This window comes from Oryx dammah, unplaced genomic scaffold, assembly GCF_014754425.2.
Source record: "Oryx dammah isolate SB20612 unplaced genomic scaffold, SCBI_Odam_1.1 HiC_scaffold_4, whole genome shotgun sequence".
NCBI classification, from domain to species: domain Eukaryota; kingdom Metazoa; phylum Chordata; class Mammalia; order Artiodactyla; family Bovidae; genus Oryx; species Oryx dammah.
In genome coordinates, this window is record NW_024070188.1 from 13,097,052 (window position 1) to 13,169,140 (window position 72,089).

At 40.4% G+C, this 72,089-nt stretch overlaps 1 protein-coding gene, 1 long non-coding RNA gene and 2 other non-coding genes across 4 annotated transcripts; 1 reads left to right on the forward strand and 3 right to left on the reverse strand.

The window, feature by feature from the left end:
- Positions 1-7,383: 7,383 nt before the first annotated feature.
- LOC120862856 lies at positions 7,384-9,121 on the reverse strand. The gene is made up of 2 exons (XR_005720863.1): positions 8,943-9,121; positions 7,384-8,836 (listed from the first exon to the last, which is right to left on the reverse strand). It is a non-coding gene; the product is annotated as an uncharacterized LOC120862856 (long non-coding RNA).
- Positions 9,122-9,236: 115 nt separating this feature from the next.
- Positions 9,237-9,308, forward strand: TRNAE-CUC. Its single transcript has one exon. It is a non-coding gene; the product is annotated as a tRNA-Glu (tRNA).
- Positions 9,309-28,866: 19,558 nt separating this feature from the next.
- HEY2 (hes related family bHLH transcription factor with YRPW motif 2) lies at positions 28,867-40,354 on the reverse strand. Its single transcript, XM_040238992.1, has 5 exons — positions 40,125-40,354; positions 38,106-38,184; positions 37,889-37,972; positions 35,276-35,357; positions 28,867-30,980 (listed from the first exon to the last, which is right to left on the reverse strand). The coding sequence occupies exons 1-5, from the start codon at positions 40,205-40,207 to the stop codon at positions 30,295-30,297; spliced, it is 1,014 nt and encodes a 337-aa protein (XP_040094926.1). The 5' UTR covers positions 40,208-40,354; the 3' UTR covers positions 28,867-30,294.
- Positions 40,355-53,974: 13,620 nt separating this feature from the next.
- On the reverse strand, positions 53,975-54,047 carry TRNAC-ACA. Its single transcript has one exon. It is a non-coding gene; the product is annotated as a tRNA-Cys (tRNA).
- Between the last annotated feature and the right edge of the window lie 18,042 nt (positions 54,048-72,089).

Sequence of the window (72,089 nt, forward strand, 5' to 3'; positions counted from 1 at the left end):
GAGTGCAGGAGAAGCAGGTTCAACCCCTGGGTCGGAAAAACACCCTGCAGAAGGAAATGGCAACCCACTCCAGTATTCTTGCCTGGCAAATCCCATGGACAAAAGAACCTGACAGGCTACAGTCCACTGAGTCACAAGTTCAGCTCAGTCACTCAGTCGTGTCTGACTCTTTGCGACCCCATGGACGGCAGCACGCCAGGCTTCCCTGTCCATCACCAACTCCTGGAGTGTACTCAAACTCATGTCCATTGCGTCAGTGATGTCATCCAACCATCCTCTGTCGCCCCTTCTCCTCCCACCTTCAATCTTTCCCAGCATCAGGGTCTTTCCCAATGAGTCAGTGAATCAGGTGGCCAAAGTATTGGAGTTTCAGCTTCAGCATCAGTCCTTCCAATGAATATTCAAGACTGATTTCCTTTAAGATTGACTGGTTGGATCTCCTCGAAGTCCAGAGTCGGACACAATTTAGCAACTAAACAACAGCAAAAACAACAGGAATTGCATGAGATAATCCATGAATGATATTTAGACTAAATTCTAGAACATGACTTCCAAGAAAGTATTTTTACAGCAATATACATTATGAAAGTTTTTGTTGTTGTTTTTTTAAATTATACCCTTAGGACTCCTCACTGTACTTGGGTAATATAAAGTGCTTGATAAACACTGAGTTGATGAGAAATTATAAGGCAACACTGATTTTATGTCTTTGAGGGCCTCTATTAAATATGAAAACAGACTTTTCCATCTCTATTGCAGGGTAGAGGCCATTCTAGAACAATTTAGGTAGAACTGTCGTGTCGCTTTTCCTGGGGTAAAGAACCCTGTATGATGAAACTTTGGAGCAGATAGAAGCAGAGATTTTTTCAGCCCTTAAAGGAAGAAAACAGAGTCACTTGCCTGCCTCTTTTTTGCCCCTCAGGGTAGGAATGGGACAGTGGGACCCCTATCCCAGAATTCAGGCATCAGGTGTTCTCCCAAGGGACTTTCCAGAGGCAGAGGCGTGAGTAGGGATTCCACAGTTAAGGGAACATCACCAAACAATAGCAACCATTACTGCAAATGTGTTCTGTATTTTTCTTCCATAGCTATCCAAGAATAGTTTTGTAATGAAGTATGACCAGTGCGTCTGCTTCTAACCACAATACTAGTAACCTCTCATGAAACGGGAATTCCAGAAACAGAGGCAAATACTGCTGCAGCACTTTGTCAAAATGAAAACCCCCCTGGTAAGGAATGAGCTCACAACCACGGAAAGACCTGAAACTTCTTTGGGAGTATTCTCTGGAAAGGAGTTGAAGAGATTTTTTTACTGAGTAGTAAATTTAATCTACCAGCACTAAGACAGTTCATTCTCTAGTGGTTAAACCAATCCTGCTTTTTCTAGCACAAAGAGAAAAACATACCTGCTTTCACACATCTGCCTTAGGCTGGTTGAGACACAGGAGTTCCATAGGAAGGAAATACTACCTCTGGGAGGTCTGTTGGAAAGTTAACTTGCACCTAAAGATGCAGGTTAGAGTTCACTGTTTAACAGTGTTGAAGGCAGTGGCTCTTTTTCACAACTGGGGTCAATGGTCCAGAATATTATAGATAACTATCTTGAGTTTTGAGGAGAATGCAAACAGCTTCTTTTGTGAGTCGGCCTAGGTTCAGGGCTTCTCTCAGCTATAAAGAGGAGGTAGAGATTGTGTTTAAAGAGGAGGGGGAAATTTTCTTGTCATTTTAAAAGAGGAAGAACCACCAGAGCGCACTGAGAAAGAAACACTGACATATATAGGAATGAATTGCTGTCTGGGTGCCTGTTAGCGAGCAGAACTTATGGCTGATTATTTAGAATAAGCCCAGATATAAGAATTCATTATATTTTTCAGTAATTTCTTAAAAACTTATTTAAATTACATAGTACTAAGATAATTAGTTAAGATATAATTTAAAATTCTGAAATGAATCCCTAAACTCAAAGTGATGTTAAGTGGTGACTGTTGTTTGGACTTAAATTTGAGTCCAAAGAAATTTACAGTGCGGTATGCTAAAAAGGGGACTTCCCTGGTAGCTCAGATGCTAAAGAATCTTCCTGCAATGCAGGAGACCTGGGTTCCATCCCTGGGTTGGGAAGATACCCTGGAGAATGGAATGGCCACCCACCCCAGTATTCTTGCCTGGAGAATTCCATGGACAGAGAGGAGCCTGGCAGGCTATAGTCCATGGGGTCATAAAGAGTCAGCCACGACTAAGCAACTAACACTTTCACTTTTTTCAAGCTGAAAAGGGACTTTTTCAAAGGAAATAATTACAGATTCATAAAAAGTTGCAAAAAACTGTACAGGGAAGCCCCGGGTTTTCCCCTATTTATCCCCCAAAGATAACATCTTGTGTAACTACAGTACTATATGAAAACCAGAAAATGGCGCTGGCTTAATCTTTAGAGCTCATTGCCTCTGTGTGTTTATGTATGTGTGTGTGATCTCCATACAATTTTATCATCAGTACAGACCTTTCTACCACCACCAGTCTTAGGACCAGTCTATCATTCCCACAAAGGTACCACACCTGCTCTTTACCATCACCTCCATCTTCCTCCCCACCACATCTAATTCCTGTAAATCACTAATCTGTTCCCATCTATATACCTTCAAAAAAATTCTATATAAATGGAATCTATAGTATATAACCTTTTGTATTTTGTTTTTCCATTCAGCATAATTCACTTGAGATCTATCCAAGTTGTTACAGGTATCAATAGTTTTTTCTTTCTTTAAATAAATATTTCACTGTGTGGGTGTACCACAGTTCAACCATTCATCCACTGAAGGATGTTTCAGTTGTTTCCAGTTTTAGGTTATTATGAATAAAGCTGCTATAAACACTTGTGTGCAGATTTTATGTGAGCATAAGGTTTCACTTTTCTGGTATAAGTGCCTAACGGTACAACTGACTGGGTCATCATATTATGTACATACTTAGTTTTATAAGAAACTGCCAAGCTATTTTCCAAAGTGGTTGTACCATTTTACATTCCTATCAGCAAAATATGTGTGATAAATGGTACACTGATGATCTATTAAATGAACTTATTAAATTGAAGTACAGTCAAATGTTTCTTTTATCGATACTATCCACTACTCTACTAACTGTAATTGCTTGTTTACTTGAACCCTGACCGACTAAACGTCAAGATCAGGCATCCTGTGCCTAACAGTGACTAACATATATTCAGTTCAGTTCAGTTGCTCAGTCATGTCCGACTGTTTGCAACCCCATGAATCACAGCACACCAGGTCCCCTGTCCATCACCAACTCCCGGAGTTCACACAATCTCACATCCATCGAGTCCGTGATGCCATCCAGCCATCTCATCCTCAGTCGTCCCCTTCTCCTCCTGCCCCCAATCCCTCCCAGCATCAGGGTCTTTTCCAATGAGTCAACTCTTTGCATGAGGTGGCCAAAGTATTGGAGTTTCCAGCTTTAGCATCAGTCCTTCCAATGAACACCCTGGACTGATCTCCTTTAGGATGGACTGGTTGGATCTCCTTGCAATCCAGGGACTCTCAAGAGTCTTCTCCAACATCACAGTTCAAAAGCATCAATTCTTCGGCGCTCAGCTTTCTTCACAGTCCAACTCTCACATCCATACATGACCACTGAAAAAACCATAGCCTTGACTAGACAGACCTTTGTTGGCAAAGTAGTATTTCTGCTTTTCAACATGCTATCTAGGTTGGTCATAACTTTCCTTCCAAGGAGTAAGTGTCTTTTAATTTCATGGCAGCAATCTCCATCTGCAGTGATTTTGGAGCCCAAAAAAATAAAGTCTGACACTGTTTCCACTGTTTCCCCATCTATTTCCCATGAAGTGATGGGACCAGAAGCCATGATCTTCGTTTTCTGAATGTTGAGCTTTAAGCCAACTTTTTCACTCTCTTCTTTGACTTTCGTCAAGAGGAGTTCTTTAGTTCTTCTTTGCTTTGTGCCATAAGGGTGGTGTCATCTGCATTTCTGAGGTTATTGGTATTTCTCCCGGCATTCTTGATTCCAGTTTGTGCTTCATCCAGCCCAGCGTTTCTCATGATGTAATCTGCATAGAAGTAAAATAAGGGTGACAATATACAGCCTTGACATACTCCTTTCCCGATTTCAAACTGGTCTGTTCCATGTCCAGTTCTAACTGTTGCTTCTTGACCTGCATACACATTTCTCAAGAGGCAGGTCAGGTGGTCTGGTATTCTCATCTCTTTCAGAATTTTCCACATTAGACCGTCAGTAAATATTTGTTCAGCAAATCAACAAATTAATGAACAGAAGAAGAACAGCTGAGTCAGTGAAATCAAACTGAAAAGCTGAGTTATCCATAAATTATAACTAGAACTGAATTTGAGATGGATACCATGATTTTTTCCCAATATATAACATTTTCCAGCTAGAAACTGGCACTCTATAAGGTAAGTCATTTGTGAGTCAATTAATCAATAAAAAATAAATGCCAAATTATGTCAGGCCAGGGTTATTTGCTGTAGTACTTTAACAGCAATAAATTGAAAATAATCTAAATGGTCAATGATATAAAACTGCTTTGATAAAATATCTATACAATGGAATACAATAGTTAATAAAATAATCAAAAAACTATGTAAAGAATGAACACCTTTCAAAAGAAATTAATAAAAAGGTTACAGAAAAGTATGTGGAGGATGCCCATTCTTATGTAACAATTTAAACAAGGAAATTTTAAAAGATATAAGCATTAAAGATGTTAATATTCCAAATCATTTACAAAGTATTGGGTGTGCCTGGACTACCTTATGTCAGAAAGCAAATAAATGCTAAGAAATTTACAGGAACATGTTGAAAGAATACAGGAGAAAGCTTAAAGGGACTCATTGTGGCCGTATTTGGGACAATTTAATTATTAAGTGAATAACAACAGCAGTAGATTATAACACATTGACTAAAAACACAAAAATTAAAAAAGAATGCGAGTCCAAATTGTTATTTTAAAAATAACGGAGGAGAGAAAGTGAAGTTCTTTACATGAGAATGATAAAATAACACTGTTTTGCAGTCCCCACAGTAGTGACTGATTCATGCAAGGATCATCAATGGATGCTAAAGCCATTGGGTGAGATTTTGCAGGGGAGGAGAACATTCATACATTTTCAAAGTATTACTCCCATGGGTGATGATTGCTTTTTTTTTTTTTTAATATTTGTTAATTACAAGTGAAAAGGGTAACTTTACAATGGAGAAATATAGCACATACCTTCACCAAATGATCCAACTTACTGTGTTTGTTTCCTACTGGGTACTGTGAAAAAATCACCACAAACTTCCTGACTTACAACACCACAAATTTATTATCTTACAGTTCTGGAGTCCGGAATTCTGACATGGGTCTCACTAGGCTAAAATCCAGGTGTTTGTTAGCAAAGCTGTTTACTTTCCGGAAGCTCTGGGTGAGAACCTTTCTCTTGCCTTCTTCAGCTTCTAGAGGCCCCCTGCATTCCTTAGCTCATGGGCCTCTTCCTCCATTTTCAAGTGAAGAGGAACTAAAAAGCCTCTTGATGGAAGTAAAAGAGGAAAGTGAAAAAGTTGGCTTAAAGCTCAACATTTAGAAAACGAAGATCATGGCATCTGGTCCCATCACTCCATGGGAAATGGACGGGGGAACAGTGGAAACAGTGTCAGACTTTATTTTTGGGGGGCTCCAAAATCACTGCAGATGGTGATTGCAGCCATGAAATTAAAAGACGCTTACTCCTTGGAAGGAAAGTTATGACCAACCTAGATAGCATATTCAAAAGCAGAGACATTACTTTGCCGACTAAGGTCTGTCTAGTCAAGGCTATGATTTTTCCTGTGGTCATGTATGGATGTGAGAGTTGGACTGTGAAGAAGGCTGAGTGCTGAAGAATTGATGCTTTTGAACTTTGGTGTTGGACAAGACTCTTGAGAGTTCCTTGGACTGCAAGGAGATCCAACCAGTCCATTCTGAAGGAGATCAACCCTGGGATTTCTTTGGAAGGTATGATGCTAAAGCTGAAACTCCCGTACTTTGGCCACCTCATGCATAGAGTTGACTCATTGGAAAAGACTCTGATGCTGAGAGGGATTGGGGGCAGGAGGAGAAGGGGACGACAGAGGATGAGATGGCTGGATGGCATCACGGATTCGATGGACATGAGTCTGAGTGAACTCCGGGAGTTGGTGATAGACAGGGAGGCCTGGTGTGCTGCGATTCATGGGGTCACAAAGAGTTGGACACGACTGAGCAACTGAACTGAACTGAACGGCTGGTAGAGTCTTCTTGGGATCATATCACTGGAATTTAAAAGTCCTTCTGGACTTAAAAGGACCCCTGTCATGATTCTAGGCCCACCCAGGTAAAATCCAGGATAATCTCCTCTCTCCCTCTCTCCCAAATTCCTTAATTTAATCACACCTGCAAAATTCCTACTGTCACATGAAGTAATATCCATGTGTTCTGGAGCTTAGGACAGGGACATCTCTTTGGGGTTCATTATCCTTCCTACCACAATTACCATTAGAGATAACACATCAGCATTATTTGAATTATGATGTAACGTACTGAGAATAACACATCACTCAAGGCAGTTGCCTGACAAAAGAAATACTTGTCTAAACTGAAGGACTTTCTGAAGCAATTGTCCTCCACTATTTAGTGCTGTAAAAAAAAGGGGGGCGGATTATTTCAGATTAAAGGAAGAAGACTACAGAAACAAGACAAATACAATGTATAATCCTTGAGTGGACCCTGGATAAAAACAAAAAAATATAAAAGGTGTCAGACAATTGGAAAATTTCACTATGAACTGTATAATAAATACTATTGTATAAAATTCAATTTCCCCAAGTGAGATAAGTATACTGCTTGTTCTTAGGTATAGTATTTCAAAGTAAAGTATCATGGTGTCTGCAACTACCCTCAACTGGTTCAGAAAAAAGATCAAAAGAAAGTAAACATGGCAAAATATTGCTGCTGCTGCTGCGTCACTTCAGTCGTGTCCGACTCTGTGCGACCCCATAGACAGCGGCCCACTAGGCTCCCCCGTCCCTGGGATTCTCCAGGCAAGAACACTGGAGTGGGTTGCCATTTCCTTCTCCAATGCATGAAAGGGAAAAGGGAAAGTGAAGTCACTCAGTCATGCCCGACTCTTAGCGACCCCATGGACTGCAGCCCACCAGGCTCCTCCGTCCATGGGACTTTCCAGGCGAGAGTACCGGAGTGGGTTGCCATTGCCTTCTTGGGCAAAATATTGACCACTGTTGACTCTAGATTAGTACTATAAATTAGAATATAATGCAAGCTATAGGTATAATTTTAAATATTCCATCAGCTACATTAAAAAAGAAAAATAAAGAGAAATTAATATTAATAATTTGTTTTAATAATATTTTAATTCATATACTCAATTAGCATTTAAAATGTACTCAACTATTAATGAGTGCTTACATTTTTTTCCATACAAAGGCTTAAAAACTCCAGCATTCATTCAACTATAGAACACCTCAACTCTTACTAGTCACATTTCAGTGCACAAGTCCCACAGTGGATGCTGGTACCGCTAAATTAGCACAAGATGGATGAAGGGTGTATGTGTGTTCGTTGTTCTATACTTGCAGTTTTCTGTAGGTTTGGAATGTTTCAAGATAAAAAGTTTGAGGAAAAAGAAATAGATATTTCTAGGAAATAGAAAATAAAAACAATTTAAAATAGCACAGACGATTTCCAGGAGGATACAGAAGAAACTTAACAATGGTCAGCTCTGGACAGAAAACGTGAAGAGTGATTACAAGATGAAAGAGGGATGATGTTTCTTGTTGTACTCTTTCTAATGCTTTGTACAAGATTGTGACCAAACCTATTACAACTTAAAATTATTCTAAAAGTAACATCTGCTTTATCTTTTCATCCAAAACCAGATACTTATCATGTAAGCTCTGAAAATACCCAATTGAGACCAAGAGCTCCACCTACAGCGCCCGATTTCCGAAAAATTCCTTGATACAGGAAAGGAGTGTGGGTCCCATCTAAAATATAGCAATTACGTTTAGAAATTTCTTCTGGTGATGTTTCCATCTTTATTTATTAAGTCATTTTAATCTTCCTGTTTAAGAATTAGTAAATAATTTTTGACAAATTTTATCAAGAATGTAAACTCCATTTCTGAATTGCTGAAAACAAGAACAAATCCTAAAGTCTACTGTGATGGACGAAGGCTGTAATTCACAGCGGCGCCGGATGTTGCGAGCAAGTTCATTACAAATTTATATCTGTTTTACTTAAGCCTGCTTCCATCTTGCAGCGGAGCGGGGTCTCTAGGGTTACATCAGTCCAACTGAAAGGTTGGCACTTTCAAAGCTGAGTTACATGCTATTGCCTTCTGCTCCTATTTCATGAGGGATTCTGAACTGAGGCTGGGCCGGAAGGTTTCTTGATTCCTTTGGTAATTGCATCATTCCCTGGCCTTTTCTCGACATAATAAGTGAAGCAACTGCCCAGATAATCGCAGTTTGAAAAATAGGAGGCAATGGAAGCACAGTGCAAAATGGTTTACTTGGACCCAAGTGCACAGGCCCGGGTTTTTCACTAAGCAAGACATCCGCAGCCGTCCTAGCTTCGTTAATCTGATTCCCCAATAAATAAAACAGTCGCGTCCTAAAAGGCCACGAAGCCCTTCATTGTCCACGTTTACCCCGCATGTGCTCTATGCCAAGGTCGTGTGCAGGGTCGCACCGAGCTCTATACCGGGAAACGCTCTCCGCCCGCCGCAATCAAACGTTCGATTTCGTATAAAGTGAAGTGGGATTTTAACAACTGCGTGAGAAGGAAAGACAGAAAGACATATACCGAAAGAGATTAGATTTAGAAGGAGCAGCTAAATGAGAAAATAATAAAGCAAATACAAGGTTCTGGACAGTACTTTTAACATTTTCCAGGTATAGATATTTACACGTCACGTAATTCGGATACAATCCCAGGACGTCTTTTGCAGCGTGGCAGTCAGAAGAGGATTCTATTTGGAGTCCCCAGCCTTGGGAGCCGTCGCGGAGCTAGCCTGAGAGCGCTGAGAATTTGCCGGAGGTTGAGAGTCTGAAATCCGAAACCGGAAAGAAGTAGGCAGGTTTTAAAGTCAACAATGTTTCCCGCCATTGGTCCGGTTTACGTAGAGACTTTTAAAGAACCAAATACTCCCGGAGAGAAAACTAACTCAAGTTCCCTGGTGGTCTAGTGGTTAGGATTCGGCGCTCTCACCGCCGCGGCCCGGGTTCGATTCCCGGTCAGGGAAACACGTATTTTTCCCTTGCAGTTACTGATTTTTTTTCCCCCCATTATTGCTGTTTCGACTTACTGATTTCTCTCCTACTATAGCTGTTACCGATTTTTTTTTTTTCATTATAAAAATTCAATCCGTTTCTTTTTTAATATTATTAAACCTAAGACTAAAATACACCATACCTTTTAACAGATAATTGCAATCAAACAACAAAGTGATCTCTGATTCTAAAATACTCTAAACACAACTTAAGCCACTTATAAAATTGCATTTTCCAGCTTTGGAAGACAATTTGGATGTGTATACAAACATTAATTTATTGAGCCTTGTTCATTTGGAGTTTCCTTTGACTAAGAGGAGGAGGAAAATAATTTTAGGAGGGATTCTATCTATTATACATCATACTAAGAGTCACGTTTCATATATTTGGATTATGTGTTTTGTAGATTGCATATAGTTGAACTGTTCTTATCCTGTTCTCCTTTATGAATCTAAGATCTTTTTTGAGGTATGTTGTTGGTTAATTACCAAATAATTGTTTTATATTTTCTCTTACCATTCTTCTGCTGCTGCTAAGTCGCTTCTGTGCGACCCCGTGGACTGCAGCGTACCAGGCTCCTCCGTCCATGGGATTTTCCAATCAAGAGTACTGGAGTGGGTTATATTTTAACTTTTCTCAAAGACATTCACACAAATATGACAAATTTCTTGCATCCAGTGTGTCAGTTCCCTATAGATTTATCATATAGGCAAAGAAAGACTCTTGGGGTTCCTCGAAAGAAAATATGGAAATGTTGGCATCAAAAAGAAGATAAAAATGGTGCTATTAATATATAGACATTACATTTTTTAATCTAGAAATTTCAAAATCATTCTAACCTTTGCTATTTTTTAAGCTACTGTGTTTTTTTAACCATTTCATGTTAAGCCTGAAATTTCACAGTAGCATAGAAATAGAGCTTGATTACAGCTCCTATGGCTTCACCTCCAGTTCAGTTCAGTTCAGTTGCTCAGTCATGTCGGACTCTGCGACCCCCTGAATCGCAGCACGACAGGCCTCCCTGTCCATCACCAACTCCCAGAGTTCACTCAGACTCACATCCATCGAGTCAGTGATGCCATCCAGCCATCTCATCCTCGGTCGTCCCCTTCTCCTCCTGCCCCCAATCCCTCCCAGCATCAGAGTCTTTACCAATGAGTCAACTCTTCGCATGAGGTGGCCAAAGTACTGGAGCTTCATGGCTTTGTCTTACTTACCTTTAATCTGTGCTGAAACTGGTTTGGAAGAGGAAAATGTGTGGCCCAGGGGTTGGAAAAAGCAGAAGGGTTTAAGAAGTGTTTCATGAAGGATTTAAGACACAAATATATTTGTTATTATTGTTGCCACTAACAACAACAACAAAAAGGCACCATTTCTCAACAGTTTGCTATGTGGTGTGGCTCAGTGGTAAAGAACTCAGCTTCCAATGCAGAAGACACAGATTCCATCCCTGGGTAGGGAAGATTGCCTGGACAAGGAAATGGCAACCCACTCCAGTATTCTTGCCTGGGAAATCTCATGGATAGAGGAGCCTGGCGGGCTATAGTCCATAGGACTTAGTAACTCAACAACAACAAAGGTACTTCAAATAATTGAAGTACGTGATGAGGAAAGGGAGAAGGAAGTGGATATGAGAAGGAAAATAGAACTGAAAACTGGTTAACCAAATAACCTAGAGGATCTGGAAAGCCTGAGAAAGGGAGCATTTAACCTTAGGAGGTCCAAAGCCTGGCATCTACACCAAGGGTGGCTGCACCAGGCTGGCCATAGCAGGGCACCTGTGCCAGGGAACAGTACAGGTCCAGGTCAGGCAGGGTGGTGTAGCCACGTTATGGAGGACCTGAAGACAAGCTACAGAGTCACTAAGGGAAGGCAACAAGCCTAGGCATTTGATGGGACAGGAAAGCTTAAGAATAGTAGGGAAGAAGCAGTAATGGCTCTGGAAGCTGTGTTCTGTGTGGTTAATAAAGTTGGAGAGGCCTGAAATGTGATTAGGAGGTTGAGGTGGGGAAACAGACTCAGGAGAGAAGTCGGTCCAGTTTGATCCCAATAGAGGCAGCACAGCTAAACAGTGGTTGGAAAAACAGGATGGCACTTAGGAAGGTAAGGGATTTTGGAGCTATTAGCTTAGAAGTTTGAGAAGATGTGGGCTCTCTTTCAAAAAGAGAATCTATAAAAAGTACAGAAGGCCAAGGAAAGAACCAAGTGAAAATATATTATAGGAGAATGGGAAGAAGTAGAATAACTATGAAGGAACAGCAAAGGAGCAGTAAGAGAGTTTATAAGCAGATCAGAAAAATTTAAGAAGGAAGTAGCAATGAAGAGAAGAGGATATTGCAGAAAGGTTGGAAACGTCAAGGAGAATTATCAAGGAAATTAAGCAAAGATGGGTGGTGAGACATGGCTTCTGGGTGCTGCATAGACCACTGGAAGCCAGACCGCAGGAAGTAAGTCTATCTAGGAGGCCATAGCTTTAAATGGGACTTTCCAGGAGACACTAGTGGTAAAGAACCTTCCTGGCAATGCAGGAAACTACGAGACACAAGCTGGATCCCTGGGTTGGGAAGATCCTCTGGAGAAGGACGGGGCAATCCGCTCTATTATTCTTGCCTGGAAAATCCCATGGACAGAGGAACCTGGTGGGCTACAGCCCATAGGGTCGCAAAAAGTCGGACACAACAGAAGCGACTGGCACACACACGCACCACATGCTGAAGGTCTGAACTAGTGTTAGAAAGAGACAGCAAACCTGTCAATAACTAGATGTCACAGAAGAGCAAATACCGAGAAGACAGAGAGGTCTTAGGAAAGCACAGAAAGCACTCCTGTTCAGGAGCCAGAGACTGAATTAATCCTGTCTGTCAACAGCAGCTGAGTTATCTTCATTATTCCGTGGTGGCTCAGATGGTAAAGCATCCCTGCAGTGCAGGAGACCCAGGTTCAATCCCTGGGTCGGGAAGATCCCCTGGAGAAGGAAATGGCAACCCACTCCAGTATTCTTGTCTGGAAAATTCCATGGACAGAGGAGCCTGGTGGGCTACACAGCCCATGGGGTTGCAAAGAGTCGGACACGACTGAGCGACTTATAAACTCGCTTACTGCTCCTTTGCTGTTTCCTTCATAGTTATTCTACTTCTTCCCATTCTCCTATAATATATTTTCACTCACTGACTCTACCTTGGGAGAGTGACTCGGCTTCTCTGAGCCTCTGGATCTTTACCTGCACAATGGAGTTGCTATTAGCTCCCATGCATGCTTCAGTGAGTTACTGTCATCCATTCATTCACTGGTTTAGCAAGCACTTATGGACTTTTCACTCCGTGTCAGTCACTGTTCTAGGCACAGGTAAGAAAGGGCAATAAGGCTCTAACACAGTTCAGTAGGAATCAAAGGAGAAAGTGACTAAGGTTTTGATAATGGCCTATTAACTTGGAAAGGGTGCTGATTTGGATCAAGGCACAGCAAGAAGTCAAGTTGCCTTTACGTTTGGACTAAAGAGAGGTCTTCAAGTGAAGCTGTCCTGAACGTAGGTTGACATTTTTTTGAGTAATGATAGATTCAGAAGAGACTCAGCTTTGAAGTGAGAATGAAACCCTCATGAATGGAAATGCACACCAAGAGATTGAATGCAGCAAAAAAGAAGAGCTGAGGTTTGCAGAACTAGCTAGGGGAGAATAAAGGAGATCTGAAGGAGCAGAGTCAGGATAAGTTAGGGTGAAGGAAGTCAAAGAAAGACCCTGGAGATTGTAGGGTAGTCATTGATAGCATCAGCACATTTCTCTTCCTTGGTTTATTTTTTAATAGAATTTTATTTTCTTTGATTATGGTTAGAATCATTTTAATTGCATTTTATCTATTTTATTATTATTTGTGTCAGTTTTTCTAAATGATATTGTGATTTAGACACAAAAATATCACATATTTACAATAGCCAAGATATGGAAGCAGCCTAGATGTTCACTGACAGATGAATGGATAAAGAAGATGTAGTACTTATAAACAATGGAATATTACTCAGCCATAAAAAGGAAAAAAAACTTGAGTCAGTTGTAGTGAGGTGGATGAACCTGAAGCCTCGTATACAGAGTAAAGTAAGTCAGAAAGAGCAGAACAAGTGTCGGATATTAACACACATATATGGATCTTGAAAAATGATACTGATGTACCTAGTAGAGAAAAGACATGTGGACACAGGAGGGGAAGGTGAGGGTGGCGAAAACTGAGAAAGTAGCATTGACATATATATACTGCTGCTGCTGCTGCTGCTGCTGCGTCGCTTCAGTCGTGTCCGACTCTGTGCGACCCCATAGATGGCAGCCCACCAGGCTCCCCCATCCCTGGGATTCTCCAGGCAAGAACACTGGAGTGGGTTGCCATTTCCTTCTCCAATGCATGGAAGTGAAAAGTAAAAGTGAAGCTGCTCAGTTGTGTCCGACTCCTAGCGACCCCATGGACTGCAGCCCACCAGGCTCCTCCGTCCATGGGACTTTCCAGGCAAGAGTACTGGAGTGGGGTGCCATTGCTACCAGGTGTAAAATAATGGAAAGTTGCTGTATTAATACAAGGAGCTTGCTTGGTGCTCTGTGATGAACTTGAGGGGTGGGATGTAGGGAGGGAAGGGAGGCTCAAGAGGAATGAACTTGAGGGGTGAGATGTAGGGAAGGAAGGGAGGCTCAAGAGGAAGGGGATATATATATATAATTATGACTGATTCACATTGTCATATGCCAGAAATCAACACAACATTGTGAAGCAATTTTCCACCAATTAAAAAATAAAAAACATACCACCTACACATCGCACAATGTTGCTGCTTTGTAGAGACAGTTTACTTCATTTCTTGCTTTTTGAAGAGTGGGGAAAAGCTGAAGGACTGTCTGCAGAAATACTCCACATATGAAGAGGTTTCTTAAGGGCAAAGGAATAGAAATTAGCTAATATAGCAAGGGTTATTTGCTGTATACCAAAAGATGTATTTCTGTCAAATTGCTTTATTTAAATAATCATCATTCACCCAAAGATGGACTTTGGCTTGGGCTGACAAATTCTAAAATTATAAGGATGTCTGAAAGTAACCAAGGGTGCGGGGGCGGTGGGGAGGAGGGACTTTCAACAGCATCTAGTACAGTGCCTGACATATGGTTGGTGGTAAATGAATGAATGAACTAATCAGTTGAGCCAAGAAGTAGGTTGCTAGGTCTTTACTTAAAACCTAACCCCTTATAATACGGCTTTTTATGAATCACACCTTTATATTTCCACTGAGAGCAGAAAGTAGAAAAAGAATTCAACTGAATCATCCTGAGTAATGGCTATCGCTACAGTGTTATTTCAGATGATTTCTAAATTATTTCTATGAATTTCTGTGACATTTAACACAATGGTGCGTTTAATAATTTGCTACTATTTTGTGTAAGTTATGCTTTTGAACGCTGAACTAAGCACTTTATCTACAATATTAGAATCAATTCTTATAATAATCCTTGGTTTGTACTTTAGGAAATTTAGAAAGTTTGTAACTTAAAGTCCACAATTATGTCAGGGAACCAGGATTCCAACCTGGATTTGCCCAGCCTAAGTCATGTATTCTTTAAGATTCTCTAGTGACAACCGATTTTCTGGTCATACTATGGAGTGTTCTTTAGAGCAGTCTTTACAAATAGGGTGGTTCATGGGGGGTGTTCCATAGAAAGAAAAAGAAAGTATTTGATATTTAAGGTTTTCTTTCAAATGTATAATTGAACTCTACATATTACAACTTTAGTTAGAGTCAACCCTAGCAGCTGCTTACTGGAAGTTACCAAATTCCTAAAAACTTGGGGAAATCTTATCAAGAAATAAGTTTAATAGAAAACACAGCATACTTGCAGTTTTTGAATAAACATGTTGATTTGTGAAAGTGCTTTTTTCTTACAGTTTAATTTTTATTTAATTAAAACTAATCTTTGCCACATCGCCATGTAGGTCACTATTATTGACTTAAATAAAAATGGTTCTTTTTTTTTTTTCATTTTCCTCCTTTAATGAGTAGCCTATAGAAAAAAAATGTTTTTACATTAGTTACATAAAATGAAAGCAATTTGTTTCAACTATGGACACACTTGATCAATTATTTTTTCTGCTCATTACATTCCCTCAATTTTTATAATATATAACAATAATATATAGTACTTCCAATAATTTGCTATTGTTCTAAGTCATGACTTTTAAATTCCTTGAAGTCAGAGTTCATAAAACATACTTCTTCTGTCTTCTAAAGTGATAATCACAGAATTGTGCTTCAAATTATTGTTTTCTTGGTCCTGATAATTAGTTAGGTCCCTGAAGGCAATGAAGTGATAGAAAGTCAGGAGCTTCATGAGGACAGGCTCTATGTCATCAGTTCAGTTCAGTTGCTCAGTCGTGTCCGACTTTTTGCGACCCCATGAACTGCAACACACAAGGCTTCCCTGTCCATCAACAACTCCCAGAGCCTACTCAAACTCACATCCATGGAGTCGGTAATGCCATCCAACCATCTCATCCTCTGTCATCCCCTTTTCCTCCTGCCTTCCACCTTAACCAGCATCAGGCTTTTGCAATGAATCGGCTCTTCCCATCTGGTGGCCAAAGTACTTGAGTTTCAGCTTCAGCATCAGTCCTTCCAATGAATATTCAGGACTGATTGATTTCCTTTAAAACTGACTGATTGGATCTCCTTGTTGTCCAAGGGACTCTCAAGAGTCTTCAGTAACACCACAGTTCAAAAGCATCAGCTTTTTGAACTTTTTGAACTTTGGTACTCAGCTTTCTTTATAGTCCAACTCTCATATCCATACATGACTACTGGAAAAACGATAGCTTTGACTTAGATGGACCTTTGTTGAGAAAGTAATGTCTCTGCTTTTTAATATGCTGTCTAGGTTGGTCATAGCTTTTCTTCTAAGGAGCAAGCGTCTTTTACTTTTAAGGCTTCACTCACCATCTGCAGTGATTTTGGAGCCCCTCAAAATAAAGTCTGTCACTGTTTCCATTGTTTCCCCATCTATTTGCCATGAAGTGATGGGACCAGACGCCATGATCTTAGTTTTCTGAATGTTGAGCTTTAAGCCAGCTTTTTCACTCTCTTCTTTCACTTTCATCAAGAGGCTCTTCAGTTCTTCTTCGCCTTCTGCCATAAGGGTGGTGTCATCTGCATATATGAGGTTACTATGATATTTCTCCCCACAATCTTGATTCCAGCTTGTGCTTCCTCCAGCCCAGCATTTCTCATGATGTACTCTGCATATAAGTTAAATTAGCAGGGTGACAATATATAGCCTTGACGTACTCCTTTCCCTATTTGGAACCAGTCTGTTGTTCCATGTCCTGTTCTGACTGTTGCTTCTTGACCTGTATATAGATTTCTCAGGAGGCAGGTCAGGTGGTCTGGTATTCCCATCTCTTGAAGAATTTTCCACAGTTTATGGTGATCCACACAGTGAAAGACTTTGGCGTAGTCAATAAAGCAAAAGTAGATGTTTTTCTGGAACTCTCTTCCTTTTTCAATGATCCAGCGGATGTTGGCAATTTGATCTCTGGTTCCTCTGCCTTTTCTAAATCCAGCTTGAACATCTGGAAGTTCACAATTCACGTATTGCTGAAGCCTGGCTTGGAGAATTTTGAGCAATACTTTACTAGCTTGTGAGATAAGTGCAATTGAGGGGTAGTTTGAACATTCTTTGGCATTGCCTTTCTTTGCGACTGGAATGAAAACTGATCTTTTCCAGTCCTGTGGCCACTGCTGAATTTTCCAAATTTGCTGGCATATTGAGTGCAACACTTTCACAGCATCATCTTTTAGGATTTGAAATAGCTCAACTGTCCATCACCTCCATTAGCTAGGTTCGTAGTGATGCTTCCAAAGCCCACTTGACTTTGCATTCCAGGATGTCTGGCTCTAGGTGAGTGATCACACCATCATGGTTATCCGGGTCATGAAGATCTTTTTTGTATAGTTCTTCTGGGTATTCTTGCCACCTCTTCTTAATATCTTCTGCTTCTGTTATGTCCATACCATTTCTGTCCTTTATTGTGCTCATCTTTGCATGAAATGTTCCCTTGGTATCTCTAATTTTCTTGAAGAGATCTCTAGTCTTTCCCATTCTATTGTTTTCCTCTATTTCTTTGCACTGACCACTGAGGAAAGCTTTCTCTCTCCTTGCTATTCTTTGGAACTTTGCATCCAAATGGGTATATCTTTCCTCTTCTCCTTTGCCTTTAGCTTCTCTTCTTTTCTCAGGTATTTGTAAGGCCTCCTCAGACAGCCATTTTGCCTTTTTGTATTTCTTTTTCTTGGGGATGGTCTTGATCACTGCCTCCTGTACAATGTCACGAACCTTCATCTATAGTTCTTCAGGCACTCTGTCTATCAGATCTAATCCCTTGAATCTATTTGTCATTTCCACTGTATAATAGTTAAGGGATTTGATTTAGGTCATATCTGGTCTAATGGTTTTCTGTATTTTATTCAACTTAAGTCTGAATTTGGCAATAAGGATTTCATGATCTGAGCCACAGTCAGCTCCTGGTATTGTTTTTGCTGACTGTATAGAGCTTCTCCATCTTTGGCTGCGAAGAATATAATCAATCTGATTTCGGTATTGACCATCTGGTATATGTGTAGAGTCTATGTGTAGAGTCTTCTCCTGTGTTGTTGGAAGAGGGTGTTTCCCATGATCAGTGCATTCTCTTAGCAAAACTCTATTAGCCTTTGCCCTGCTTCATTTTGTACTCCAAGGCCAAATTTGCCTGTTATTCGAGGTATCTCTTGACTTCCTACTTTTGCATTCCAGTTCCCTACAACAAAGAGGACATCTTTTTTGGGTATTAGTTCTAGAAAGTTTTGTAGATCTTCATAGAACTGTTCAGCTTCAGCTTCTTCAGCATTACTGGTTGGGGCATAGACTTGGATTATCATAGTCATCTTTGTATCCTCTAAACAATGGCAGTACTTGGCACATAGTAGCAATTAAAATGATTCTTGAGTGGATAAATTAAAGAAAAATCAGAGGCAAAAAATCAGAACTGGCACTTTTCAGAAGAAACATGGGTCATCAATAAACCTTTGAAAAGAGGATGGCCTTCTTGTGTCATCATCAAGAAATGCAAATTAAAACAAAAGAGATTCAGTTGATACCCATAAAGTATAAAAACTGGAGAAAAACCTAACAATATTAAGTGCTTTTAAAGATGTTGAACTGAAATGTGTATACACTAGTGGTAGGAGTATAAATTGGTGCAATAAAATAAGTGAAAAATAATTTATTATCTAGTAAAGTTGGAGGTTCTCATACCTAGCAATTCAAACCCCTGGGAGAAATCTTCAAGTGAGCACCAGAGGATACATACTAGAATGTTCACAGTAGCACCATCATAATAGACCCAAACTGGAAGCAAGTTAGATATCCATCAAGAGTAGAAGAACTAGTTACGCAGCAGCATGGATGAGAGAGGAGTTTGGGGGAGAATGGATACGTGTCTACGTATGGCTGAATTCCTTTGGCATACATACCTGAAACTATCACAACACTGTTAATCGCCTATGCTCCAACAGAAACTGTAACAATATTGTTAATCGCTATACTCCAGTAGAAAATAAAAAGGTAAGAAAAGAGTACAACATCTAGATATATTGTGGCATAGTCATTCAATGAAATACTACAGAGTAGTGAAAACAAATGAATCACAGCCTCTCTTATCAACATGATAAATTGCAGAAAAATACTGTATAATTCCAAAACCAAATCCAATACAGGATGGGATCATTTCATATGAAGTTTTAAATGCTAAATGAAAACTATTGCTTAACGATATGTATATACATGTGTGCTTATTTATCTAGTTGAGTCCGACTCTTCCTGACTCCATGGACTGTAGCCCGGCAGGCTCCTCTCTCCATGGGATTTCCCAGGCAAAAATACTAGAGTGGGTGCCATTTCCTTTTCCGGGAGATCTTCCCCACCCAGGGTTCAAACGCAGGTCTCCTGCCTTGCAGCAGACTCTTTACCATCTGGGCCACCAGGGAAGCCCCATTGATAGGTACATGGATGGTAAACGATACATAAAAACAAGGTAGTGGGTATGCCTGGTTAATGGCGAAAACAGAGAGAGGATTCAGTGAGAGGCACACAGGTGTCTTTCTAGGTACTGGCAGTGCTGATCTGGGTGGTGAGTACACAAGTATTAATTCTCATTTTATTATTTATAACATACATATGTTATACTTTATTCTATCAGCTCAATATTTAATTAAAATAAAAAGGAATGAATGATACTATTAGAATAAAGTCTTTAGGATAATGATATGCAAGCAACATTTATTTGACCAAAAATTCCACTCCTCTCTGCTGCTGTAGTTTTAATGGGTTTTTTTCTGGTCAAGTATTAATAGAAAAGTTCTGGGAAGATTGAAAATTAAAAATGTGGAAATAAACCACAAGGTGGTGCCCTAGCCTCATGTGTTTCATTCAGACACATTTAATCCAAGTAACAGTCCAGTCAAGGCTATGGTTTTTCTAGTGGTCATGTATGGATGTTAGTGTTGGACTGTGAAGAAAGCTGAGCGCTGAAGAATTGATGCTTTTGAACTGTAGTGTTGGAGAAGCTCTTGAGAGTCCCTTGGACTGCAAGGAGATCCAACCAGTCCATCCTAAAGTACATCAGTCCTGAGTGTTCATTGGAAGGACTGATGTTGAAGCTGAAACTCCAATACTTTGGCAACCTCATGCAAAGAGTTGACTCACTGGAAAAGACCCTGATGCTGGGAGGGATTGGGGGCAGGAGGAGAAGGGGACGACAGAGGATGAGATGGCTGGATGGCATCACTGACTTGATGGACATGAGTTTGAGTGAACTCTGGGAGTTGGTGATGGACAGGGAGGCCTGGCGTGCTGTGGTTCATGGGGTCACAAAGAGTCAGACACAACTGAGCAACTGAACTGAACTGAACCCATATTTGGCTCAGGTGGTAAAGAATCTGCCTGCTTTGTGGGAGGAGCCTGGCAGCTATAGTGCATGAGGTCGCAAAAGAGTCGGACACAAAAGAAGGACACAATTGAGCAGCGAGCACAAACACACACACCTCATAGTTACTTTGAGAATGTTCAGTTCAGCTGTTAAGACTCCATGCTCCCAATGCGGGGAGCACAGGTTTGATCCCTGGTTGGGTAACTAAGATCTCACATGCTGCATGCCCTAAAAGTAAATAAATAAATAACATCCTTCTCTATAGAAAAACTAATCACGCGTAGGTGAACAGAGTCATGCCACCATCTAGCAGTCACTCTATCATGTCTCTTTGTGATCCCATGGACTGCAGCATGCCAGGCATCCCTCTCTGTCACCAACTGCCAGAGTTTACTCAAACTCATGTCCATTGAGTCAGTGATGCCATCCAACCATCTCATCCTCTGTCATCCCCTTCTCCTTCCATGTTCAATCTTTCCCAGCAGCAGGGTCTTTTCCAATGAGTCAGTTATTCGCATTAGGTGGCCAAAGTATTGGAGTTTCAGCTTCACAATCAGTCCTTCCAATGAACACTCAGGACTGATCTCCTTTAGGATGGACTGGTAGGATCTCCTTGCAGTCCAAGGGACTCTCAAGAGTCTTCTCCAACACTACAGTTCAAAAGCATCAATTCTTCTGCACTCAGCTTTCTTTATAGTCCAACTCTCACATCCATACATGACTACTGGAAAAACCATACCCTTGACTAAACAGACCTTTGTTAGCAAGGTAGTGTCTCTGCTTTTTAATATGCTATCTAGGTTGGTCATACTTTCCTTCCAAGGAGTAAGTGTCTTTTAATTTCAAGGCTGCAGTCACCATCTGCAGTGATTTTGGAGCCCAAGAAGATAAAGTCAGCCACTGTTTCCACTGTTTCCCCATCTATTTGCCACGAAGTGATGGGACCAGATGCCATGATCTTTGTTTTCTGAATGTTGAGCTTTAAGCCAACTTTTCCACTCTCCCTTTCACTTTCATCAAGAGGCTCTTTAGTTCTTCGCTTTCTGCCTTAAGGGTGATGTTATCTGCATATCTGAGGTTATTGATATTTCTCCCAGCAATCTTGATTTCAGCTTGCGCTTCATCCAGCCCAGCGTTTCTCATGATGTACTCTGCATAGAAGTTAAATAAGCAGGGTGACAATATACAGCCTTGATGTACTCCTTTCCCTATTTGGAACCAGTTGAGAATGTTGGACCTGGTCTAAATCTAGAGTTTATTATATTCATAAGGAACAATAGAAAGTTCTTTTTCTTTTAGCATCTTCCATCTTGCTTCATCAAATATGCGTGATTTTACCTGCATATATATTGCACTATCTGATTAAAGTTTGGGGAAAACAATTCAGATAAACTCCAAGCAACAAGAATGCAGGTTTAGCGTATGACATTTATTCACTCAGTCACGCATTTGTGTATTCAGTCATTCATCCAATGTGACACATATTTTTTGAGCTTCTCTTCTGCACCAGACACAGGGCAAACAGGCCCTGGAAACTTAATGGTGAACAAAACATGTTTGTGCTCAGTTGTTTAGTCGTGTCTGACTCTTTTCAACCCCATGAATGTAGTCCACCAGGCTCCTCTCTCCATGGGATTTTCCAGGCAAGAATAGTGGAGTGGGTTACCATTCCCTTCTCCAGGGGATCTTCCTGATCCAGGGATCGAATCAGCACCTCTTGTATCTTCTGCGTTGGCAGGCAGATTCCTTACCACTGTGCAACCTGGGAAAATAGTCACTACTGTCTCCTTCCCAGTAGTGGTGGAGATAGAATAATCATACAGTAACAAATTTAAATCACAACTCATACATTCAGTGAAGGAAAAGTATGTGGTTCAAGCCATTCCACAATATGGTTTTGAACCAACTGGAGATGTTAGAGGAGTGATCCATCGCTCAAGGTTTGAAAAGTAAGATAAGTTGCCTAGGTAAGAAGGAGAGAAAAGAACATTCAGAGTAGAAGGAATATGTACAAGACCTTGTAGCAGGGGAGAGCAATGAGAAAAGGGCTGGGAAAAAGGCAGATGGCTGGGTGGTGAGTCGGAAGTAGCAGAGACGAGTGTGTGTGTGTTTCCTAAATCGCACCAGCCACATCCGACTCTTCGACCCTATTGTCCACGACTCGCCAGGCTCCTCTGTCCGTGAGATTCTCCAGGCAAGAATACTGGAGTGGGCTGCCATGCCCTGCTCCAGAGAGAGGTAAGGAGAGGTTTAAAAAGTGGGCTGGCATCGGATCTTACACGGCCTCCTGGCCTGAGGTTAAGGACTTTGTCTTCATTCTAAGAGCAACAGGGAGGCACAGAAAAGAGGGTCCGAGCAGCTCAAAGCCCCTGCCCAGTTACTAGTGAGATAGCTTCATCAGTGTGTATGACAGATTCTGCCTTAAGTGCTAGATGGTGGCATGACTCTGCTCACCTATGCATGATTAGTTTTTCTGTAGTAAAGGACGTTATTTATTTACTTTTAGGCCATGCAGCATGTGAGATCTTAGTTACCCAACCAGGGATCGAACCTGTGCCCACCACATTGGGAGCATGGAGTCTTAACCACTGAACTGCCAGGGAAGTCCCCTTATTAAAAAACAGTAATACAATTTCAATCTCAGCTGTGTTAGATTTCAGATTTTTCTTTAAGAAACATGACTCTATCATATTTGTTTTGAATCAAACTAGAAACCATTGCTTTGGAAGACAGGAAATGTAAGGTGTACTTCTTAACAAATAAATAGGCTGGTTTTGCATATCCAAAACAGAATAAAAACCTTTGGCACCTAAAATATAAAAGGTATGAAAGAAAAGGTTTAGTTTATGATCATGTGTTAGAAATCAGGAAACCTGGGTTACATGACTGTGGGAAAAATTCTCTAACTTGGCTGAGTGTCTGTATTTTTCACCCGGTAAATGAAGCACTGGTCTAAATTATGTTCTTCTAAGTCTGAAATTCTATCCATCTGTAAATACATTCAAAAAGAAATATGTACACGCCACTAATTTAATGTAAAGAGAATAGGTCTTGCTGGCCTACCTGGGCACATATTTGAATAAAGTTGTGTGAATGGGACCAACTGAGACTTATTCTGCATCTTAAGACACTTTCAACAAACTAAATTTGAATGAGCAACACTACTGTTTATTGATAGCATGCCATGTGCCAGGTCTTTCGAACATTATCTCATTTAATCCTCAGAAAATCCTTGTGAGATAGGTGTTTCTTTCTTGGTGGGGTGGGGTGGGGGGCATTGCACACAGCATACAGGATCTTAGTTTCCCCACCAGGGACTGAACCCGCTCCCTGGAGTGGAATTACCAAGTTTTAACCACGGGACTGTCAGGGAAGCCCCAGGTGCTGCTTTTTAAATCTTATTTTACTGATGAGAAAAAGCTGACACAGATACACTCATTTGTCCAAAGTCACACAGTCACTATATCTCAAGATCTGACTTCAGAACTTGTCCTTTTAGTCATTATACTACGTATTCTACTCACTGAAGAGGTGAGATTTTATAAATGACTTACCAATATTGAGTAGAAACTGACTAGTATTATAAATATGGATTTCAAGTTATGTATAAGTGATCTGAGTAAGTACCAACATTTTTAATAAGCTACCACATCTTAAAACTGCTTACCTGACTTAACTAGTTAAACATATGGTAAACTGGATAGTGTTGTGGAGTGGCACTGTCATTTAGCATATATGTTAATATGTCTTTCCTGTATCAATAGGGGATATGCCTACAGAATTAAACCCCTATGGTATCCATTTAAACTTCCCAGGTGGCGCTACGGTAAAGAAGCCACCTGCCAATGCAGGTAGAAGTAAGAGACCCAGGTTCAATCCCTGGGTCAGGAAGATCTCCTGGAGGAGGGCATGGCAACCCACTCCAGTAGTCTTGGCTGGAGAATCCCATGGACAGAGGAGCCTGGCGGGCTACAGTCTGTAGGATCGCACAGAGTCGGGCACAACTGAAGCAACGTAGCAGGCAGCATGCATACATTTAAAGGGAACATTAAATGAATAACTTTTATACTTCTCTGGCTTGTCATATCTTGAAAATAAACAGTACTGAATTTTGTTTATCCTTCTGTCTTAAGCTCCTGATACCCAAAGCAAGAAAGCTGGCTGCCAGACGTCGGTGTCTTGGGAACTGACTGAAGGCACTTAAACACTGAGTTATTGCTCCTGTGTTGTTTTGGCTGTGGCCCCTGCTGCTGGGCACACTTGTGGTTTGATGGTCGCATCAAAGTCGGTAGACGGTGTTGTGAGACCTGGTCAGCATGAACCAGATAATTCATGGATTTATTGCTGAGCCTTGTTCTCCTGATAGTCGTGGTCAGGTGGTACTTGGTGTTTAGGTATGCTCTCTTGGTGTAACACGTATGCCTTAAGCCTGCTTAATGCCTCAGCAATTGTGGACTCATGGACATCTTTTGGGGGGTTTTCTGTACCTTGAAAGGGGACTCAGTGTCCCCTCAGGCCTCTTTATTGCAGCAATAAAGGATGTTGTCACCAGACACAATGCTTGCCCGATGAGCTTGATAGTATCCTCATGAGATGATAGTACCCTTATCCGATGCCACCAGGCTGTATGTGGGTTTTGACGTTACCACACTCCACCATTTGCACTATGCTATGCTTATCTTTCTGCTGTCAGAAATATGTCAAAATAACAAAATAAATTTGACAGTGGCTGCCTGTGAGACAAAAGAAGTGCCTGGCTTAGTTCCTGTTTGGAAGGTGGCTGGTGACTGTGACTGAGAAATGTGTTATGACGATGGTGACATATGGTCTCTGTACCTCTGTGCTTTGCCCTCCTGACTGTGGCCACGTCTCATGGGAAGCCTATTTAAAGCAGCTGTGCTGGGACAGACTGGCTAGGATATGGGAAGACGACAGACTTTGCTGGCCCAGGAGAAAGTCTACACAAGCAGCTACATAAAGCTCTGTTCATGTTGTTTTGCTGGGGGGAAAAAAAAGTCTTTGGTTCTCTGAACTTAAAGGAAAAGGCTAAAAAAAAAGCAATGAAAGACCTAGAAAGCAGGCAGAGTTTTAGTTTTATAATGTGGTAAATAATATTCAGCTCAACAACTTATAATCAGAACAGGCGGGATTAACTCAAAATACTCAGTTGTTTTAGGAATTTGTGAGAAATATAAAATTTATCATCCCACTTACACAAGTAAAACATTATAAATAATAGCCATTCTTCTTTGCAAAATAGCTTTTCTTCCGCATGAGAAAATATGACTTTGTTTTCACTGCAATGAAAACACAAAATGACTGCAATGCAAGCTTAAGGGAAGAAACTTTAGAGTTAACTTGCCTCTTTTGGTCCCTTAAAAAAAAAAAAAAGCTTATGAGGCATTCTGTTACATGCATATTTCATTTCATATGCATAAATCTCTTCATTCCCACAGACTAATAGAATGAAAACAGAGGTCAAGGATACAGATTATTCAGTTCTCAGAAGACTGAGAATTTAGAGGCATATAAAAATGCCTCTGGATATAAGATTTTTGAAAAATTATACACATATAAACTGTTAACTGTTATAGAAAGCATGCTTAACAGCAGGTGGAAATTTTTAGGTTAGTTAAAGAGCCCTTCCTGATAACAAGACTTGTTAAAGTGAGCGGATTACTGAGTAGGTCTTCATAGGCCAAACGAAGAGTGTTGTTTTATGACATGATGGACCTGGAATGTATAAACATTCAGAATAATCCATCATTTTCCCCTAAAAAAAAAAAAAAACCCTTAACTTTTATATCTAATGGAAGACAGGAATTTTTCTCAAATTAAATTCTCTCAGCTATCTAGTAACTATTTTGCCTCACTTTTGTCAGCCACCTTGACTGAGATCATAAAATATTTTTTGATAGCTTTTACAGAGGGTAACTTCACTGATTAAGATAAGGAGTTTAAAACTTTAACTCTCAACTGCTTGATAGTTGAAAGTTAAAACTAGGGAACTGCCAAAATAATTTCCTTTTATGTTGCATTATTATAAAGTGCAGTTATTATTTTTTATCCTTTCATATACTAAACGGGAGAGATGATAGTGATTTTTATGCTAATTTACTCTTGTCTTTAGCTCAAAGTGATCTCAGGCAGGTTGAAACATTTGGTTAGTCTGAATGAGTGAGTCCAAAAGTTCTGCCAGAAGCTACTGCCTAGAGGTCAAAGGTATGCGCTTAAGAATCAGAGAGGCCTGGGCTGACTCACAGCTCAAACTGCTAGGTTTGACCTTGGAGACCAACCTCTTCTCCATTCCTAACATGTAACGATAATAAGACTATCTGCTCTATAGGACACTTAACCAGGCTTCAATGAGGTAACAGATGTCAAGCACTTGACATGGAGCTTAGCACAGAAAATGGAACAGTATTAATAGTATTACGTCTCATATTTGTTTTTAGACTAGTGACTTACAGTGTGTTGTTGATTCTGTCAGTCTTAAAAGAGGACCTGACTCCCTGACCAACCAACCCCATTCCAGTCTGTTCTTCTAAAGTTAGAAGAGGGGGAGAAGGTGCCACCTGGTACCTGAAAAGCCATTTCCCATCTGCCTCTGGCCTCTTGTACAAGACTGTCTATGGAAGCTAAGGGACTTTTCTTCTTTTAAAGATATCTCATTCAAGTTCAAAGACTTATCCTTCATTCCAAAGAACACAAGCTATAGTCACAGTTTATGATGTGGTACGTGCTGTAATGCTTTGTTGTAGTTGCTAAATTATTCACAACCTCAGTTATTGCTTAGATCTTAAAAGAATTACAAGGGGAAGTCAAACTCCTTTCTTCAGTAAAATGCAGAACTAGGAATAGTCCCATTGGGCAATAAAACATGAAAAGCTTTAAAAAATACATCTATCTTTAGATCATTAAACCATTACAAGGTCAATCCAGATTCTTTGATTTGACTAAGACTCTTGCTGATATTTTTAAAGAAAGCTAAATCCTCCACATTTTAATCTATGTACATTTCTAGCCACGGATTTTTAAAATTACATTTGAATATATTATTACAAATGCAAGATGCAATTTTTTAAAAAGTTTCACACTTTGGAAATTAGGATATGTAAAATTATGTTGTGGTGGTACTGTACTTTGAATTGATGGAGTCTTAGACTTACAGAGACACGAAATTCTAAAATCATCTTGCTTTGTGATTACTTTTACCTTGCATTAATTATTGGTAAATGGGACAAGTTAAATATATAATAAGAAAGATAATTTAAAAGGCATCTTTAAGACTGAGGATACATTTGTACATGTGGATTATAAGCCAACAGTCTAGTTAATATTTGGACTCTATGTTTAAACATTACTTTAAAAGTCCCTTAGATTTCTCCAAATATGATAGGAAATGTCGTATTTGTAATTGCAAAAGATCCCAAGGAGAGAAAGAGCCTCCCTAGCTTGTTTCTAGAAACCCCTTTCCTCATTTTCAGGGCACCTGTTTCTTTTGAGGGTCCCTGCTAGGGAGCCAGTATCTTTAGGAATACTGAAAACCCTTAGCAACTATGTAACATGTTGGCTGGCAAATATTTTAATCAACTCAATTGAAAAATAATAACCAATATCTAACTGAAACAAGAAGAGAAAAAGATGAAAGAAAGAGGGGATTTACTTTCAATATTTAATTCAAATTAAAAAAAATCCTGATCACTAAAAGTTTACAATCTACAAAAAGTTATTTGAATGCTGTCATTACAACAGGCACAGAATCAACTATTAGATCCCAAATCAAAATTATTTCTATGCCTGTTATCCACAAATCATGACTAAGAAACAAACTCCAAATACCACTAAACCCATTTTGTTGTTACCTAATCCCATCAGAGCTAACTGACATAAAATAACCACAGAGCTTACAGACAAGGAACAAAGGTGATCTGTTTTGGCTCATTTTTTTCACCCACTTACAGAAAGAAAAAATAAACTATACGCTTGATTTTTCAAAATTAAAATTATTTAAGAGGTCTCCAACTTTTTCCTTTAACTCTAAGCATAATTGATAAGCATAATAAGAACATTTTAAAAATCTCCTATGTTTGGCCCAATAGTTTCAGAAACTCTGAGATAATCTATTTTAGGCTTCACTGAAGGAGGGCTCCCTGCATAGTTTCTACAGCATCAAAAGAATCTTGAGGTAGGTACAGAGCACGTGATGTTTCAAAAATACTCTATTTGAGTTACAACACGTTGACACAAACTTATTACCCTACGATCAGTATACTATTATTTGATGTTATGCTATTTGCACTTTTCCAAGAACTGTGCTAAAAATAAAAGGTAGAGGAAACCAATCACTTCTTGCCTCCAAATGGTGTCATACTCACCTATACTTAATTGATTTTCAAACTCAAATATCTGTTATTTTCAAGGCTGTGAATTATACCAAATGACTTAGAAAAAGAAAAGCCAAGGCTTAATTTGTTAGTGAAACAAGGCCTTTCTTGAAATTCCTGTAAACTTTCATTCTGCAAAGCAACTCATCCACATTAAAATGGTCAAAAAGGACTTCATTTAATTAGTGATATGTAGACTTTTGCATAGAAAAAGGTTACAAAGTAATGCATAGAAGACTAGGTACAGTAATTTTTAAAACAAATATTTAAAAGTATAATTTTGCATAATGTTTAACATTCTCACAATGTTTATTGCTTTCTCCACACAGCAGAGAAATGAAGTGCATAATAATACATGCTGTGTCTTTGTCTTTCAAACATAAAATCTCATGTGCTCAATTTCAAAGTATTAAGAGATTATTTTGTCATTAAACAAAACAAAAACAACAAAACCAAAACACATTATGTAGCACTAGTCTAGGCATGGACAAAAATAATTTATGTACATCCCATTGAATACATTCATCTTGATTTGGGATCAAATGCAATCACAAGCTTGACAAAGGACGTTTAAAAATGGTGGCTTTTCTCTTACCATTGTTCTCTCCCTGCCTCATCACTTCCAGAAATGCAACTTCTCTCCAAAAGGTGACAATAGATTTTACATGTTATTGGGATGAAATCAAGAAGATAAATATGTAAAAATTGTCCAAATGATACAGAATAAATTAAACTTTTACAACTGGAGAGTTTTCAAGTTGGCATGAGTCAGATAGCCTCTGGTGGGCACATAGTAAGCAACTGCTTCTAGGTGCACTCTATAAATGCATGGTTTATATGAAGCAGCACCACGTTTTGAGCCATGAAAGAAAATGCCTGGGGGTTTGCAGGCAGGGCAGAAATGCTTGTTAATCTGAGCACTGATGTAATAATTGCTTACACTAATGCACTGCTAAATGTCACCACTTGGCAAGTCTGTACAAAGAAAGCAAACTAAGATAAAACTAGGACTTTCAACTTGAAAATTATTTTCAGCAATCCTTTTGGCCAATAAAAACCTGCTGGTTTCAACAGAGTGCTCTTGTATTGTACTGAAGTATCTGCAGCCTAATGCAGGACTTCTGTCCCTTATCCTTTCTTAACCCAACCTCTACACTCTTCTTTACTTGTGCAATGTTGTATGTTCAAGAGAAAACTTTACTAGCTCAGGCACTTATGAAACACAAATATTTTTTCCCATCTAGTTACAAGAGAATTGAGTCAGGTCATTTTTCTTCCCCAATTCAGACATTGTAATGCACTGCTGGATGGTATGGTCCATATATTTTCCAGGAAACTTCTAAATGGAAACAAGTGTGAAGTTTTCGAAAGTTGCTGATGTCAAGTTACAAATCGCCTTAAACCAAAACAGAGGAAAAAAAGATAATACCACATTTCCACTTGTGAGGTTTGTGTCTCAAACAGCTTTACTGTTCCTTTGTGGGTCTGCAGACATCTCTATGGCTACTTCCAGGGTTGCAGAGGTTTTAAGCTGACTCGGAAATGAAGGACATTCAGTTGCTACTGTGAGGAATTCCGTGAAAACTTAAAAAGCTCCTACTTCTGTGCCCCAGGGTCGATAAGGTTTACTGTTTGTTCCACTGCCTGTCTGCTGAGGGCTGGACGTGGCTGATACCGACAAGGGCGGGCTGATGGCTGTGGCAGCTGCCACGGCGGCAGCTGCATTTGGGGGAAGCATGGGGAACGCCCCAGCGAAGGACAGAGGGAAGCTGTGCGCAGCTGCGGTGGCCGCTGCCGCGGCCGCGTGGACGGTGGCGGAGAGGGACAGCAGAGAAGTGGAGAGAGGCGGCACGCAGGGGGCGACGCTGCCCGTCGAGGGCATCCGCAGAGCGGAATCCGCGTGGGCGAACGTGGCGGTGAGGAGGGCGGAGCCGTGGGCAGGAGGCACTTCCGAAGTGGTGGAGAGGCGACAGGGCGTGGACTCCGAGGCGTGGAGTCCGTTGGGTTGGAGCAGGGCTGCCGGGAGGTGGTGGAAGGCTGCCGCCCAGTGGTGCGGATGCAGGGGGTGATGGTGGTGGGCCAGGGAGGAGGTCATGGCCGCCGCCTCCCGCTGCGAGGCGCAAGAGCTGAGATGCGAGACCAGGCGCACGCGCAGCGGGTCGGAGGAGTCCAGGCCTTCCACGGAGCTCAGGTACCTCGCCACTTCCGTTAAGCACTCCCGGAATCCAATGCTCATGAAGTCCATGGCAAGGGCGTGTGCGTCAAAGTAGCCTAAAAGCGGGTTCGAGCACAGTGCGGGCCAGGAGAGACAGCGAGGGAGACAGAATGATAACCATTATGAAAAGTAAGCACCGACTACGTTCCACCCGCTCCTTCAGAGATTTAAGTACAACTAGGAGAAGGCAATGGCACCCCACCCCAGTACTCTTGCCTGGAAAATCCCATGGATGGAGGAGCCTGGAAGGCTGCAGTCCATGGGGTCGCTGAGGGTCGGACACAACTGAGCGACTTCACTCTCACTTTTCCTTTCATGCATTGGAGAAGGAAATGGCAACCCACTCCAGTGTTCTTGTCTGGAGAATCCCAGGGACGGGGGAGCCTGGTGGGCTGCCGTCAATGGGGTCGCATAGAGTCGGACACGACTGAAGCGACTTAGCAGCAGCAGCAGCAGCGATCCTTTCTGAAGATGTTGCCAGCTATTTATGGCCGTAATTTTTGCAGACGTTAAGAAAGTGTACTTTGCAATTCACATGTGTGACAATTCTGGTAGTGCTATACTACAGCTGTTCTTGCAACGAAATATCACAGTGAGGGTAAAAATTAAGAACATCTGTGTTTCAAACACTTCCAGAAAAAAAAAATGGTGTCTCTTTTGTATAGTGGGACAGTGAAATTCTCTAGTAAACTTTTGCACGGGTATTACAGAGGACCAGTCTCTCTGTCTCTGTCACATGAGTTAGAGATTAAAGGGTTTATCGGAAACATCCTCACTCCCTTGGCATTTGTAGCAGAGATGTGAAAAGCATACAACCAGATTGAGGACTTTGTTAGAAATGTGCTAGAACTGCTTAATAAAGTCACACATGCTTCGTGACTTGTGGTGGTTTTTTTAATTGACAAAATGAAAACGCCATTCTTTGTATGAAAAAAATTTAAAGAAAGAAAAATGATTTTTAAAAATGTGGTTACTAATTTGAAGATCGGATTTTTCTATCAGGTAATAATATGAGGCTCCTTGGCTGCCATGAGGTTACTATAACTCCTAGCTTTCCTGAAGTTCAAATATAAATTTATTTCACTGGTTATCTTAGTTTAAGTTTTTTCTGGCATTTACTCAAGAAAAAAAATGTATGTTAATTATGTCCGTGTGTATGCTTGTACCCCTACACATAAGGTTATTATCATAAAAATGGCTAAAGTCCATCACATTTATGAGAATCTCTTTTTATCCAAAGATAATACATTAGAATAGAAAATAATAACATCTGACTAGTATCAGTTCCAATTTAGGGTACTGATAATAATCAGAGATTTGGGGAAATGTCACCACGTTGAATTAGTGACCTCTAGTATGTACAAACACATCCTTCTAAGATTTTTTTCCTCATTTGCAAGTTTTTTTAAAAAACAATTTTCAAATTAAAGTGTAGTCTACTCACTCTGGGGATGTGTATATATGTAAATCACAAATATCACATTCAAACAATGTGCCTTATTTTCATCTAAGGCATTTACTGTATTATCTTTTTTGTTTTTGTAGATCAAAGTATTACCTGTTTCATTTATCATCTATTAACATTTAAACTAACTTATTCCGTAGTTTGACTTTGGAAAAATAGTTGTCACAGTATTCAAAGTTCAAGAGCTAGAATTCCAAGAGAAACCTGGACATCCCAAAAAATAAATTTGGGGAAAATATATATACATTAAGATAGTAACAGCACAAAGCTGACGTAAGAGAATATCATGAAATGTAGAAGATAAGCAACAAAAATCATTATCATCCCAGGCCTTCAGCACAGTTAGCCATAAAGCCCCTGACATTTAGGAGGTAAAGTTCTTCCTGAAGAAGATGTCTCCAAAGAAAGATTTCACATTAAGTGTCCTTAGGGTTCTCTGTAAGGCTTTGCAGACTTCTGACTTCCGTGAGAGAAGGGAGGTAATCATCAGAGTAAATAGAGTCCAGAAACCCAGAGGGATCTAGAAATTTAGGTTACTCTAAATCTTCTCTAGAAATTACTGCCTTAGCAAACAGACTAAAGAATAGATCAAAAGAATTGAACCCCAAGAACTTCCAAGAATTTTCATGACTAGGCACAAAGTAATTGAAATTGGTGATTTGCTGGCTATATATTGTTGCACATGGCTGAGTTCTCTGTTGCATCTTAAGGCATATAAATTATATAATTCCTATTCTACTACTGAATGCAGAGGGAAACCACCATGAGCAGCTGTTTCCTGTGACTGGATCTTGGGCCAATAATAATAGCAGAGGGGTCCACGCCACTTCCATCACTGCTCTATGGGCTTTAAGTGACTAAACTCACAACAACATTGTGAAGTGAACACTCTCACTGTCCTCATTTTATAGATGAAGAAACAGGGCTTCAGAGAAGGTTAGTAACTTATCCAGGATCACAGAGCTTAAAAAAAAAAAAAAAGAAAAGAAAAAATAGCAGAGCCAGGATTTGAAACCAGGCAACCTAACCGCAGAGTCTCTGCCCTTCGCCAGTACATTCTGAGGCCCCATAGTTGCTGTGAGTCTAACAACTTGCGCCCACACTGCCAGCCCCTCCTCCCCACAAGGCCCACACATTCTCTAGTGAGGTGACCTCTCTAATGACCGGGCAGTCAGGCGACTTGTATGGAACTTGCTCGCAAATGTCTGTTCACAGACTATTTTGGGACGGATTTTAGGACTGTTCAGGTAGCCCAGAATAGCAACCAAGATGGAACTTAGTTTTTATACTAAGGCATAAGAACAATATTACTCTTTAGAAGTATAGCTCATGCCAACTATTTGAAATGCTGATAAAAATTCTTAGCTTTACAGCTAACAGTGCCAAGAGAGGTAAAGCAATCAAACAGCTTTCCCCTACAGCATCTCTAACTCAATCAGTCTCCTAATATCTTGAGGTAGCATGTGTAGAGACAGACTCATGGGGCTGCGGGGACCCTTGAGAATTCAGTGCTGCTAGTACAGGCCTCCTCATGTAGGTCAGCACCTCTGTCTCAGTTTAAAGGTGGGGGCAGTGGCTAAGCTGGGCTGGATCACTGGCATCTACAATTTCATCCAGTTCTCTATTATGTAAGAATATTTGCATGCTTTGCGGAGGGTTACATTTTAATGAGAAGAAATCACAATTCCATACCCATTCAGTATGTTTATTCATGCAGGACGGTTCCTTGACCAGGGACAACAGAGGGTAAAAAGTCACACTGGGCGTGAGGGCATCTCTTTACCACGATCACCCTCCACCCGACATAGGTAGAAAGACGCTCAGAGCTGATGTTCCACAGGTCCTCGGCTGGAGTTAAATACTGAAATACTTGGGCACCAACTGGTAAACAGCTATTTCTCTCCAGTGCCCTGCTTCTGCCCTGATCTAGGGAAAACTCTGGTGCTCTGCACTAAAAGTTAATGCTGAACAGAGAGAAGCCTCTAGGGTGTAGCTGCAGGGCTTCGTGTTTGTGGTACCCTCTCCTCAGCCAGTTATCAAATATATGGACTAGCACTCTTGGGTAAGACGAATACCAAAGGCCTTCTTGAGGGTGAAAAAGATACAATGGGCAAAAATCAAGTCTGAGTGATATGTGAGAAGTAAGATAATGAAATCTGAATGAATCAGCGTTCAGGATCTCAAGTCCATTTATACCATGAAGTGAGGGTCTGTCCCTGAGACCCCTGGACTATTCTTCCCTAAATCACTATCTGGTACAGAATACATCTCTCCATGGCACTGGGCCAGGGCAGCTGCTCCTGTTTGCTGTCTGCAGGAATGACTGTTCCATCAGTGATTTCCAGGACAGAGACTCACTACCTGCACTTGAAATGCTCTGTGTGATCTAAATCCAAGACCAATCAGAGTCTGAAAACAATGAAAATTCACTTCTTTTGGAATAGCTGCATGATACTGAGTCCTAGCCTTGATTTAATGGGTGGAGGGGAAGACGGTGGGGGAGGGAAAGAAGAAGATAAAAAGATTGCCTCTAACCTCCTGTTTATGTTTGGATGTTTGTGTGTTTGTTTTGTCTTTGGTACAAATTCCAGCATGCACTTCTGAAAGTACCAAACAAATCTCTGACCAGGCTGCTGTGAATGAAGCCTTACTCCCACAGTACTATGAAAGCAAACACAAGCCCAGGGTCAAGTGCTTCTTTTGTTCCAGAAGTTCTTTCCCACGAGTTCAATCCTGCCATTAGCATTGATTTCCACGGCTTTAATCTGGACCTCCTATCCTAGCTTGTTAAAGAACTGTTCAACTATGACTTCCTTACAATCTTAAGGAGAAAAAAATGAAAAGAGAAAGGCAGAAAGGAGGGGAGGAATGAAGTCACCGACTTACCTTTACCCCCAGTTGCCTGCAGCATCTTTAAGTGATCTACTGTCATTTGAAGTATTTCAGCTTTTTCTAACTTTGCAGATCCCTGAATAAACAAATAATGAAGTCTCATAAATCCTATGGAAACAAATTTGGAACAATTTATCCTGAATGTTCATTTTCCCTCCCACTAAGAAATTCTCAGTTTAATTTTTTCACAGAAAAAAAATCTGAACTCCTTCCAAATTTCACATGAAGACACTAATTATGTCACACCTAGTGACAGATATTTGCCATTTTAACTCTTAAAGAATAAAAGGCATAATAAGTAATTTTTTTTATCACAAAAACAATTACACTAAGATCACTCCACCCAAACTATTACAACTGCAAAATTCTCAAACTTTGCATCAATTTCTGCCCTAGTTAATAATATACTTTATTAGGCGAGATATAATACTCTTCCCTGGTGGCTCAGATGGTAAAGAATTCACCTGCAATGTAGGAGACCCAGGTTCGATTCCTGGGTGGGGAAGATTCCCTGGAGGAGGGCATGGCTACCCACTCCAGTATTTTTCCCTAGAGAATTCCATGGACAGAGGAGCCTGGCGAGCTACAGTTGATGGGGTCACAGAGTTGGACACGACTGAGCAACTAACACCATAGGACAACTGACACTTAAAGTCTGGATCAGTTGAATCCAACTCCGGAGCAAAAGGAGATAGGATCTCAGCAAATTATTGTTAAAAGCATATTTTTCAAAAATAGAATTCTAAGATGCCTTTAAGGTAATTCATACTACACTACTGTAAGTAGTACCAAAAGTGCAACAAGGGAGACTTTCAAAGTTTTTTTCCCCAATAACTACCAGCAGGTGTCACTGTAAATTCTAAGATCATAAACAAGGAAGCATAATCTACCTCTTCATCTACTAAGCATCAAAAATGCTTAAGGATATCTGAACGCTTTAAAACGGCTCTTAAAAAACTGTCTTGGAAATATATTTTATGCCCATTCCCCCATTTTAAGGCACCTCTGGAAACCAACTGGAATACAAATGTGCCACTTCAAGCTGTCTCAGAGGGCTGTGGGTGGCTTCTAATTTCTTGGAAGAGCTAAATAATTAAATCAGTATGTTTTCTTGAAAAGGAAACTGCAGTTTATTTCAGGTTCCTATGCTTTACTTGTTTTGTGAAAATTGTCAGCACCCAGTACATGATGAGAGTGCCAGAGTTATTTAAACTGCTCAAAAGCACACTCTTCTAATCATATTGTGACACAGCCAGCTCACCAGGGTTGGTCGCCAAGCTCAGCAAATGGGAAAGCCTGTGTTTATGGTAACTAACTGCCAAACTACTGAGGTCTGCTTTTAAGGTTTGTTTTAAGTCGACAGTTAAAGGGGAAAAAAAACATCTAACAACCCTCCCTCCTCCCCCAAAAATCACCGAACTGTTCCTTATAACTGTAGACATTTCAGTACTGAAAGTAAAAAATGTCACTGATTACTGATATTTTCATTTTCAGCGTGTTGTGGGAACTGCTACTAATCAAAACTACAACTTGCCCATTATATTTAGCTTATCAGTTTTAGCATACAGAGTGGGTGCCTTTTTTCTTTTAAAAATGTGTAATCAATAACATACGACACCCTGTACTTCTGTTCATGTTCAATTTTTCCATGAAGATGAACAGGAGTTTCAGTGAAAGTGACTAATAACAAAACTGCAGTTTCTGGATAATTTCCAAGGACTTTGTGGGGCTTGCTTTATAATGTTTGTGGTTCATGAAACAACAAAGTGGAATAAACAAACAATGGATGTCTTATATCCATTTGAAGTTAATTGAAACTATAACATCTTCAACAAGGGTATGATGCCATGCTGTTTGAAAGATGCTGTTAGAACTCTGACCGTCAACCATGGAGGCCGAGGGAAAACCACAACTTTTCCAAAATGACAGAGGAAGATTTAAACATTTGGCTTCCTACTTTATCAAATGTGCAAAATATTTTTTCCTTTTTCTTTTTTTGTTAAACAAACACTTGAATTCTGAAAAGGGGAATTTATGGCTAGTTTGATTTTTACCAAACTTTCACAAATATGCCTCAAAATAAACATGATTCTATTAACCCAGGGATTAAAAATGAAACCAAGTGGTTTGGTAAATAAATTTTGTTAGTACTATTATTTAGGAAATAGAACAAGAGATGTTACTTCCTTGGCTTTGGCTATTTTTTTTTTTTTAATAAAAAAGCTTACTTAGAATAATTAAAAATAGCTTGAGACAAAAAATGAAATTGCACGTAGATATCTTTTCTGTTTTTTTTTAAGAAGACTACTACATACAGCTCGGTTTTAAACCACTACTGGTATTCATAGAAAGAACAGAGAAAGCATGAACATGTTACCCTGAAGGGGAAAATAAGCTAGAGAATGAAATGTTTTTCAACTTCATGATGGATTATGTTTTTAATAGTTTTGCCACAACAAAGCATTTTATTGAAATAGCTGCTGTGTGCCAGATCAGGGCACATACACCATTATTTTAATGAGCTTTAACAAGAACCCACATTCCCAGATGAGAGAACTGGATTTTTTGAGCTCTTTGGTGGGATGGTCAGGGGTGGGGGCAGCTTACTTGTTTTTCAAAAGCAGTTGGCACCAGTCGTCTCAACTCAGATAAACTGTTATTTATCCGATCTCGACGCCTTTTCTCTATTATCTATCCCCAAAAAAAGCAAAACAACAACAAAAATTTATGAATACACAGAAGATAAAATGATTCATAATGGAAAAATACAACTGCTACACGTTAGGCAGGATTACAGGAAACAAAAAAATAAAGAATCACATACCCCTCTCCTTTTCTTTCTTGCCATAATCTGAGATGTTGTTGTTGGCGAATTCGACCTAATCACAGAGCTAGTACTTTGCCTACGAGATAAGAAGAGTTTCTCAGGTGCTGTATGAACATAACAATTGTTTCTTCTGGGTGCTTGAAGGCACCCACGAAATAATTCAGAGAGAGAGCATTGCTCAGATCAGTGTTATTTTATTCTTCTTATTCTTAACAAACTTTGCTTTCAGCTCTTTCATATCTTTTCAGGAAAGAATCATGCCATTTTTTCTTTTTTAATGAGTAATCCAGATGCCAAATCTACTAGCAGAAAACATCTCTAAACTTTTATTGGTCTCCCAGTGAAATACTTATGGGCAGTCAGGGTGAGAAGTTAGATATTAGTACTTCCTAGTTCCACTCATAAATGTTTCTTAAAAGTCAGCTAATCTCTAATAGCATCCCTCCTCCTCCCTGAGGTCAGACCCACTAAACAAAGCAATGCTATTGTAAAATAAAGGCCATGTTTAGCAGTATTATCAAACAGATATACAGTCACCGTATGTCAAACTGCTGTTCCTAGATGCAGTCTTTAAGACAAACAGAAATTATCTTACTATTTCAAAACTCCAATTAGTCATACAGGAAAAAAAAAAAGACAAATTCAGTGTTTTCTGTGTCAATTTTCCAAAAGAATGACCCCAAATTAAATATGCCACTAACAGAAAAATTAAAATTAGATCAACTATTAGGTAAATATTTTACTTTGAAAATAAAACTCTAGTTATCTCTCAGCCTTCAATCTAAGCTTAAAACTCTTGAGTTGTAACCCATCTTGAGTTTGCTAATAAAAAATTATTTTGTATCAAAAGTTCAATCAAATCACTGCACTATCACATAATTTTTTATGATACATTCTAGTTGGTATCTGTTTCTCTTCATAATTCATGGATACTCTACTTTTTCATGTTCTCAAATTCTCCAGGTTCCTGGAGAATTTGTTCTTTCATTTTAGAAATGTTGTGCACACCAGGTTCTTATTACCTCACCTTCTCACTTCTGGATCTTATTTCTGAATTAACTGTTCCCCTCATTCCCACCCCTTCTCAACTGGTTTCACCTTTCACACATCTTTTGTTTTTGAGATCTCATTTTTTTAAGATGACACACTTTAATAATTATAAGATACTTTGGAAACAATATTTCAAGTAAATATCTTTGCTTCTGCTGATTCCAGGCTAAGGTCTGTACGTATTAGAATAATATTGAAAGAAAACCAGTTTTCCAAAGGTAGAAAGAATTTTACTCTTGAGTGACAGCTGCAGATAAATAATTAAGGAGCTTCTGGGGATGCCAATTAGAAGCAATTATCATTTGACCCGCCTTGGCATTAAAACGCCTCCATAACCTCCCTCTGTCACTGCAGAGTGGAGGTCTGGCTTCTGTGATCACGACCCCCGATCTTTTCCAGACTTAGGAACAAGCAGTAAGAGAGAGGATGCCCGAAAGACTTGTCACTCACACCTCCGTCAACCAAGTTACACTCGACCAACCTGGAAATCTCAAACTTCTTAGCCTTGCCATCGCAAACTGCTTTAATTTCTTCAATAAAGCAAGTCATCTTTTAGCATCTTTAAAAATTAAAAGTCTTTTTTTCCCCCCCTCTCTCTTCGCCTGGCCCATTTTGAAAGTGCTCCCCAACACAATTTCGGTGGCGGGTGCGTCGCGGGGTCGCCGGGACGTGCCAGTCCCCGTGCCCAACGCTGACAGCCAGGGGACCCTCCTTCGCCAGCCCCTGCACACTTCCAGCCGCGTCCCCCGTCTTCTCGCCCCACCCCTCGAGTGCAAACCCACATGCCTCGCCCCACCCCAACACGCGCTCCGCGAGCGCCCACCACTCAAAAGTATTCCAGGCAAAACTTTCCCTGCTCGGTTAGAAGGCGGCGGCGAAGAACGCCGGGATGTCCAACGAGCCGCTGGTACACAAAGCTCCCCGATGCCTCGGGCTCCGGACAGCTCCCGCCGAGCCCGCGCTCACCCCGAGTAATTGTTCTCGCTCCCCACGTCGATGGTCTCGTCCATGTCGCTCTCAGAGGTCGTTTCCTCGCAAGGGCGCTTCATCGCGGAGAGGACCGCGCGGGGCGCAGCCGGGCCGGAGCCACGGACGAGCGAGACGCAGCGCCCTCCTTGCCTTCCTCCTCCCGCCCGCCCTCCTTGGGCCCCGGCAGGCGCGGCTCCGGCGGCGGCGCGGTCAGCTCCTCGCGGCTCTTTCCCACGCCGCAGCCCAGCCCGGCCGCAAGAGCCGGCGCCGGCCACGCCTCCCTCCCTGCGCGGGCGGGGCCCCCTCGCCCGCCACCCGCGCGCAGCCCCCCGCCCGCTCCGCCGGGCACCGCCTCCCCGGAGGCCAGCGTGACCTGGGATTGGCTGAGGCGGAGGGGCGGGGCCGCGCTGGCCAATGCGGGCCGCGGAGCTCGGGCTTGAGGCGTGGGAACTCGGCCGCGCCTCGGCGGCCCGGGAGCTGAGCGCGGGTGGGGAGGCGCCGCGGCGAGCGGGAGCGCCAAGTTGCTAACGCTAGATAGGGAGGCGCGCGGACGTGGGCACGGGCGCCGGCGCGGGCGAGGCGGGGGCGGGCCGGAGAGGGGCGGGCTCTGGACCTCGGGTTTTGGCGCTCCTCCGCACCCCGCTGTCTGCCCGTGAAGTTTCAGCCCTGTGTTTAAAGAATAACCCCAAGCGCGTGGCTGAGTGTGAGCGAACGTGTGTGACGTCGGGAGGCGCCGTGGCTTAACCGAACCGCCCCACTCGACTGTCCCTTGTCTGGACCAAAACTGCTGACTGATTGACCCTGGCGGTCACATTTGCCCTCTGGGGTTTTTGGAAACCCTAAATCAAAGTTGCTTTTCTCCCTGGCAACTCGCACGGCTGCTTCCGCGGCCTCTGGGCCGAGAACAGATAAGGACGCGAGTTTCCCCGACCAGGTACTTAAACCGTTGGCGGTCGGAGGGTCTGAGAGGCCACCAAACGATTTTCGATTTGCTCTGAATCAGTTCTTTCCATTTGGCCACCCGGGCTGTAGACTGTAGATAATAGATCCCGCTGAGTAGACCTTGGGTCGGAGTTGTGTCTACTCTGGTGACAGGAAGGACAAATCAATGGTGCGGGTATTTTAGGACACAAGTTTATTAGTTTTTTCAAGTTCGAGTTTTTCGGGCTTGGATGATCCAGATAATTGCAGTTCTTCACAGTCTCTGGTTTGGGTAGTCACAGCGGTAGAGCTAATTAGAATCCCTACGTGAAAGAAAAGAACAAAAATCGGGCTTGGAAACTTGTTTTCTAAAAGACGAAATTCGTGTCCAGTTTTTTGTGCATTGGACTGCGTCGGTGTATACCATTCTAAATGTGCCCTCAAAACACGTTTTCAAGCTGCTCTTTCTCTCCATGATCTGAAGTAGTATCTTTGGAACCGGCGGCTACGCGGATGTGTCTGCGAGGGCAGCTGGCGGCGGTTTGCCTGCCCAGGGGCTGCGATCCCGGGAGGCGGGCGCTGGGTCGGTCCGGGTCAAGCCGAGACTGCAGTCATCGCGTCCGGGCAGCTCTGTGCTAAGTGCGGAAAACCCTCTAAGAAAGGGGCGTCAATCAATCGCCAGAAGCCTGCTCCACGGACGGATTCTTATTTTTCTGGGGACCTGCTTAGGATGTCCCTCTCACACTGCATTCTCTCTCCTCGCACAAGACCGGCGCGGAGCGGGGAGGAGAAGAGGAAGGGACGCGACTTGAGAAGGCCGAGCCCGGGCGGGAGCTGGGCAGGCGGGGAGCAAGAAGGACCTGCAGTCCGCCGGTTAAGCCCTCGTTAAACCACAAAACCCCTTCCCCACAAGCCCTCGTCTCTTTTATGCGGTCCCCACCGCGGCGCCTGCAATAACCGTGTGAACAGAAACCCGAAACGTTCCATCCTGACTTCTGAAACTTAACACCCGGCAAAGCACAGTCTCGGGGAGGTGGGGGGGAAGGTGGTGGGGGCAGGCCGGGCGGGGCCTGATGGGGCCGGACCGGGTCAGCTCGGGGCCCCGGGGGACTGTGACCCCCCAGCTCGGCTGTGGGCTTCTGTTCTGTGCGGGTCTCCCGGCCTTTGCTTCGCTGCCGCTCGGCTGCCCGAGCCCGCTGCGGGGAGCCGAGCGGACTCGCGTTCCTCCGGCTCCGACCTCCCCCGACGCCACTCGACTCCCGGTCCTCCAAGCCCCTCTAGGATGAACGGGTGTGCGCGGGTGGCCAATCGCTCCTCCCCGGCGGGTGCGCCCGAGTCCAGTCTGTACAGGCCACTGGGGGACACATCGCCTCCGACCTGCGATCTCAGCCTTCACAACCTTCAGCGAAGGCTGCGCATTTTTCTGAAAGTGAATGCCTACAGGTGCCATTAACCTTGGCCACGCGATCAAATTAGCTGGCGCTTCCAAACGCCCGGGGTGCAAAATCGTCATTGAAAAAAAAAAGTTCTTTCTCACTATACGGCTGCATTTAATTATAATAATTGCGAAAAATTGCAAAGAGGGAAATGACTGGCTTGCAATAAAGTTGCAACTGGTTAAAGTTTTTCCGTATTTGTCTTTGAAGACTTAACCACTGTACCCATGTTATAAAGAAAACTATGGCAAAGACGTTCGAAATGCACACCCGGATTTAATGTCACTTAGAAATACTTTTAAAACCAAAGAGGGTCGTGTTTTAAAAGCATTTGGAATAGTGTCTGGTATATGGTACGCGCTGTATACGTCTGTTAAATAAACATGAATGCTTAAGGCAAAAGACCTCGGCAAATTAATAATATGCTCACTTATCTGCAACATACTCAATCATAACTAAGCAGCACGAGATTTTTCAATTAGGTCTTTTATTTCCCTTAAGTATCCTATTTGCCTACCCCCTGGTTAGGCGCCCTAACACTGACAGAGCTTCTCGGGTCAGAGGAAGAGACAGAGGAGATGCCTTAAAACACTTAAAAACGGTGGTGAATTGTCGCGAGTCGGGAGGTGGTGGGGAGCGGGCCGAGGTGTAGGGGTGGCGTCTTCGGAGAGAAAGAAAAAAGAATGAGAAAACCATGGGATTTCAAGCCTCATCGCTCCTCAGCGACATCCTTTTCAGCGAAAGTTGGTTGAAGGCTTAGTTAAGAACTTCGGCAGAAGAAAAGTTGTCCGCGCGCAGAGCAAACCGCAGTTCGTTCCTTTTCAAAGATTTGTACAATGAGATAATTAGACCGAAAGATGTGAGGAACTTCCCTACAAAGAAACGCCATTAGGAAAGAAAGGCCAGAAAGACAAATCTGAACGAAACGGAGGAGGGGAGACTCAGCTGCCTTCTCGAAATTGGTCCTCTCGTCCCTTTTGTTCCTTCTGTGATTTAGCTCACTTAATGACATGAGTGAGATGTCCAATGCTGACATCTGGAAACATCAGACTCAGTGGTACCCATCCTCCCCAAGTCTTTCCTCAACCATTTAATATAAAGTTGCAGTTTTTGCACCTATATACGCCTAGCTACCTTGACCCTGTTATTTCTTGTCCCACAAAATTTGAGTCGTTGCATAAATTAATGAAGTGATTGCTTTGCAGCATTCTAAAATTCTTCTTGCAGCATTTTTTGGAAGGGATCTGGGATCATTTTTTATTCTTGGTCTGCTTTTTTCCTCATTAGAGCCCTCAGATTTTTCAAGATCAGTGATTATACTTCCTTGTTTGTTGCTTCTCTGAATCCTTTGAGATGCTGCTTACAGTTACTTAAAAAGTGTCAGCCACTCCAGTGTTTGGGTTCACTAGAAAGTCACTAAGGCATGATACACTTTAAAAAATGTTTTAGTTTAACTTCTTAGTGAAATAAAAGCAACTCTGTCATTTAAAGACCCTTGTGTTAGTCTGAGAAGGCTAAGCGTGCGTAGTTCAAATTGAGAAGTCTAATGTTTGGCCTTTTGGGAAATATAGTTATTTACACAGCCTTCTCTTGCAAATGGAAGACAAGCAGGTCGTCTAAATGTGCGTGCTAGTGTATTTGCAATTGTTGGGGCAGGTGACCCACATCTCCAGGCAGCCTTGCTGGGCTGGCTTCTCTGACTACAAGGTTATTGTGAGCTGGCAACACTTTATAGTGTGTGAGAATGCTGCACCCTGAGAGTGAAGGCCAAGGGCAAGATCCTTGTAAATTTCAATCGCTTTTCCAACATCAGGCCAGCAGCAGGCAGGCCACCCTAGGGTCAGTGTGCGACTGGTATGTATTTGCAAGCCGGTAGAGCAAAACAAAGCTGAAAGCAAGGGCAAATTTAGGCCCACCAACCTTGAAGTCATCTCTAAAAGGGAACTGCTTTACCAGTTAACAATGATACTTGCCTGGTTAGCCACACAAAGTGCATTGTATTCCTTGGTTTGACCCAGTAGGTACTGCTTATTTGTTACATCAGAAGCTTTAAGACAGGAGTCTTAAGACCCTAAACCCCCTTTCTTGGGAGTTAGAATGTTTAAGTTGATCTATTATTAAGGGGCAGTTTATTTAAAAACTTTTATTTCGTGAGTGATATTATTAGTACTTAGCAAATGTCCAAGTATAAAGGCTGGTTTTATTCCAGGACCCGTGAAAAGAGGGTTGTATCATTAAGTAATCAGTTTTCCATATTCCTGAAAGCAACAATCAAAAGATAACTATACTGACTATATTAACTTCCTCTTTGTGAGGGTTAACTTGATGTTGGCAGGCTTTTCTTGTAAGAAAATTGTTTTAAATTTTCATTTTATTGAAGATGGTTTGACTTACAGATTTTTCCTCTCTTATGAATACAGTAAGAATATTCACTCCTCTCATGGACATCATTTTTTAACTAACCGCATCCACATCCTCTAGGCTAGAACAGTGCCTGACACCTAATGGATACACAACAAATGGTTCGGAATGAATTTCTAATTGAAATGAATGAATTCTTTGCTTCTTTCCATATATATTAGATACCTCAGAATAATAAAATGGAAATAACCAACTGTGAAGTGAAACATCATGAAAAAAAAATGAGAATATATTTAAATATGAGCAGGAAAGCATTTATTATGATGGGCCATTAGTTCACCCCTGAGCTTCCTGGCAGCCAAGTCAGAAAGGAAAACATAGTGAGTTTTCTAATTCTTATAATCAGAAAAGAGAAAGCATATTATGTGTCAAAGAAAACTTTATCCAACTGCTAAATTCTAAAACAACTACATGATTGCCTTGTTCACAGGTTTTAAGATTTAATTTTGTTGAGAACAATTATTTTCTTTATCTAAAATTCTTCCCCAAGTATCTACATTAATTATTACATGAACATTCATATGATGTCTAAATGAAGACAATAATTTATCTCCTGCTAGCTGAATAAGTCATTTTCTATGCTCTCAAGGTTAATAAAGTGACATTAATAGGACCAGTGTCTCACAAAGTTACGAAAATGTGGATTCTCCATAAGAAAATTTCTTTCAGTTTTAGAAAAAATTAAATCAAAGATTCCTGGATCTGGTTGGTTGGCATTACTTGATATAAGTGAAAGAGATTCTACAGATTTCTGAAATAGCAAGTCCTATGGAAAATTTTAGGACTAAAAGCATTTCCCACTAGAATGCAGACCACATATATTTTTCTTCACACTTTTATTAGAATACTTTTATTAGATGTGTACACATTTAGGCCCTTATCTGTTTATTTTTAAATTGATAGAGAATTTATGGGGGAAAACACCTCATAGATTGAAATAAGAAGTTGCTAATTTTAGATTTATTATGGAAAAATACAGGCTATTTTTGGACCTTCATGTTTTGTAAGCCTATTGAAGTAGTACTTTACAAGAAACATAGAAAATAGCAAGTTTTGGCATCTATTGGTTGAGGGGACAGCACCAAAGTTTTTTCTTGTTTTTCTGACTTTGCTAAGTCACGTCAGTCGTGTCTGACTCTGTGTGACCCCTTAGATGGCAGCCCACCAGGCTCCCCTGACCCTGGGATCCTCCAGGCAAGAACATTGGAGTGGGTTGCCATTTCCTTCTCCAGTGCATGAAAATGAAAAGTGAAAGTGAAGTCACTCAGTTGTGTCCGACTCCTAGCGACCCCATGGACTGCAGCCTACCAGGCTCCTCCATCCATGGGATTTTCCAGGCAAGAGTACTGGAGTGGGGTGCCATCGCCTTCTCCATTTCTGACTTTAGCCTTTAAAATAATTTAATAATGCTATAATGTATTGGTAACATATGACTAAAATTTTTTAGAGGTAGATTTTGGTTTTAAGTAATAGCTCATTCTATTCCCAGGAAATGAATAAAGCAAATAACAGTTCTGTGAGCAACTGCAGTATTCATCAGGGCAATGCAATCTGTTTGGAAGCAAAGGCCATGGTGCTTAGTAGAGAGCAACCTTGCTCAACTGCAGCATAAAGAAGGGCTGTGTACTCTGCCTTGAAGAAAGAAAAGGTAAGAAAATGTAAGAAAAGTGCATGGAATGTACATTTCCATAGCACTTTTAATCTGAGAATCCTAGGGTTTTATTTATTCATGAATCTAAACTCACAGCATTGCAACACTTGTCAAGGCCGGCTATCAGGATTTCGCTAGAATAACAGTCTCAGTAGGAACATAAATAGAGTCTGAAAATAGTAGACCGAGTTATGGATAGAAAACAGAAAACCAACATAAATGATGTATGGGGGAGTATATGTATCTATCTATCTACATGTAAATGGATAGAAGTATCTCTATGTCATACAGAGATTCTTCTAAGTATCTCTATATTATACACAGATTCTATCTACCCATTTGTATTTAAATAGATATATATACTCCTACATACTTTGTTCATATTGATTTTCTGTTGTCTATCCATAACTTGGTCTTCTATTTGTAAAAACAGATAGCTGGTGAGACTGTGGTATAGAACAGGGAGCTCAGCTTGGTGCTTTGCAGTGATCTAGAGGGGGTGGGATGAGGGGTAGGGTAGGAGGGAGGTTCAAGAGGGAGGGGATATGTGTATACTTATAACTGATTCATTTCATTGTACAGCAGAAATGAACACATTGTAGACCAATTATACTCCAATAAATATTATCTCTCTATATAGATACAAAAGGCACAAAATAAAGTTTTTTTCAATTGACATGATTTCATTGTTAATGTATAAATGTCTATGGTAATAATCCGGCAATGACCAGTAGCTCACATCACAGGAAAATTGTTGCATATTGTAATTAAACCACTATTTGTAACATGAAATTTACAAACTATGTATTTTTGTGTGAATTTTCTGCACTTTAAAAAATTACATTCGTTGTATTCCAGTTGATATTTTAGATATTGAATTTTTTATTGTCTGCATTTCAAGTGTTTCCTTATAGAATTTATAATTTATTTATTTTTGGCTGGGATGGATCGCCATTGCTGTACAAGCTTTTCTTTAGTTGTGAGCAGGAGTCGCTCTCCAGTCTCAGGACACGGGCTTCTCACTGCAGCGCCTTCTCCTGTTGCAGAGCATGGGAGGGCCTCGGTAGCTGTGGTTCCCAGGCTCTCGAGCACAGTCTCAATAGTTGTGGCACACAGGTTTAGTTGCTCTGTGGCATGTGGGGTCTTCCCGGCATGTGGGGTCTTCCCGGCACGTGTGCTTAGCTGCTCCGTCGTGTCCGACTCTTTGTGACCTCAGGGACTGCAGTCCACCAGGCTCCTCTGTCCATGGCGATTCTCCAGGCAAGGATACTGGAGTGGGTTGCCATGCCCTCCTCCAGGGCATCTTCCCAACCCAGGGATCGAACCCAGGTCTCCTGCATTGCAGATGGATTCTTCACCTTCTGAGCCACCAGGGAAGTCTGGGCCAAGGATCAAGCTCGTGTTTCCTGCATTAGAAGGCAGACTGTTTACTGCTGGGCCACCAGTGAAGCCCTTCATCATGTAATTTTAAAAATGTAGGTCCTTAGAAAAGTAGACTAGTAGTTGAGCCTCTTGGTGCAAAGTTATGTTAGACGGTTTTGTCATGTTAAACGGTTGGGAGAGTGATTCTTTCTGGTGTTCAGGTGAACAGCTGAAGAACCGTGTTCTCTTTACATGAACCCATGAAATATTGATAAATAACTATATTTGCATGCATAGCTTCTAGTTAAGAGCAAGATTTAAAATGGAAACATACTAACCATAGATTTATTTGTGTGTGTCTCTGTGAATTGAGAAAAGCTTATTCATACTTTAATTTTAACAAAGAAACTCTTTATTTTCATTCAAAACTAGTTTGAGAACTAGTACGTTAGGAACATCACAGTGGGGACTAAATAAACAGAAGTGTGGGAAGAAATAATCTGAAAGTAAAGCCAAAGAGATTATAGTCAGAGATCACGGACAGGACCATTAGTGTGTGTACTTGAAACTAATAAGGCTAACTCATTAATCATGGCCTGATGTTTCAGACTGTGCCTCTCATAATTGGTCTCATAATTTGTTCTCATTTCCAGGCCACTAAATGCTGAACACCCACTTCGAGTGATGCTCTCTGTTAAGCAGTGTGGGTGATACCTGGTGAATAAGCCTCCAGTCCTGTTCTCAGGAAAGCGCAAGGGAAATAACACAGGCGTCTAAACACAAACAACGGTTACCAAGATGGGATACAGTCAAGGCCAAAGGGAAAGGAAAACGGTATGCTATGGGGACAAAGTGAAAGAAGATTCATTTTTAAAGGGAGATCGAATCAGTGGCAGTGCCAGATTTTTTGTATAAGATTAAGGGCAGCAACCCCATTGGAAGGGTGGAAGTGGCTCAAGGACTTTGGTGTTCAATTTCCATTTATGTGACAATCACACTCTTCTTAGTTATATATTGTATTTATTGAGATGTCTTTGTATAGCTGTTAAACATTCTGAGAAGCAGAGGCTTCTAAGCCCTCATCTACCCTTTGGTGCAATCATGAGATTAAGGGAGAAAATGAAAAGAGCCTTGAGGGGTGTGCAGAATAGCTACAGTCACAAATACAGTCTCATGGAGAGGGATCAGAATCGCCAAGATGACTGAAGAATGCAAGCGATTAGATTCTTAGGGGAATGTGGATGATTCTCTGCTGACATGAGAAATAAGGAGGAAAGTGGGTGGAAGGGAGAGAGTTGTTTGGGGAAATGAATTAGGCTGTAGCCAAATCATGGTGGAGTTTGCATGCCAAATGGGTGTCCTGAAGTCATTTGAGAGGCACTGGAGGATTTTAAGAGAAGTGACATGTTTATAGCTATAATTCATTAGATTGATCCAGTCAAGTCCGTTCCTTGGTTTAGTTGTCACTAATTTGAATTGAAAACATTATAATAGAAGAAAAACTCCAGGGTGATTTGTCCTCATAAATGGAATTCTTCCTCTGTGTTTCTCAGTGCAAGTCATTTAGCCACCAAAGAGCGATGTCAGATAGGCCTGTTGACTCAGCCCTTGGGAAACTCATTGCTTTTAATCGGGTTCTTTGGATTTATTTAATATGTCCTGATTTAGATGAAAGAACATATTCACTACCTGTTTTGCAGAGTAGTCACAGAATTCAGCCAGGAGTTGCACATCAATATTTGTACATTTGTTTTACAATCTGTCATGTCATAATTAAAATAGCACACTGTTATACTCTCAAGGATTAAGAGAACTTTCTAAAGTGAGTTTTCAGCTTCATTGACTTCAAAGCAACACATCACATGAAAGTTGCTAGCTATTTTAGATTTATACAGATTGAATACTTTCAGTGAAAGATTGAGCCAAATTCTTTCCTGCTACTTGCTTGCTGAAGGAGAAAATAGGTTGTAGTTACATTTCTAGAGGATGTCAGAAACAAATATTCAAGGATGTTACAACTTGAGATTTGATTAACAACTTTTTAGACTAGTAAAATTCCATCCTTCCCTGAGAAGCCTTGTTGAAATGAAAGTAACTTGTATTTAAGTATTGGATATGTTATCAGTAAACAGCAATAATGTTTGTTTAAGAAATGCAAGAGAGTCTTAACATTGTGATTTTCTTTTAGTCACTGCATTACAGATGAGAATAAAACAAAGTTCCTATTAGTGGACAAAGGTTAGCAAGGTAGGATTCTGTTTGAAATTGAATCAGAGCGGAGAACTTGAAGTGCAGAGACTTCTCTTCAGATAATACTTCACATTCAGCTTCAGTCCACTGAACAAACATCTAGTGTACTCATTAGGAAATTCAAAAGCAATTTTACATGGGATTTTTGCCCTTGGAGAGTTTACTAGCTAGAGAATACATTAATGATGTGAATAACTGCCATTTATCAAATGCTTGCTTTATTTCAGATATTTAGCTATCAAAGTCCTATGTGGATTCGTTTATTTAATCCTCATCAAAACTCCTTGAAGTAAGACTCTCATTTTATGTATGTATGTTTGCTTGCATGCTTGTGAGTTTAGATTATCTATTTATATTTTTTCTTCCAGTTTTATTGAGATGTAATTGACATAGAGCACTGTAAAAGCTTAAGGTACATAGCATAATGATTCAAGTTACATATATTTTGGAATTACTGCCACAATAAGTTAAGTGAATTTCTATTATCTAATATAGATACAAAATTAAAGAAATAGGAAAAGATCTTTTTCCTTGTGATGGAGGTTGTTAGAAATTATTCTCTTAACAACTTTCATGTATAATATACAGCAGTATTAGTTATATTTACCATGTCGTAGACCACATCCCTAGTACTTATCCTGTAACTAGATGTTTCATTATCTTTATCTTATTGGTCAGGAATCAGACCCAGTGAAGTTAAATAACTGCCCAAGATTTTATGGCTATTAAGGGACAGGTCAAGCCAGGTTTAACCCAGGAAATCCTGTTCTAGGCCAGGGCTCTTACCCATTACTGGACATTACCTCTGAGAAGAATTTACATGACATAGACACAGATTGTGCAAATTAGTAGAAGTGATGCACATCCGAAGGAAAATTTGTTAACTGACACAATATCGCTAAGCAACTCTACTCCAATAAAATTTTAAAAATAACATAAAACAAACAAAAAAATTGTTTCCCAAAGGCAGTTTGTAAGTGTGTTGTTTAGAATGCCAAACATTTTTTTTTTTTTAACCGAAACTATGATATCTGGTGGTTAGTTTTTTGAGTCTACTCTCCAAAAGCCTAACTGCTTCCTAACAGACCCAGGAAAGTTTGTGGTTAAGAACATAAGGCTTGGCATCAGACAACAGCGGGGAATTCCAAGCTCTGCCACTGGTTGCATGGCCTTGAACACACTCCTTTTTCTAAACCCAGGACCTCATTCACAGGGTTAATGATACCTAATAAAAGAGTAGGATCAAATAAAATAAGAGTGCCAAGTGCTTAGTAATGTGCTTGACACAGAGAAAGAGACAGGTTTTAAAGCAGATTAGCATGGGTTCTGTGGAGAAGGAAATGGTAGCCCACTCCAGTATTCTTGCCGGAAAATCCCATGGATCTCGGAGCCTGATAGGCTACTGTCCATGGGGTCGCAAAGAGTCGGACACGACTGAGCGACTTCACTCACTCACTCAGCATGGGTTCTGAGAACAGGGGACCAACTTTGTTATTTTATTTCTTTATTAAAATTAAGGGCATCTTTCATTGCTTTTATATTATAGTAGCAGTATATATTCGTTGCAGAAAAATTAGTAGATTTTATTAGTAATAATTACATTTAAATTGCCATTTAACCTGACAATCAGAGACAATCACCATTGATATTTAGATAATTATTCTTTCAGTTTTGGTATTTTTTTCCTTTTCATAAAACATGGAATCATTTTGCCTCATAATATTTAATAATCTGCATTTAAACTTAAAAATATAATGAGAATTTCCCTCATTCCATTAGTCTATAACATTTTTTTCCTGATAGTATAGAATTCTTTGTTATCGATGTACCATAACTGCACTTAACCATTCATTATCTCTGGACATTTAAATGTTCACAACCTTTTTTTCTATTATGAACAAGGCTGAAATAAAGAGCCTTGTAGGTAAAAAATGTGTATTTGTTTTAAATTATTTTTAGCTTAAATCATTAGAATCAGGTAACCAAGTGGTATTCACATTTTAAACACTTTTGGTATTTCCTAACAAATTACCTTACATAACTGTTGTATCAATTTATATCCTTTCCAGCAATGTGTGAGAATATTCATTTCTTTGAATCATCACCAACACTAGATAGTATGATAATTGCCAACCTGATAGGTAAAATAGTATCTATCATTTTAATTTTAGTTTCTGTGGTTATTAATGATATAAGATTTTTTCACAGTCTTTTTGGCTATTAGTAGTTTTTATGACTTGATACACTTTATTTTTCTCTTGAGATAGTTGTCCTTTCATTATTGAGTTAAAAGTGCTAATTATAAATCAAGGTACAATGTTTGTCTCATATATTACAAGTGTACATAAATAGTTATTTACATTTCTCATTTTCTCCTCAATCTTATTTATGTACCTTTTGATATGTATGTGTAGAGGTTTTCACTTTTTCAAGTTTACCACTATTTTATTTTTTTCATGAAAGTTGATGTCTTTAAAATGAAATTAAAATTTCATTTAAATTTTTCAGTTAAAATTGTATTCAATTGAGAATTTATTTTAGTATATTTTATTATATAAAAATGATTTTAATTCATTCAACAAACATTAACTATTAATACATGCCTACAATGTACCAGGTATGATTTTGCTTGGGCAACAATTGGTGGACAAGACAGGCAGAATTGCTGCCCACAGGAGGAGCTCCTCCTTCAAATGACTCATTAGTTGATGTTTGTACATTACTTTCCTCTCACTGACTTAAATCCCTCCTTCATTACACACCAAATACATATGTATAGTCAGGTCTGCTTATAGACTTTCTATTTGATACCATTTATTTATTTCTTTGTTTCCGTGCCAGTATCTCACTGTTTTAATGATCATAATCTTAAAACAATGCATTTTAATAAATAGCAAGGCAAGAACTAAACTTCATTCCTCTTGCTTTGTTCTTTAATTTTTTTCTTGACTTGTCTCTTCTATTTATTTTTAAAATTTTTTTCTTGTGTCACAACATATATAACATAAAATCTTCCATTTTAACAATTTTGAAGTGTATGATTCAGTGACATTAACTATATTCACTGTATTGTGATATCACCACCACTATCTTTTTCTAAAACTTTTTATCACCTCAAACAGAAATTTTGTATCCATTAAGCAATGACTTCCTATAGTCCCCTTTCCCCAGACTCTCGGCTCAGTTCAGTTGGTTAGTTGTGTCTGACTCTTTGCAACCCCGTGGATCACAGCACTCTAGGCCTCCCTGTCCATCACCAGCTCCCGGAGTTTACCCAGACTCGTGTCCATCAAGTTGGTGATGCCATCCAGCCATCTCATCCTCTGTCGTCCCCTTCTCCTCCTGCCTTCAATCTTTCCCAGCATAAGGGTCTTTTCAAATGAGTCTGCTGTTCACATAAGGTGGCCAAAGTATTGGAGTTTCAGCTTCAACATCAGTCCCTTTAATGAACACCCAGGACTGATCTCCTTTAGGATAGACTGGTGGATCTCCTTGCAGTCCCAGGGACTTTCAAGAGTCTTCTCCAACACCACAGTTCAAAAGCATCAATTCTTCGGCACTCAGCTTTCTTTATAGTCCAACTCTCACATCCATACATGACTACTGGAAAAACCATAGCCTTGACTAGATGGACATTTGTTGGCAATGTAATGTCTCTGCTTTTTAATATGTTGTCTAGGGGAAAGTCGCTCAGTCGTGTCCAACTCTTTGCGACCCCATGGACTGTAGCCTACCAGGCTTCTCAGTCCATGGGATTTTCCAGGCAAGAGTACTGGAATGGGTTGCCATTTCCTTCTCCAGGGGATCTTCCTGACCCAGGGATCGAACCTGGGTCTTCTGCATTGTAGGCAGACGCTTTACCCACTGAGCCACAAGGGAAGCCAATATGTTGTCTACGTTGGTCATAACTTTCCTTCCAAAGAGTAAGTGTCTTTTAATTTCATGGCTGCAGTCACCATCTGCAGTGATTTTGGAGCCCCCAAAATAAAGTCAGCCACTGTTTCCACTGTTTCCCCATCTATTTGCCAAGAAGTGATGGGACCAGATGCCATGATCTTAGTTTTCTGAATGTTGAGCTTTAAGCCAACTTTTCGCTCTCCTCTTTCACTTTCATCAAGAGGCTCTTTCATTCTTCACTTTCTGCCGTGAGAGTGGTATCATCTGCTAATCTACTTTCTTTCTCAATAAATTTGCCATTCTAGATATTTTATATGAAAGTGAAGTGAAAGTGTTAGTTGCTCATTGGTGTCCAACTCTTTGCGACCCTATAACTGTAGCCCACCATGTTCCTCTAATCCATGGAATTCTCCAGGCAAGAATACTGGAGTGGGTTACCACTCCCTTCTCCAGGGGTTTTATATAAGTGAAATAAAAATATTTGTCCTCTTATGTCTGGCTTATGTCACTTAGCATGTTTTTAAGGTTCATCCGTGTTGTAGCACACATCAGAGCCTGATTTCTTTCTATAGCTAGATAATATTCCAGTGTAGGTAATATAACACTTTGCATATATCCATTCAGTGGTGGTGTTCCTTGTATTATACTTCTGGTAGAACTTTGGAATCATTTTGTCAAACTCCTCTCCCAAACTCCTCTAATGTCTTCTTAACATTCTTTAATGTCCCTTTCTATCCATCTTTTGTTCTATTAAGCCTGTCTTCCCAGTTTACTAGCACAGAATGCCTTCATACTGGCCCAAGCCAGCATTCTACCTTGATCCTTGAAGTTCCCTCAAGCTGCCTCATACTTCACAGTTAACTAGTTACATTTTCATTCTCCAATAAAAATGGACAATTACTTATTTGCAATTAATCTTATAGAGGTATTGGGAAAAGAATCTGAATTATCCCTTAGCTGTGAAAATCAGATGCCTCTTGGTGGAATGTGTATTTTAGGAAAAGAGTATTTGTGAATTTAAATGATTTGCTTTTTTAAAAAAATTCCAATAACATAGCAAAATATCTTTTAAAATTTAAGTCTACAGGAGGGTAGCTTATTTTTGAGTTGATAGCTTCTTGAGTGTGCCTGCCCATCCACAGTATGTTAAGGCATCCCTCTTTTGTCAGCTGTTTTCTGTGTGAAATAGGAACTCAATTTTCTGTTGGACTTCCTACTATAGTAAGGACCATTATTGACTCCAGTGACAGTAGATGAGTTGGAGGTAGTTCGTGTGTCTGATTGGCAGTGAGTTGGTATAAATCAGGTACTATTTTGAAACAGAGATATCTTGTTAACAATCTAATACTAAACTGTGTATTCTGGTAAGTAGTTCAGGGAAGGAAAAGGGAAATGAGGGCTGGCAAGGTTATGGGACAGCTTCATGGGTATTTCAAGAATAATTTATTTGAGAAAGATACGCTTCTTCTGGTCTTTGCAAAGGTAAGGACAAACTTCTAGAAGAAAGAAACTATTAGACTGATGACATTTATTAGCCCACTGTTGCATGTGTACTGGAAAGGTCAGTGGCTTTGGAATTGTGTATAAATGGCTTAAGTTCTTGGTTCTGTCACTTGGTAGCCTATGTTATCTCAGTCAAATTAATGTTTCCTTTAAGCCTTAGTTTCCTCAACTATAAAATATACTTCACTCGGCTGTTTTAAAGCTCAAACAAGATAAATAGTGTGAGACCTCCTAGCAACATGTGGTCCATTGTAAACACTCAGTGAAGATCAGTCTCCTTTTCCTTCCTTCCCTGTGATGATGTGCTCAGTCACGGCCGACTCTTTGTGACCCCATGGACTGTAGCCCACCAGGTTCCTCTGTCCATGAAATTTTCCAGGCAAGAATACTGGAGTGGGTTGCCATTTCCGTCTCCCTTCCTTCCCTAAATAACAACAAAAATAGTCTGTATGTAGGAACCATTTGTAGCACTGAAAATTCAACTCTTAATGGCTGAATAAAGATAATATCTTAATTTTTCAAAATGCCTCAACTTTCCTATGTGTAGCTTTCATTTTATGCTTCGCTAAATTATGGTGCTTGCAAAGCGCCTTGAGCTTTTCCAGTACAAAGAATACTGTAAGCAGGATGGAATTAACATTATCCCTGGTCTATAAAGTATCGGACCTGCATTCTTAGTGATTGACAGGATACATGTTTATACAGTTGCTGTCGCCTAGGGACATATTCTTGCCCGAGTCCTACGGTACTGTTTTGCCACCTGTAACTGTGCTAAATAAAAATGGTCCCATCTATCATTTCTGTAGCTTTTCCTCATAGAAGCAGTCTTGATAAAGATAAAAAACCCAGGACATCATAGCATCAACAATCTTTTCCTCTTCAAAGGCATCTTTCAGACCAGGCTCTAGCAGTCCCTTACAAACATTAATTATGTAAATCTTATACACTATTGCTTTGTGGGAGGTGAAGTGTTTAGTAAAAATGATCATCTGAACAGAGCTTGGCTGTGTGGGGGCGGGACAGAAATTTGGAAAGTGGGATATGAGTGCTCAGAGAGCATTCATTGCTAATACAAAGTCAGATGCATGCTAGGCTGATTCTGTGTACCCTTCTGCTAGGATTTTGAGTAATATATAAAATTCAGGCTATTCTTTTTGAGAGAGAAATTTATGAGTGCTATGAGTTACTTAGGTTTTCCCTGGTAGCTCAGCTGGTAAAGAATCTGCCTGCAATGCAGGAAACCCTGGCTGGATTCCTGGGTTGGGAAGATCCCCTGGAGAAGGGATAGGCTATTCACTCCAGTATTCTTGCCTGGAGAATCCCCATGAACAGAGGAGCCTGGCGGGCAACAGTCCATGGGGTTGCAAAGAGTAGGACACAACTGAAGTGCCTAAACACAGCACATGAGCTACTTACATATTAAAGATATTAATTCTTAGGGTTAATTCTCCATACTGTGTACTCAGTGGCACCCTGAGGTCTGGGGTTGAGTTGTCCCATGTCATACCATGAAGAAACAACTCCAGGTTAAACTCAGATTGAGTCCAGGTGGCTCATTCTGACTCCTGCAGGGAAGCAAATGGTAGATAAGAAATTTGGAAGCCCTTTGTCAGAGTATAACTTCCTGCTAGAGAATGATTTAGTGGAGGATTGAACTTTAAAAGTTGATACCAAGAGTGCATAGGATTTATGGGCTTCCCTGGTGGCTCAGTGGTAAAGAATCTGCTTGCAATGCAGGGGCTGTGAGTTCAAGATGCTGGTTTGATCCCTGAATCGGGAAGATTCTCTGGGGAAGAAAATGGCAATCCACTCCAATATTCTTGCCTGGGAAATCCCATGGACAGAGGAGCTGGTGGGCTACAGTCCATGGGGTCACAAGAGTCAGACACAACTTAGCAACTAAACCACCACCACTATAGGATGTATATGATTTATGCATATTTATTAGTATCTACCCTTTATGCTTCTTTTATTTTGATTATTGCCCCTAATGTTGGGCCCTGTATCACTAGTGATTCACAATGGTCATCATGAATATTTTTTTGGGAGGGGGGAGAAACTATTTCTAAAAGCCTAAGAGAAATCCTATATGTCATTTATTTAAACTTTAATAACACTTTTTAGGGTAACAAATTATATTATCTATTGTATCACAATGATACTGAATAGACTGATAAAAATACAACTGTCTTCAGTGTTTCAGCACTGGTCATTGTTTACTTTTTAGGACTTAATCAAATTTTTACACTAGGTCTTTGTTGGTTATGTTTTAAATATAGCAGTTTGTATGTATCAGTCATAAACTCCCAATCTATCCCTACTCCCCACCCTTCCCTTCTGGTAACGATAACTTCATTCTCTAAATCTAAAATTGTATAATTTTCTTTTTTTTTTTTTTACCTTTTAGGATTTCTTATAACTGATGTGTCTGGTTAATTTTTGAAATGGGAAAGAAAGTTAATGCTTTTGTAGTTTATTTGATAGGTAATTTTTTTTTGCAGTATGGAATTAGTGTAGAAAAATTATGAAGATATCCTTGGTGTCTAGAACCTAGCACAGTACCTGGTACATGTAAATACTTAATATTTGCTCAGTGAATCAGAGCTACTGACATAAATCATTTTCCATAGTTGAAATCCTTGCTAATTTGATTCTTTGATTGATTTCTGATAAACTCATTGGTTCTGCATATTTAAAAAACATAATTTAGAATAGAAGGGTTATTTTTTTTTCTGGTGAAAATGTTATACTTTACCGTAGTTAGCATTTGCCCAGAAAATGTAAGAGCTGCTGTGACAGTTCATACAAGCTACCTGTAGGGAATGAACATCAATTATCTACCCCCTTTCTCTCCTTCCTCGCAGTACTCAGGTTTTCCTTGGAAGAACCACCCCTCCTCATTGTGTAGTAGCCCTTAGTTGGATGGGATTGAATTGCCCACAGTACAGGGGTTGGACCTGAATTGGTATAGACCAATCAGAAGATCCCCTGACTGTTGCTACAGGCGTATATATGCATATGCAGCAGCCCCCAGGTCACTGTTATTGGTGCACCAGAAATTCAGCCTCAAGCTGATTGAGAGATGTGAGTGAGAGCATGTGAAACAAGCCTTCTGGGAGACTTGTTTTGGAGTCATGAGAGAAGGCTGAACTTGACGTTATGGAGAAGGGCAAAACCAAGAAAACTGTAGAAAAACAAGAATCATGTTCCTGACAGAGCTACACCTGAAGCCAGCCCTAACTCTGACCTTTACTGTTATGTGAGTCCCTTTTGGTTTTTAAACTAGTCTATTAGAGGTTGTCTGTTCTTTGTAAGGGAGAAAAACCACCTTAATTGATATATATAGCCTTATCTTAATTATATTATTTTACAGGGAAATGTTAAAAAATACTAGTTTCTCTGCAAAATAGTTTAACTTTTTGCTTTCAGAGAGGCACAATAATTTTCCTCTGACTAGAAGACAAAGATACTTTTGTGTATTTTAGGCAACAAAACCACTAGAAAAACAGGCTGAAGTTTATGAGAAACTCCTAAATGTTGTCCTTTTCCCCTGGCAAGTACCCGAGATGTTATGGGATTTGCATGGCACAATTCATCTATCATTACATGCTCCTGATATTTATCACTGCACCCTTTAGGCATTGTCTGTTAGGGGTTAAAAACCCTATTGTGAAGGAGGCTAGAAAAAGAAAAGGCAGGTCAACAATAAGCCCATTTAGGTAACCTTTGCAGAGTTGGTGTTTTTTTCATGTCAACAAGTCTTTTGCTTTATATTCTGCCTTGGTTTCCATCACTGTCCATTTCAAACTTCCCCAAGTCAGACTTTTCATGAGGAATCATCCAAAACAGAATACATTTGGAATTCTGCTTCTTATGACCTAGTTGTATCACAAGAGGGATCAAAGAGGTTTTGTTCTGTTTCTATAATCAACTATTTCTTTGAGAGGGCAGAGTCATGAGTCTGAATTATGCTGAGAAATGCATACAAGGCAAGCAGCTACATGGCATGTTAATTACCTCCCTCCACTCTAGTGGGGGAAAAAAAATATCAGGCAGAAACAGATGTCTAAGGTTAAATTCAGTTTGATTCTCTTCACATAGCAAATAATTGGACTGTTTCCTTTCTTCCTAGGCTTTTTCTTTTGTTTTCTTTCATGTCTTGTCTTTAGTTTATTTTCTTTCCAGCTCTTCCCTTTCATTTCCTAAGCATTCACCTTTTGCTCATGTTAAGAAGATTTCTACTTGACAAATTCTTCTCCTTGATGGACTCTATAGGACATAATATTAATACAAAGGGAACAGATGGCTGCCTGTGGAGCCCACCAATTATGGTAGTACCTTGCTTAATCTGAATTGACTAATTAAAATCCTCAATTAACTGGAATTGATAATTCAGTATACATGACTCCTACAGTGACCTCAAGATATAGTGAACTTGCTAATGAGTATCTAGAATTATTTTCCTACCCTTTGTTGTGAGGACATGAAAACAAAAGGCAAGGAAATTAACTCATTTAAGGGATTTATTAAAAGTCTAAAAAAATCAAATCCTAGTGTCTTGTATTTGCTATGAAATCAGAATACATATAACCCAAGTTCTATATTTTCAGCATATATATGTGTAACATTGTCCTTATCAATCATTATTGATGTTTGGATTAATCACTAGTACTTTGAGATTTTCCATTTTTCCATGAAATTTGATGAACATTTATTAACTTTCCAAAATATTCAAACTACTATGCTGTCTTCTTGCCTGGAGAATCCCAGGGACGGCGGAGCCTGGTGGGCTGCCATCTATGGGGTCGCACAGAGTCGGACACTTTGACTTAGCAGCATGCTGTCAAGGTGATTTTAAAAATAGAGTTTTCCAGTCACCACTGTCATTTAAGAAATCACTCCAAAACTTATGGCTTAAAATCACAGAAGTCATTTTATTATGACCACAGGTTCTTCGGGCAGGAATTCAGGAAGGGGCTTAGATGGGTCATTTCAGCATTGGGTGTCTCATATGGTTGCACTCAGATAGTGGTTGGAGTTGGAAGAGCAAGCGAGCTGGAGGAGTTAAGGTCTCTCTTTTCCTTCAAGGGGCTTTAGGGCCTGTCAGTGTGGTCTCTTTGTGTGGGATAGGTTGGACTTCCTTACAGCATGGAAGCATCAAGGCAGTTGGATTGCTTGCATGACAGCTCAGAGCAAGAGTTTAAGGTAACAAGGTAGACACTATATCGCCTTTCATGATTAGCCTTAAAAGTCATGCAGTATCATTGCTGCTGCATTTCATTGATTACAAGAGTGTCATCAGTCCCTTCAAATTCAAGGAGAAGGATATCAGAGTTCGTATCTCACTGAGAGTGCTAAGTTTCTAAAAAAGCATGTGGAACTGGATTGTGGTCATTTTTGGAAAATAAAATTTGCCATAATGAATTAAACACTATCTTTTCCAAAGAAGTTCCTACTCGAGTGAATAGAACCATTAGACACTTCTTTTGTCTTAGTTATGCCATGAAAAAAATTATAAAGACACTAAAAGATTACAGAGGCAGAAAAGTCTAGGAACCTCTTGGATAAAAATAAGACATAGACATCCAACTGCAGTCTTAGCAGGCTCATAACTGACATTTGTAGGGTCTGAGGTTTGATAGAAATGAAGCTCTTAGCTTCTTCCTGTCTTTTCCTGTAATAACAGAGGAGCTCCCCCTTTATATTCAAGCTCTGTACCTTCTCCCCTATCGCAATAACAACTTCTTCTTGGCTCTGGGAGTGAGCATACCAAGGGCAAATCAGCTCTTTGGAAGAAGAACCAGGGAATATGCTTTTGCATGGGTAAGAGGCCCATGCAAAAGCAGAATCAGTGTAGATTTAAGTGAAAAATTCTGGAGTCCCAGGTATGTGATTTAGGAAAGTAAACTGGGGCTGTGGGTGAACATGCCCAGCTGGGCCCACAGACTCCAGCCCATGTGGAGGGTTGTGGCTGGAGGGCCTTCTAAGATTCAGGGCCCTGGGCAAGACCTAGGCCAAGGGAGGTACTAAGCCCCAGCACAGAACCCAGTATATAATTGGTCCTCAATATATATGTGACATAGAAATTATTCTAGGGCAGATTCTGATAAGTATGATGAAAGAGGCAAATATTGGCTGCTGTGAAAACTGCGGGAAAGAACCATTAATGTTGGCTAGGTATCTAGGGAAGACTTCAGTGCCTGCTGCCTTCAAGAATGAGGAATGAGGGATTGAAGAAGCAGGGGGAAGTGGGGTGGAAAGTCAGGAAAAGGCAGGAATTGACAAATTCTAGAGGCAAGCATCAAAAGTAAATCTAAAATTATGTTCCCTGTCAGGGTGAAGCTGGGTTTAATGGCTTTCCAAAGCATAAACAACTCAATATCTCTAAAGTGAAAGTGAAGTCACTCAGTCGTGTCCGACTCTTTGCCACCCCGTGGACTGTAGCCCACCAGGCTGCTCCGTCCATGGGATTCTCCAGGCAAGAATACTGGAGTGGGTTGCCATTTCCTTCTCCAGGGGATCTTCCTGACCCAGGGATTGAAAGCATTGCAAGCAGATGCTTTAATCTCTGAGCCACCAGGGAAGCCCCCAATATCTCTAAAAACACATGCAAATTCCAAATTTATTAAAGCCTGCTGCTGCCGCTGCTAAGTCACTTCAGTCATGTCCGACTCTGTGCAACCCCAGAGACGGCAGCCAACCAGGCTCCGCCATCCCTGGGATTCTCCAGGCAAGAACACTGGAGTGGGTTGCCATTTCCTACACCAATGCATCAAAGTGAAAAGTGAAAATTAAGTCGCTTAGTCGTGTCTGACTCTTTGCGACTCCATGGACTGCAGCCTACCAGGCTCCTCCACCCATGGGATTTTCCAGGCAAGAGTACTGGAGTGGGGTGCCATTGCCTTCTCCATTATTAAAGCCTATGAAGCCACAAATACCAAAAAAGAAAGTAAAAAAAAATCTACAAATAGCAACTTTTTTTTTTGTAGGTAATAAGTGGATGTATGTAGAGAGAAACACACTCCACAGGCCATCTCAGGAGGCAAAAGTGGCCTTGAAATGTGAAGTAATTTCATAGGCTAAGAGTGGAAGGATTATTCCAACTATTTTGGGGAACGGGTGGAGAGTTCCAGGAACTGGGTCACTGCCCATTTGTTCGTCTTTGATGGCAGGCCTTGGCACTGTCACGGTGCCTGTGGGTGTGTCGTGTAGCTCTCTGATGTGTTATACTGAGGTTCAGGGTCTAGTGGAAATCACCTCCTCACCATCTTAGACTTATATAGTTCTAATGCATTCATGTTGTGTCCCCAGTTTGTCTCATTCTTTCAGAGGTTTTGCCCTGCTCCCTTCCCTCCTGTTTCATCCCCCACTCAGAAGTTTTACTCCCATATTCTTATGGGAAGCAGAGGGGTGATGGTGCATCTTCTGAAATTGCTTCAAGGCCAAGTAGGGATGTTGACCCTGCCTGTCAGGGAGTAAAAATCTCTCAATACCTGATCTAGGGACCCCAGGGGCAGGAGATAATTGGTCCTTGTTTTAAGGACCTTGTTTTAAGTCAGGATGGGCTGGAAACCTCCCATAGCCATCATCTTGATGTGGAACTGTTTTAACTGCTTCCTTCGCTATAGAAAGAGCAATTTTTAAATTAACTGTATGCCACTCCTCTATACTAGTTTTTAAAAAAATACTGTTTTGACTCTATGCTCTTTGCTTCTTTACTAAGTATCAACTTTATGTTCTGTAGGGAGATAAGAAAGATATTTTAGTCTTGATTGAATATTTTAAAAAGTTATTGCTTAGTTAAAAGTTTAGCACCATCATTGTTACTAATGTCATAAATTTTTACAACTGTTGTCAAATTGGGAAAACGTTTTGTCATACTGTTGAACTGTGACAAACCTGCTCTCTATTTTTAATATAGTTAAGGATTTGTTTAAATCTAGAATTCTGCTAAGTTCTATCTCACACTGTTATCATAAACTGTGAGAAATACGGACCTTTTATAATTACATGTTGTTGCTCAGTCTCTAAGTCATGTCTTACTCTCTGTGATCCCATGAACTTCAGAATGCCAAGCTTTCCTGTCCTTCAGTATCTCCCAGAGTTTGCTCAGACTTATGTCCATTGACTCAGTGATGCCATCCAACCATCTTATGCTTTGTTGCCCCCTTCTCCTCCTGCCCTTGATCTTTCCCAGCATCAGGGTCTTTTCCAATGAGTCAGCTTTTCACATGAGGTGGCCAAAGTATTGGAGCTTCAGTTTTAGCCCCAGTCCTTTCAATGAATATTCAGGTTTGCTTCCCTTTAGGTTTGACTGGTTTGATCTCCTTGCAGTCCAAGGAATTCTGAAGAGTCTTCTCCAGCACCACAGTTCAAAAGCATCAATTCTTTGGTGCTCAGCTTTCTTTATGGTCCGACTTTCACATCTGTTCATGACTACTGGAAAAACCATAGCTTTGACTATGGGGACCTTTGTCAGCAAAGTGATGTCTCTGCTTTTTCCTACGTGTTCTAGGTTTGTCATAGCTTTTCTTCCAAGGAGCAAGCATCTTTTGAGTTCATGGCTGCAGTCACCATCCACAGTGAATCTGAGCCCAGAAAAATAAAATAAGTGTATTTAAATGCTTCTTAAAATGTATTCCTGATAAGAGAAAACATCTCTTTTTGATTAGATTTTAATGAGAACCAAATCCTCTGTTAAAATAGTAGACTCTTGATATTTGAAGAAATTTCTACAGATTAGCTTCTGGCTCCATACATTTCAACCTCATCACTCCACCATCACAGGCCATCAGACCTGAGCTATGAAGGAATCCCCCTCTGGTCCTGTATCTCTATGTCAGGAGGCCAGGAGAGTTGACACAATGGGTTGTAAGAGGATTCTTAGAATCTACACCTGTACGGTGGTGACGACTTTCACAGAAGCATCTGTGAACTATCTACATATGACGGTGTGCTGAAACCGTATGTATCCCTAACTGAATCAACCACCCCTTAATCATATCCTCCAAAGGCACGTGGCCATCCAGTGTTACCTAATAGGAGGGAAAGTTGGAAAGAGTGGAAAGAGACAGTGGCCTGAACCTCTTGCTGTTAAAAAATATATGCATATTACTTTGAACATTTTACAAAGTTATGTACTCATGTCAACTCAATGCTTTGGCCCTCTCGGGGCCTTAGGAAGGGCCCATGCAAATTAGGCACTTGAAGCTTAGACTTTATTCACTTAAATTCACTTCTGCTCACCAGTCTTTCTATATCCACTAAAGAAAAGAAGTAGCCCAAAGTGAGCCAGGAGCTTTGTCCCGACTCTCCCAACTCTGTACCTATGGGCCACCTTTTGGGAATTACTCTTGTTATCTGTTAAGTGTTGGCCCTTTCTCATCTGCAAAAGGAAGTGCAAAAGCAGAATTCCAGTCATGGGACCCTCTGTGGCCCCACCTGGAAGGTATGTTATATTAAATTATGTCAGTTATGTACATTTTAATCTGAATTGTTTCTATCAGTCAACACTGCCATTTCTGTGACTTACACTAATGTCACCATTTATGCAATGATCCAGAACTTAATAGTTTAACTCGACTATAGAGAAGTAGGTATAGCACAAAGAACTTATGAAAAGGGAGAACAAACAGGCTATCATTCTGCATACTGTCACTAAAAGCACACTGGAACATTTTTTTCACCCAGTTTTAAAAAAGTTGGCCTTTGGAAAAAATCTGCAAAATTCATACAAACTTCTTATAAAAACAATTCAAGTGTAGAAATTTATATAGCAAAAAAAAAAAAAAAAAGCTCTCATCCCCAAATTTCACTCCTGAGGAGAATTACTGCTCACAGTTTAGACAAATGCAGCCTGCTAGAACTGGTGTATACCCATGCAATGGGAAGATGACATTTTAAGATATTAACTGAGGATTTTTTTTTCCCACTGTATTTCCTGGTGGTCTTGGCCTTTCACCTATTCCATAAACTAGAACATTTTGTATTCACTGCTTCAGGGAAAAGATGACCCAATTGAATGCATTTTAAAAAGGAAGTCAACAACTTTTGAATCTCAACATTTTGAGCCCTTGTGGGAATAGAAAAAGAAACGGAATAAAAAGAGATTTGGGAGAATATGTGATAAGTCCAAAGAAGCCTTAGAGCTTTCAAGACTAGATAAAAAAGCCATCAATTCTTGGAAGAAGAGAGCGACTTAGAGAGGAAGAAAGGCTCTCTAGCAGCTTATACAGCTTCATTCTGAAAATTAGAAAAAGACCACATTTTGGTGAATGAATTATAACAAGGTACCTTGTTGAGCAGATCCTTCCCAGGGGCAGTGGCTTAGGTGGCTGATAACACTTTCATATAAGGACACAAGCCCCTCCTTCTTCCAGCAAACTTGGCCCCATGCCATTGACTTTGTAGATTTCATCCCTACTCATACTCAAGCAAGTACTTTTGTGTAGTGTTCATCTCACATAACAGTATTGCAGCATCTTTTCTTAGGGGTTCCTGGGAAAGAAGGCCCTCTGCCCTGACTTCTCAAGGCAGATGAACTTGGTGGTGAAGAGACAGGAGTCAAGCAGGTTTAGCAGATCTGAAGGTGGAGAGGCCGTGCCTGCTGTCCTGGTAGGCCCTCAGGCAGGGCTGGTGTCAAGGCCCCAGGAAACGCCAGTGGAATGTGTCTAGACCCACTGGACTTTAGACATTCTCTCAGAATTTCCTACAGTGTAGTATGAATGGAATGATCCTTGGGAAAGGCATGGAAGTAGCTGGGAAAGCCAGACTCAGGAAGGGGAGGAGGCAGAAGTGACTGAAACGACCCTAACACGGGTGACTGGACGGGCTAAGAGTGGGTCCCTGGATACCAGTGTGTGTGCGTTATTGCTCAGGCGTGTCCGACTCTTTGTGACCCCATGGACTGTAGCCCTCCAGGCTCCTCTGTCCCTGGGATTCTCCAGGCAAGAATACTGGAGTGGGTTGCCATTTCCCTCTCCAGGAGATCTTCCTGACCCAGAGACTGAACCCAGGTCTCCTGCATTGCAGGCAGATTCTTTACCATCTGAGCTATAGGGAAGTCCCCTGGATACCAGTACTTGATAGAGGACAAAATCAAGGACAAGATGTCTCTTCACCCGCATTTTGACCCTAAATAAGCCTTTCTGGAGCACAACTGCAGTATCAGGAATTAATGTTCTATGACCACATAAACATAAGGCTAAAACAGAAAATAAGTTCATTATTTTTTTAAAATGATGCTTACTGCATATCTGAATTTGTAAATCAAAACTCATACTTCGTTAGCATTGTAATGATAATAACATTGTATGTATATTTCACAACATACTTGGAACAATCTTTTTGACGAACACATATGAGTCAAGCTTCTTAGAAATATCCCTTCAAAATATGGCTCATTGTAGCATTTATCTAACCATTTGCTGAGTGTTTAAGTTGTGGTATCAGCGTTTAACTCTTATAAACATTGCATCAATATTTATCCTTTAACATAAACTGACTATTGTTATTAATAGCACAGCCTCTTCAAATTTTTTTGTGTACCTAGATGCCAGATATTGAGAGCTGGAAGCGTGCACACACATTCCATCTGGCAGTGTACATACAAACACACATTCATATCGGTGTGAGAAATCATGTGCTAAAATTCATGTTTAGATCAATTTTTTAAATCTTTTTACCAAATGAAATATTATTTTGTGGCAAGTGTATATCTTAAAGCTATGAGTTGGAGGCCCTCTGCATGGGTGGAGCTAAAAGGCTAGGAGATGGTCTGCTCTGGTCAGCTCCCTACTCCAGTGCCTCATCTTCTCCCTTCCTCTGCCTCTGAGTCAGTTTCAAGGTGTGTGTGTGATACCTCATCCCTTTCCATGTCAGTTTCAAGGTGTGGGCGTGATAGCTCATCCCTTTCCATGTTCAGGGGTCAGGAATACCACGGACAAGATTTAGGACATTGATATGGAAAAGGTAGGTAGCTTAGGTGTCTTTTATGGGTTTTTTGACTCTTGCTTCTGTGATTTAATATCAACTGTTGTGAGGTTAATCATGCTCTCCTTTGTATTTCCATAATACTTAGTATATAATTCAGTTTTAGCACTTACCATGTTGTTCTTTCCAGAAAATACTGTTCGAGAAGAGGACCATTTCCTTTAGCTTTAAAACCTGTAGAACTTACCCGTAAAACTTGGTGAGTACTAGTTATTCCATGAAGGACTTCTGAATGAATGAATGAGTCATACATGTTTTCACAGTGCCTTAAATACAGTGTGGACAAGCTCTTCAAGTGTATACATACTTCTAAAAAAGTACAAATGTTCCTATTTTAATCTCCCTTAGTTGTCTTTAGACAGACAATATAGGTGTCTAAGGGTTCCTGCTTCAGAATGGATTTATAGAAAAGGACTGGAATTGGCTCAAATGTCTCACATCATATTCTTGCAGCCACCTTTGGTAGATGACATAATGAGAGAAGCATATGTACCCGTAACAACTACTACTGTGTATAGGATGGATTTGGTACATGTTAAATAAAAATGGGGCTATGTCTGCTTTTTACATCTGAGAGTTAGGAGAATCAAAAGGCTGCCCATCTGCCCAATTTTGTTACTGGGATGTCTGGGTGGATCCCACAGAATGCAACACAAAATGAAGTAGAGCAGAGGGCATGTGATAAGTGCTCTGTAAGTAACGAGGAGGTCAACCTCAAGAAGATAATTGTTTTCTTCTTCTATATTTTTATTTTCGTGTAATTTCAAATTTACAGAAAAGTTGCAAGATGATTTCAAAGGATCCTCTTATATCCTTAGAATCTCAAAAAGATAAAAACTGAAACTTACAGACATGAGGTCACTTACCTCTAATTATTTGCGTATCCTAAAATCAAGGATAGTTTTTTAAAATATTTATTTATTTGGCTGTGTTGAGGCTTACTTGCAGCTTATAGGATATTAGTTCCCTGGCAAGGGATTGAACCTGCACCTCCTGCGTTGGGAGCACAGAGTCTTAGCCACCTGACCACCAGGGAAATCCCAGGACATTCTTTTACATAACTAACTGTAATTATCAAAATCAGGAAGTTAACATTGATACATAACTCTTATTTAAGATACTGACAGATTTTTCAAATTGTCCAAGTAATTACCTTTATAGAAAATAAACTAGCAAAAACACAGTAGCAGCAGAACAAACAAACAGAAAGCCCTGCTGAGTCTCACACTGCGTACAGTTTAGTCTCCTTTTTCCTGGAATAGTTCTTCAATACTGCTTTTTATTTTATGACACTGACATTTTGGAAATGTGTGTCCAGTTACATTTAAGAATGTTGCTCAGTTTGAGTTTGCTGATGTTTTCTCATGATTAGATTTGGGGTGTGCACTTTCAGCAGGAATTCCACAGTAGTGATGCTGTTTCCTTTCCAGGGTATCATACCAGGAAGCATGTGATATGGATATGCCCCATTAATGATAATGTCTGATCATTTGGTTAAGAGGTGTCTGCCAGATTTCTTTACCAAAAAGTTGCTACTTTTTTCATTGTAGTTAATGATGAAACTTACAGGAGAAACTTAAGACTGTGTTAACACTCTTATGGGTCTTCCCTGGTGGCTCAGACAGTAAAGAATCTGCCTGCAATGCAGGAGACCTGGGTTCGATCCCTGGGTTGGGAAGATCCCCTGGAGAAGGGAATGGCTGCCCACTCCACTATTCTTGCCTGGAGAATCCCATGGACAGAGGAGCATGGTGAGCTACAGTCCATGGGGTCTCAAAGAGCTGGACCTGACTGAACGACTAACACTTTCACATTCTTTCAAACACTCTTCCTACTCATTAAATTCATGCACACTAGTTTAGCACCCATTAATGATTCTGGCCTGAATTACTTATTTCAATGATGGTTACTGATAGTGACCTTGCAAGTCCACTATTTCTTCTAAATTTATTAGTTGATTTTCTACTGTACAGAAGATCTTTCTCTTTATATGTATGTATGTGTAAATAACAGTATAGACTCATGGATTTTTATTTTATTCAGTGGGTTACAATAAGTTACTATTATCATTATTTGATGCTCAGATTTTCAGAGTTTGACTCCTGGGAAGTTCTTCAAGCTAACTTCTTTGTCCTTCTGGTATGCTCCCACCATTCTTTGAGCACTTCCTTATTTTCTGCCACAAAAAGATTTTCCAGTTTCAAGTTGTACTTGCCCTGCCCCCAACTAGTTTTGTTTTGCAAGTGGAGAGTAGGTATTGCCTTTTGGCCCTCTCAGTAGACAGAGCTGGAAAAAGCCACAGGGATCATTTAGACCTTCCTTCTTTCCACACATGTAACTTTTCATTATCAGTGAGAAATCAGGCTTCCACTGACCACCATAGATTTACTTTTTTGCAAGATCTTAGAATATACAGAAAATAGTTTCAGGGACTCCCCTGGTGGTCCAGTGGCTAAGACTGCTGCTGCTGCTAAGTCGCTTCAGTCGTGTCCGACTCTGTTGGACCCCATAGACGGCAGCCCACCAGGCTCCCCCGTCCCTGGGATTCTCCAGGCAAGAACACTGGAGTAGGTTGCTGTTTCCTTCTCCAGTGCATGAAAGTGAAAAGTGAAAGGGAAGTCGCTCAGTCGAGTCCGACTCTTAGCGGCCCCATGGACTGCAGCCCACCAGGCTCCTAAGACGAGGTGCTTCCAATGCAGGGGGCCAAGGTTTGATCCCTGATCAGGGAACTAGATCCCACATGCTGCAACTAAGACCCAATGCAGCTAAATAAATAGATAAATAAATGTTTAAATATTAAATATATATATATATATATAAATAGTTCCATCCCTATATTTCAATGATAGCAAGAAACCCCTGCTAATTGGACTTCAATAATTGTTAACATTGTTTGTCTTTGGCCTGAAGGTATTAGTCCAGCTATTCTACTTAAAAGTTTCTTAAGTTACTGTTCTCCCCTGTCCCCCAGTTTGGTTCATTCGTTTGTTTCTGTTTGTATTCCACTTTAGTTTTTCCTTCATCCTTGTTTTCTTGAATGTATGAAGCATTCACATGATTCCAAAAATCAGGATTATATAAAAAGTGGTGTAATTTCCTACCATTCCTTTTATTATTTTCACCACTATCATTGGTTTCTAGTTTATCCTGTGTTTACATACAGATGAGTAGATATATGTATATTTCCTTTTTTTTTTCCTTTTCTGAATTCATATATATTTACCTGTTTATGCTTACTATTTTAAAATTGTAGTTCATAAGCATTGTTGGAGAAAATAAAAATAATATAGGTGCTCTCTCTGTCATTTCTTTTTACATTTGATCTATTTATTTCCTTATATGTCTGAGTATACATAGTGACTTAGCTGTGAAGAGCCTATATATAGATACATCTTTACTTTTTCTAAAGAGTTTATTGAGGTATAGTTGATTTACAATGTTGTGTTAGTTTCAGGTGCACAGCAAAGTGAATCCGTAATACATATACATATACCCACTCTTTTTAGGTTCTTTTACCATATAGGCCAGATATAGAACTGGACATGGTACAACAGACTGGTTCCAAATAGGAAAAGGAGTATGTCAAGGCTGTATATTGTCACCCTGCTTGTTTAACTTCTATGCAGAGTCCATCATGAGAAACGCTGGGCTGGAAGAAGCACAAGCTGGAATCAAGATTGCTGGGAGAAATATCAATAACCTCAGATAGGCAGATGACACCACCCTTATGGCAGAAAGTGAAGAGGAACTAAAAAGCCTCTTGATGAAAGTGAAAGAGGAGAGTGAAAAAGTTGGCTTAAAGCTCAACATTCAGAAAATGAAGATCATGGCATCTGCTCCCATCACTTCATGGGAAATGAATGGGGAAACAGTGGAAACAGTGGCTGACTTTACTTTCTTGGGCTCCAAAATCACTGCAAATGGTGCTTGCAGCCATGAAATTAAAAGACTTACTCTTTGGAAGGAAAGTTATGACCAACCTAGATAGCATATTAAAAAACAGAGATATTACTTTGCCAACAAAGATCCGTCGAGTCAAGGCTATGAATTTTCCAGTGGTCATGTATGGATGTGAGAGTTGGACTGTGAAGAAAGCTGAGTGCCAAAGAATTGATGCTTTTGAACTGTGGTGTTGGAGAATACTCTTGAGAGTCCTGTGGACTACAAGGAGATCCAACCATCTTAAAGGATATCAGTCCTGGGATTTCTTTGGAAGGACTGATGCTAAAGCTGAAGCTCCAGTACTTTGGCCACCTCATGCGAAGAGTTGACTCATTGGAAAAGACTCTGATGCTGGGAGGGATTGGGGGCAGGAGGAAAATGGGGACGACCGAGGATGAGATGGCTGGATGGCATCACCGACTCGATGGACGTGGTTTTGGGTGAACTCTGGGAGATGGTGATGGACAGGGAGGCCTGGCGTGCTGCGATTCATGGGGTCGCAAAGAGTCGGACACGACTGAGCGACTGAACTGAACTGAACTAAATGTATATTTTCTAAATTTCTCTTTCTTACACAAAAATAATTTC

Bases quoted from the DNA above. Each gene is read 5' to 3' on its own strand.
- HEY2 (XM_040238992.1), bottom strand. From the start codon at position 40,207: ATGAAGCGCCCTTGCGAGGAAACGACCTCTGAGAGCGACATGGACGAG. The intron at 37,973-38,105 runs GTATGTGATTCT...TTTTGGGGATAG, and splicing joins CAAGAAAGAAAAGGAGAGGG to ATAATAGAGAAAAGGCGTCG. The intron at 35,358-37,888 runs GTAAGCTGCCCC...TTGTTTATTCAG, and splicing joins CAACTGCTTTTGAAAAACAA to GGATCTGCAAAGTTAGAAAA.